This window comes from Eumetopias jubatus, unplaced genomic scaffold, assembly GCF_037043125.1.
Source record: "Eumetopias jubatus isolate StellerSeaLion01/CBP00866 unplaced genomic scaffold, mEumJub1_p1.0 scaffold_16, whole genome shotgun sequence".
NCBI lineage: Eukaryota > Metazoa > Chordata > Mammalia > Carnivora > Otariidae > Eumetopias > Eumetopias jubatus.
The window spans coordinates 92,639,422-92,710,217 of record NW_028274822.1 but is presented as its reverse complement, the minus strand read 5'-3'; the positions used below and the strand labels follow the sequence as shown (position 1 = coordinate 92,710,217).

The 70,796-nt window shown below is 55.9% G+C and overlaps 2 long non-coding RNA genes and 1 other non-coding gene across 6 annotated transcripts in view; all 3 read left to right on the top strand.

Annotated features, from left to right (window-relative positions):
* The window catches only part of LOC114203322 (uncharacterized), an 18,860-nt gene extending 16,323 nt beyond the window's left edge, over window positions 1-2,537 (top strand). The window contains exon 3 of the long non-coding RNA XR_003607964.2: window positions 1,986-2,537. This is a non-coding gene — a long non-coding RNA (uncharacterized LOC114203322). The remainder of the gene's footprint in view (window positions 1-1,985) is intronic.
* Window positions 2,538-31,201: 28,664 nt separating this feature from the next.
* LOC148162342 (U6 spliceosomal RNA) lies at window positions 31,202-31,306 on the top strand. The gene has a single exon (XR_015767061.1). It is a non-coding gene; the product is annotated as a U6 spliceosomal RNA (small nuclear RNA).
* Window positions 31,307-33,401: 2,095 nt separating this feature from the next.
* On the top strand, window positions 33,402-51,212 carry LOC114203884 (uncharacterized). Of its 4 annotated transcripts, XR_015766957.1 has the most exons (5): window positions 33,402-34,056; window positions 34,388-34,630; window positions 49,367-49,465; window positions 49,655-49,912; window positions 50,456-51,212. It is a non-coding gene; the product is annotated as an uncharacterized LOC114203884 (long non-coding RNA). The 4 variants fall into 4 exon arrangements; XR_015766956.1 differs by having other exon boundaries at window positions 49,367-49,912; XR_015766959.1 differs by lacking the exons at window positions 49,367-49,465; window positions 49,655-49,912; window positions 50,456-51,212 and adding an exon at window positions 35,044-35,745.
* Window positions 51,213-70,796: the final 19,584 nt, after the last annotated feature.

Here is a 70,796-nt window from a genome sequence, read left to right as displayed (position 1 = left end):
CTCCCTGCTCCTTGGGAGCCTGCTTCTCCCTCTGCCTCTCTCTCTGTCTTTCATGAATAAATAAATAAAATCTTTAAAAAAAAATGTTCAACATCACTAGTCAAATTAGAACCATAAGGAGATATCACCTCACACCTTTTAGAATGGCCATCATCAAAATAACAAGAGGTAACAAATGGTGGCATGGATGTAGAGACGAGGGAAGGGAACCTTGTGTACTGTTGGTGGGATCATAAAATGGCACAGCTACTACGGGATACAGTTACTAAAAAAATTAAAAATAGAACTACCATATGATCCAGTAGTCCCATTTCTGAGAATATATCCAAAGGAAATGAAAATACTCAAAAAGCTATCTGCACCCCCATGTTTATAGCAGATTATTTACAACAGTCAAGACATGGAGCCAACCCGTGTCCATCGGTGGATAAATGGATGTAGAAGTTGTGGTTTACATTTACAATGGAATATTAGCCATCAAAAAGGACTTTTGCGATGGATGGATCTTGAAGGCATTGTGCTAAGTAAGTCAGAGAAAGACAAATACTCTATGCTCTCATTTAAATGTGGGATTAATTAAAAAAACGCACCAAACTCAGAAAAAGAGGTCAGATTTGTGATTACGACAGGTGGGGAGAGGGAGCAGTGGATGAAGGCGGTCGCAAAGGACAAACTTGCAGTTGTAAGATAAGCACTAGGCATGTCTGTACAGCACGACCATACAGCCGACACTGCCACGTGATAAACAGGGTAGAACTGTTGCGAGAACAGATCCTAGGAGTTCTCATCTCAAGGAGGAATTTTTCTTCTTACGGTGTCTAGATGAGATGGTGGATGTTAACTAAATCTAGTATGGTAATCATTTAAAGACATGTAAATCAAACCATGCCCTACACCTTAAACCCATATAGCAATATACATCAGTGATTCCTCATTAAAGCTGGAAAAATAGTTTCTTTCCATTCCTCATCTCTTTTTCCTAATTCTTAATTTTTACACTATGTGAAGGTCTTTGCAATTCTTTGGTCCACCTTTGTCTTGCTCTGTTCTAGAAAGATAATGCCATTGTTCACATCTCTCAGGGCATCACAGACTTATCCCTGCTTTCCAGAGAAATGGCCTCTCCCCGTCCTCTGTTGTGTCAGCCTCCCTAATCCCCGGGGGCCCATTTCCCTGTCTCTGGTTAACAAACCCGGGGAACCTTACATCCAGGTTCTACACAAAGAAAGGGAGACAAGGCAAGAGTAAGCAAGACAGAACCACCTGTGAGGTCTCCAGCCCCTTAAGTCTTCTTGACCTCCAGGGCCATCACCTTTCCAGTTCAGAGCCATTCTGACAGCTTCCAGCACGGGAACGCCTCTTTTGGCAGCATGGTCCATGCTCCTCCAGGGTAGATATTTATCTGTGGAGGGCTACTGTCCCCTTATGCATGGGCAGCTTAACGTCTAGATGGAAGAGGGTAAAAGCTGTGGTCTGGGCCACAACCAAACTGAGGCTTCCCACTGTGCTGTACCTCTCATCCCACACTACAGCCTCAAACAGGGCTGACCAGGAGGTATAGATTACTCAGGTTTTGCCTCCTTTGGCAGATCCTTATTACGTTGGTTGGAAGTCAGTGCCAACAAAGCACGTGATTAGAAATCTTCTGCTTACACTAGGGGAAATAGCAGTATTCACTGCCACAGCTGTAGCTGCCCAGCAGACACCTCTGCGTTCACTTGCCAAAGCTGTCTGTCTGAGACAACAGGATAGCTCTTGACTGTCTCCTTGCTGAGCATGAAGGTATTTGTGCTGCAGCCAATACCTCGTGTACTTGGATAAATACTTCAGGAGAGGTCAACACACAATTGCATGAAATAAAGCACATGGCTTAAGCAGGTTAAATCTAACCCTGGGTCATTCTATCGCTGCCTTCAGCTGGTTTGAGACATGGGGACCTTGGCTTCAGAGTACACTCTAAAGTTTGACTGCTCTTCTTTCTACAGTCATCCTCAGTCTTCCTGGTGCACTGCATTCTCTCAAAAATCTTCAATACATGTTCACGACCACTGGTCAGCAGACAGATTATCTCAGAGACTAGAGCACCGAAAGGAAAAGGACGAAAACGGCCATGTACAAGAATTCAAGCCTAACTCATGCCCTGCAAACACTACGGACACCAGCAGAGACCACAAGAGCAGTGACACAGCGTAGTGCTTTAGTCTTACATTTGGTCTTACCTCTCGGTAAAAGCTGAATCTGATCAAAAGGGAGAGTTGGTTAAAGTAGTTGGATTAGGCTCAAAATAGTCTCTAATATTAAGCCCCACTTTAGCGAACCAAAACTTAACTGTCTGTGCTCTGCTCTCCCAGAAAGGAAGGTCTGGTTTAACCAATCAGCAAGTCCCTGCTCAGCACAAGTTACCTGACCTGTTCCAAGACTTCCCTGTGCCCCCATATAAGAAGAGTAATCATGCTTAACCAGTCAGCAAATGCCCAGTGTAACTTCCCATTCCTGCTCACTTGGTCTGTAAAATCTCTTGCATTGTACATCTTCAGTGCTCCTTTTTATCTGCTAGATTAGATGCTGCCTGATTCATGACATCATTAAATAAAAGCGAGTAGATCTGTAAATTGTGGAAATTTTTCTTTTAGCAGTATTCATAAGTCTGAGTTATTAGGGTAACATTCCAGATCAGGAAACACATACCCGAGGAATTAGGGAGACATCCAAAATCAGGGTAGACTATACATATGGGGAACTGGAGAGACATCCCAGGTCAGTAGAGACATGCCTAGTTGATTAGGAAGACCTACCTGGTCAGGATAGGTACATCTGGTAAAATAAAATACTGCAGAGGAGAGAATCTTGTGGAATTAGGGAGACATCTTAAATTATAGTACATGAACCTGAAGAACAGAGGAGCCCTCCCAGGTCAGAGTAAGACAAACCTGTTGATAAGGGAGATTTCCAAGGTCAGGGCAGGACACCAAGGGAATTAGGTTTAGATAGCTGGGAATTATGAAGACATCTAATGTCCATGTGGACACACCTGGACAACTACACAAACGTCTCAGGTTGGAGTAGACCAGGGAAATTAGACATCACAGGGCAGGGTAGACATATCTGGGCATTTAGGAGGGAATCCCAGTTAAGGGCAGACACACTTGAGCACTTAGGGAGACAGCCCCCCCAAGGAAGACACACTTAGGGAATAAAGAAGATATCCTAAGTCAGATTAGATACAACGGGGAATAAGAGAGAGATCCTAGGTCAGATTAGATACAACTGGGGAATATAAGATTATTCAATGCTAGAGTAGACACAACTGAACCTTTAAGGAGACATCCCAGGTCAGAGCAGACAACTTGTAGAACTAGGGAGACACCCGGGGTCAGAGTAGACACTTCTGAGTAATTAGGGAGACATCCCAGGTCAATATAGACACAACTGGGAATTAAGAAAATAACACTGGCCAAGGTAGACAGACCTAGGTAAGTAAGGTATATTCCAGGTATGATTAGACACATTCTGGTGAATTAGAAATTGCATATATCAGAGTTGACATATCAAGGGTACAACTCAGATCAGAACAGACACGCCTGGGATATTAGAAGTCCCTGACCAGTATAGACAAACATGGGAAATTAGGCAGACATCTAACATCAAGGTAGAAAACCTGGGTTAATTAGTGAGACATTCCAGGTCAGTTAAACAACTGGGGATCTAGGGAGACATCCTGTATCAGGGTAGAAACAACTGGAGAATTTGAAGTCATCCCGGGTCAGAGGAGCCATACCTTTTGAATTAAGATGATAGCCTAGTTTGGAGTGGAGACACCTGGGGAAATGAAAGACTTTCAACATCCTTGTAGACACAGCTGAGACTATTCAGACACCCCAGGTCACTGTAGGCAAATCTGTGGAATTAGTGAGACATCCTGGATCAGAGGATGTTACCTGGGAATTATGGAGGAAACCCGGGGAGTTATGGAGAAAACCTAGACACACCTGGGTAATTAGTGAGACACTGCAGCCAGAGTAGACACTCAGATTATTAGACATGCTTGGTCACCATAAACACACATGGAACACCAGGGAGACATCCCAAATCAGACTATATGCGCCTGGGGAAAAAAGGAATCATCCCAGGTCAGTATAAACTCCAATGGATAATTAGGGACACATCCCAGGTCCATTTAGATTACTTGAGATATTAGCTCCCTAATATCTACCCCTGTTCAAGTAGACAAAACCTGGGTAATTAGGAAGTCATATCAAGCCAGTTCAAAAGTTGGTAATTAGTTAGATCTCAGGTCAGAGTAGACACACACGGAAAATTGGGAGAAACCCAGTGTCATAGTAAACACACCTGGGGAACTAGGAGACCTATCAGGTCAGGGTCAACACACCTTGGCAATTAGGGAGACATCCCATGTTAGAGAAAATACACATCGGCCTGTGTAGACCCTCTTGGGGAATTAGGCAGATATCCAAAATCAGGGTATACACGTCTGCGTAATAAGGAAAACATCCCAGGTCATTGTGGATACACCTGGAAATAAGGGAAACATCACAGTTCAGTGTATACCCAGTCAGGGGAGTAGGAAGGCAACTTAGGATAGGCTAGTCTCACCTGGGTTATGAGAGAAAATCCCCAGGTCAGAGTAGACACATGGATGACACAAGGAGACTTCACAGAGGAGAAAATCCTGTGGAAATAGGGAAATGTCCATATTAGGGTAAAGTTACAGTATATGCACCAGGGGAACTAGGGAAGTGTCCTAGGTCAGTATAGATAAGTGGGGAAATTAGATAGAAACTCCACGTCAGGGTAGACAAATCTAGGGAATAGGGGATACAGCTCGAGTCAGAGTAAACAGTCTTGGGCAAATAGGGAGACAAACCAGGTCATTGTAGATACACCTGGGGAATATGAGACATGTCAGGTCAGGGTAGACACAACTGGGGAATTAGGAATACGTCTTTGTAACTGGCAGGCCCCCGTGCCTCTTGGCTGCGGTCTGGGGGCCCCTGGAGAATGCCGAGTTGGGCAGACACCCATGGGCAAGAGAGCCTTTGTAGAAACCCAGGTTTCCAGAAAAGTTCAGCACTCTGTTAAGGTCTCTATCATCTATCTATATGAGTTTGCTATATGATCTACACACACACACACACACACACGCAGTTTGGACACCTTGGAGTGGGTAAAAGGAACTCTGCAAGCACCACCCCTTCTCCCAAGGTGGTACAGCTCAAAGACGTAGGAGATAGTATCTCTCCTGCAGAGGAAAGGTACAGCGGTGAGTGCCCGACTTCCCCAGCTGTGCAGGATGCTGCTAAAGAAACCCATTTCTCTATTGCTGGGCCCAGAGTATTAAAGGGGCTTCTTGACTGGGGGAAGATCCTCAGGAAGGAGGTAATAAGAATATGAGAGAGCATTAGAGGGATGCCATTCCTATTGACTGCATTCTGTACTCCGGAAGCCTGACCACAGCCCCTGAGAAAACCTCTTCTGAGGGTCCCTCCACTCCCAATGCCTGAGTGTCAAACCCACCCCTCCCACCCCCACCCTATGACTAGCTGCTCATGCATACTCTTGGGGCAGCAGGAGAGCAAGCTTGGGTGGACAGGAAGCACCCACAGAAACCAGGCCAGGGTGTTGGAAAACCACCGTCTTAAGCTGTAGCAACAACTTCAGGAAAGCAAAAGAGAGGTTTCCAGCAGTTGTTCTGGTGTATTGTAAGATCAAGACAAGACCTACAAGCTTAAAAATTCTGCCACAAGAGGGAGCAGGAAGCATGGAACAGGTGTATCCATACAAGGCTGGAGAAAGCCACAGAATAAATATATAGCAGAGCCAACCAAAAGTACCTCCCACCTGAAGGCAGCTGATAAAGACTGGAGGGGTGACTGCTACATCAAATGTGAAAGCAGCAACACAAAACTCAAAGGAAGATAAAGAAACAAGAAAACATGACATCACCAAAAGATCCCAATTAAGTTCTAGTAACCGATCCCAAAGACATCGAGATCTGTGATTTACAAGGAATTCAAAACAGCTCTTTGAGGAGGTTAATGAGCTACAAGTAAACACAGAAAGACAATTCAATGAAATCAGGAAAAGAATACATGAACAAAAAGAAATTTAGCAGAGATAGAATCATGAGAAATAACTAAACAGAAATTCTGGAGCTGAAGAAGTGAGTGAAAGAAATGAGGGATGCAGTAGAGGGCATTAACACCAGAACAGACCAGAAAGCAGAAAGACATCAGTGGGTCATAGGACAGGAGTTTTGAAACAGCCCAGACAGAGAACAAAGAAAAAAGAATGAAAAAAGCTAAGGCAGCTTATGTGATCTCTGGGACACCATCAAAAGAGCCACCAGAGTCACTGGGGTTCCAGAGGGACAAGAAGGGGGCAGGCAGTCTATTTGGAGATATGATGGCTTGGAACTTCCCAGACCAGTGGAGAGACCTGGACATCCAAATCCATGAAGTGAATAGATCACCTCATTATTTCAAGCCAAAGCAATCTCCCCCAAAACACATTATAATGAAACTGTCAGAAGTCAAAGACAGAATCCTGAAAGCGCAAGAGAGAAAAAAAAAAAGTAATCTATAAAGAAACCCACACTGGTGATCAGTGGATTTCTCAGCAGAGAAATCCTACTTATAGGCCTACTTAGAGGCCAGTAGAGAGTGGGACACATTCAAAGTGTTGAAAGGGGAAAAAAAAAAAAGCCAGTCAAGAATATAATATCCAGTGAAGTTGTCCTTCAGAAATGAAGGCAAAATAAAGACTTCCCAGACAAACAAAAGCTTGCAAGAGTTCATCACACTAGACCTGCCTTACAAGAAATGCTGAAAAGAGTTCTTCCAGCTGAACTGAAAGGATGCTAATCAGTGACACGAAAACGTAAGAATATATCTAACACATCGGAAATGGTAAATATGTAGTCAGATGAAAAAACTCTAATTCTGTAGTATAAAGACTAAAGGATAAAAGTATTAAAAATAACCATACCTACTGGGGCACCTGGGTGGCTCAGTCGGTTAAGCGTCTGCTTTTGGCTCAGGTCATGATCTCGGGGTCCTGGGATCAAGCCCCACATCAGGCTTCCTGCTCAGTGAGGAGTCTGCTTCTCCCTATCTCTCTCTGTGCTCTCCCTCTCTTTCTCTCTTTCAAATAAATAAAAATAAAAAATACCTACTATAATTTGTTAATGAATACACAATATAAAAAGACGTAAACTGGCAATAAAACCATTAAAAGAGGCAGCAAAAGGGTAGAGTTAAGTTACTACCAGTGTAAAATGGACTGCTATGTCAATGAGGTGTTTTATGTAATCCTCATAGTAATCACAAAGCAAAAACCTAGGGTGGATTCACAAAAGATAAAGTGAAGGGAATTGGATCAATACCACCATAGACTATCATCAATCCACAAAGGTGGGAAAGAAGAATGGAAGAAAAGAAACAAGGGAACCACAAATACCCAGAAAGCAATTGATAAGATGGCACTAGTAAGTCCCTACCTATCAGTGGTTACTCTAAATGTAGATGGGTTGAATTCTTCAATGAATATGCACAGAGTGGCTGAATTAAAAACAAAGACCCAACTTCATGCTACCATGAGAGACTCGCTTCAACCTTAAGGACACACATAAGCTCAAAGTGAATAGAGGGAGGAAGATGTTCTATGCAAGTGGAAACCCAAAGAGAACAGGAGTAGCTCTACTTATGTCAGACAAAATAAACTTTAAGCTAAAAACAGTAAGACACAACAAATATTATTATATAATGATAAAGGGATCAACTCATCAAGAAGACGTAACAATTATAAATATATATGCACTCATTACTGGAGCACCTAAATGTATTAAGCAAAGCAAATACTAACAAATCTGAAGGGGAAAAAAAAAAGACAACACGATAATAATAGAGGACTCTAACAGCCCATGTTCAGCAATGGATAGATCATCCAGACAGAAAATCAACAACGAGACATTGGAGTTGAACCATACATTAGACCAAATGGGCCTAACAGACATTTATAGAGCCTTCTATCTACAGCAGCAGAATGCACATTCTTCTCAAATGCACATGGAACATTCTCCAGGATAGATCATATGACAGGCTGCAAAACGAGTCTTCGCAAATTTAAGAAGATTGAATTCTTACCAGCTATATTTTCTAACAACAGTGTTATGGAACTAGAAATCAGTAATAGGAGGAAAGGGTAAAAATTTATAGACATATGGAAACCAAACAAAACATTCCTGAACAGCCAATGGGTCAAATAAGAAATCAAAAGGAAATAACAAAATATCTTGAAACAATTGAAAATTGAACACAATACACTAAATCCTATGGGATGTTGTAAAAGCTGTTCTGAGAGGGGGGCCCCTGGGTGGCTCAGTCAGTTAAGCGTCTTGCCTTCAGCTCAGGTCATGATCTCACAGTCCTGGGATGGAGCCCCACGTCCTCGCGTCAGGCTCCCTGCCCAGTGGGGAGTCTGCTTCTCCTTCTCCCTCTGCACCTCTCCTTCCCTCTACCCCTCTCCTTGCTCGTGCTCTAATAAATAAATAAAATCTTAAAAAAAAAAGCTGTTCTGAGAAGGAAAGTTTAGTGATGAATGCATATTTTAAAAAAAAAAAGATCTCAAATGAACAACCTAATTTTACTCCTAAAGAAATGAGGCAAAGAAGAAAAAACAAAGCCAAATTTATCAGAAGGGAGGAAATAGCAAAGGTTGGAGTGGAGATGAAATAGAGACCAGAAACAATAAAAACGATCCATGACATTGAGAACTGGTTTTTTTGAAAAAATAAAATTGACAACACCTGATCTAGACTAAGAAAAATAAAGGGAATACTCAGAATCAGAAATAAGAAACATGAGAACTGATACCGCAGAAATACAAAGGATCATAACAAACTACTATGAGAAATTATACGCCAACAAAGGGGATAATCCAGAACAAACAGAAAATTGCTAGAAATGTTCAACATACCAAGACTGAATCAGGAAGAAACAGAAAATATGAACAGACCAATACTGAGCGAGGACATCGAATCAGTAGTCAAAAGCATCCCCAAAAATAAAAGCCCAGGACCAGGTGGCCCACTTGTGAATTCTACCAATTGTTTAAAGAAGAATTAATGCCAATACCTCTCAAACTCTCCCAAAAAACTGAAGAGAAGGGAACACTCCAAGTTCTTTATATGAGGCCAGTGTTACCCCGACCCCAAAGCCAGCGAAGGACAAACGCTACAAGAAAACTACTGGCCAATATCCATGATGAATATAAATGCAAAGATTCTCAACAAAATATTAGCAAACTGAATTCAGCATTACATTAAAATGATCACAGGCCATGATCAAATGGGATTTATCCCTGGGATGAAAGGAAGATCCCACATATGCAAATCCATACACGTGATACAGCACATTCATAGAAGGAGAGATAAAGATCATACCATTTCCCTAGATTCAGAAAAAAACATTTGAAAAAATACAACAACCTTTCATGATAAAAACTCTCAACAAATGGGGTATAGAAGGAACATACATGAACACAATGAAGGCCACATATGACAAGCCCACAGCTCACATGTTCAACTGCGACCAGCTGAGAGCCCTTCCTCCAAGATCGGAACAAGACAAGGGCGCCCCCTCCAGCCAGTTCTATTCCACACACAGCACTAGAAGTCCCGGCCAGAGCGGTGAGGGAAGACAAAGAAACAAAAGACATCCAAATCAGAAAAGATGTAGAATTATTTTTATTTGTGGATCATGATTTTATACATAGAAAATCCTGAAGACTCCACTGAGAATCTGTTATAATTAATCAATGATTCAGTTACATTGCAGGATGTAAAATCAACACACAGAAATCAGTTGCCTTCTATACACAAACAATGAAACATTGGAGAGAAAAAAAAACCATTCACAATAACATCAAAAACAATAAAATATCTGGGAGTATATCTAACCAAAAAAGTAAAAAATCTGTATACTAAAAATTACAAGACCTTGGTGAGAGAAAATGAAGAAGGCACAAATGGAAAGCTATCCCATGCCCATGGATCAGAAGAATAAATACGTTTAAAATGTCCATACTGCCCAGGGGCGCCTGGGCGGCTCAGTCGTTAAGCGTCTGCCTTCGGCTCAGGTCATGGTCCCAGGGTCCTGGGATCGAGCCCTGCATCGGGCTCCCTGCTCCGCAGGAAGCCTGCTTCTCCCTCTCCCGCTCCCTCTGCTTGTATTCCCTCTTTCACTGTGTCTCTGTCAAAAAAAAAAAAAAAAAAAATGTCCATACTGCCCAAAGCTGTCTATAGATTTCAGTGTAATCCCTACCAAAATTCCAATGGCACAGAATGTTCGCAGAAATAGAAAAAAATCCTAAAATTCGTATGGAACTACAAAAGACCCTGGATGGTTAAAGAACACTGAATAAGAAGAAAGATGGAGGCATCATTCTTCCTGATTTGAAGCTATATTAAAATTACAGTAATCAAAACAGTATGGTACTAGCTTAAAAACAGATACAGACCAGTGGAACAGAATCGAAAGCCCAGAAATGAACCCATGCATATAGAACTACAACAAACTTTTAAAAAAGCAGGACTACACCAAACTAAAAAGCTGCTACACAGCAAAGGAACATGAAAAGACACTCAACTTTACTGTCAAGAAAATGCAAATCAAAACCACATGAGGCATCACCTTACACCCATGAGAATGGTTATCACCCAAAAGGCAAGAAACAACAAGTATTACAGGCAAGGATGTGGGGAAAGGTGGACCTCCTGCACTGTTGCTGGGAATGCAAGCTGGTGCAGCCGCCATGAAACCAGTACGGAGGTTCCTCGAGAAGTTAAAAATGGAAACATCCTACCATCCGGCAATCCTTCTGGGTATATATTTAACAGAAATGAAGTCAGGATCTTGATGCTCAATTCACCATTATTCACACTAGCCAAGACATGGGAACGACGTACATGTCCATCTGCAGAAGGAGGGATAAAGAAGTTGTGTGTACACACACACACAGTTCAGCCACAAGAAAGAAGAAAATGCGTCCATTTGAGACGACATGGATGCAACTCGAGGGCATGATGCTCGTGAAATAAGCCAGATGGAGGAAAACAAACACTGTATGATCTCAGTTACATGGGATCTAAAAAAGCTGAACCCACAGAGGGTGGAATGGTGGTGGCCGGAGGCTGGGGGGAAATGGGAGCCTTTGTTCCAAGGGACAAACTTCCAGTTACAAGACGAGTACGTCCCGGGGATTTACTGTACGGCGTGGTGACCACAGTTAACAGTACTTGCTGCGTACTTGAGAGTTGCTAATACAGCAGATCATAACTTCACAAAAAAGAAACCGGTAATTCTGTGACATGATGAGGTGTTAACTAACCTAATTGTAATCATTTTGCATTATAGGCTTGTGTCAAATCACCACTTTGTACATCTTAAACTTACACAGTGTTCTATGTCAATTGTATGTCAAACCTGGGGGGAAAATCAGAACATCTGTGCATTTCTTTGAAGAAATTAATATTCATTAAAAAACGAGTAATATGGATTTATAGTTGGATTTGAAGAGAAACTAAGGGAATAAATAATCCATAAGTCTTTGAATGTATTGTCCTTAAGCAGAAATGTCAGTTTGATTTTCAAGCTTCCTACTGAATTATTTAAATTAACTTTACTGGGTTGTTAGGAAATGGTCTTAATTTTATCAATCCTAGCAACCTTTTTATTAATATTAAATTTTATGCAAAATACAAAAATTTAATATTCTGCTGAAAGTTAGTAAACCCTAGGCAAATCATATTTTTAAGCAACTTTTGAATGATTCAGCAAAGCTCTGACATAAATCACCAAATCTGACAGAGGGCAGAATGACAAATGCTCTTTCTCCAGCTGAGAGGTCCCTGGGACCTGCAGGTGGCCCAGCCGGGTAGCGGGGGTCTGTGGATTGTCCGCTTGGAGCATCTGGGGAGGTTTACTAAACTACCAGAGAGGGTATTTGGGGCCGAATCCTGGGTTCCTAGTGGGGTCAGAGTAGCCACTTGGGGTCTCCTCTGCAAACCACAAGTACAGCACCCCCCCTCTGGGCCCCTCCACAGGGTGAAGACTCTCATGGGCAGCACTGGGCAGGAGGTAGGTAGGAAACAGCCCCCCCCACCCCCCACCCCGGGAGAGTCAGTTCCTGGGGCATGAAGCTCAGGTGCACCGTGAGGGCTCCAGGTCACACACCCAAGGGTGTTCTGGGAACCTCACCTGAGAACCCTCCCCAGGCCCCCTCTCCCCACCCCTGCGAGGACAAGCAGGAGAAATCCTGGCCTGGTTAAGAGAGCCCACATGGTCCCAGCCTCTATGCTGCCCTGGCAGCACCGTGAGCAACTGGGAGCGGGTGCTGGGATCCCCTCCCGCCACAGCCTCCAGGTGGATGGATTGTCCCGCAAGGAACAGGTGTGACTCCCACCAGGGTCTGGAGGCTCGGGCCCCTCCTGGGAACTGGACTGTGTCCTGCCATCTCTGCATCTGCCCACCAGCCAGCACAGGGAGCAGACTCCACCCCCCGAGCACCTGCCCCGCCCAGACCCCAGCCCCCAGGTCCCGGTCCTGACGCGGGGTGAGGCCAAGGGGGGCGGCCCTGTGGACAGGGCTCCCTGGGCTTCCTCCCTGCCCTTCCCCCACGTGTGACAGAGGGACTGGGGGGCGGGGGTGGACCTGGGGTCCTGAATCAGAAACAAGCCTCCGTGCCTGACAATCAGTCCATCAAACACACCTGAGGCCCACGGAGGCTCCCATTTGAGTCTGACTTCAAACCACGGACCCTCTGCCAACTGCTCAGGGAGGGGTGACCCGTCAGCACGTCCTGCGTCATCACAGACGAAGACCCCTCCTGAGGGACCCCACCGCGGGCTGGGGGCCAGGCTTCTCCGAGGGCTGCCTCCTCCCAGGGGCTCCCGTGCCGGGGCGTCCCCGTCCAGGGCTCGTCTGCCCGGCTGCACGCTGCAGCCCCACGATCAGGGCTCCTGGGTCAGAGCCCAGGGGCCGGCAGAGGGAAGGGGCGCCTCCCGCCCTGTGTGTTCAGTCTGTCCACACGCGCTAAGTGAGGGTCCGCCCCGAGCTGGGCGCTGTCCCTGCCCCAGGGGTGGGGTGGAGCATCCAGGACACAGACCCCTGCCCTCCTGGAGCCCTCGCCGCACAGACTGGGGACCGGGGCCTGGGGCTCTCAGACCCGGGAGCAGCTGCAGAGGCAGGGGGTCCTCGGGCCCCACCCCAGACCCTGAGGCCAACCCTGCAGGGAAGGCCTAAAGCTTCCCAGGGGCCATTGCACTCATTCATCATCAGGGAACCCTCATGGGGACCTGGGCGAGTCCAGTCTCTCCCTGAGGACCGAGCCCCTGACGGCAGATCCATCACCCCTGTCTCCTTGAATCTTCCCAGTGACAGGGGGCTCACCACCCGGGAAGCAGCCTCACATGGGATGGTGGGAAACACCTCCCTGCTGGCCCAGCTCTGCAGACACACTGCTCCAACCTGCACGCCCTCTTCCTGCTTTCCTGAGCCTGGTCTTCTCCACCTGAGCCCCCACCCCCAGCTGGCCCTGCTCCCAGAGGCCCCCACAGCCCCTCAGGCCCCAGAGCCCGCAGGTGTCCCAGGACTCCTGCTCAGTTACTGCCTCTCCCCACAGAGCCCCCTCCCTCCTGCAGCCTCAGGGGCAGAGCAAACTGCCCACCGCCCACACCGGGCACCAGGCAGGGCTCCACTGGGCAGCTCAGAGGGGAACCCTTGGGGCCCAGAGGGATCCTGCCAGACCCTGGGCTTGCTTTCTGCCGGTTCATTGCCTCTAACCTGCACCGACGTTCATAATGCAAGGGAAGGACTGAATCCTCAGCCTGGGGTCCCGGCTCCGCTGCTCCCAAACGTGCAGCCCCACGGGGTGAGGGCTAGGAAGCAGGTCAGCTTGTGGTTCCAATCTCAGGCTGGGCTCTGAGGCGGGAGGCTGGCTCTGCCTTCCAGAAGCCTCCGGGCCTCTCTCTTTACAAAGGAGCTCAATTACTCCTTGCTGATGTTCAAACCCCTCCCTCTGCTGCTCACACCTGCGGTTAAGGCCACAGAACAGAGCAAATACACCTGCCCTTCCTCCTTGGACTGAGCTGCAGGTGACACACAGCAGGGTGCTGAGCAGCCCCTGGAGGCCCCGACCTACACTCGGGGTCATTTATTGCAAAGCCACTCACCTGGGGACTCGGCCGGTGTGAACGATGCACAGGCCATGCTTCCTGCCCCACAGCCGGCCCTGAGTTCAGCAGGTGCACAGAGGACAGGGAGCTGTGGGGACCCAGGTGTCCTCTGCCTGTTGGTGCAGCAGCCGGTACAAGACCCCGCTCTCTGCAGACATGCGCAGACCCGTTCCCGCACGCAGAGAGACGGTCTGAGGGTGAGAGCAGGGGACGCAGTCCGCCTCCCTCCCAGAAGACCCCGTGGCTCAGGCCTGCTCCCCATCAAGTCCGTGGGTTCAGACCCCCGAGGGCAGCTCTCTGGGTCCTCACCTGGGGGGGAGTCTCTCCTGGTTGGAATCTCACTGGGGGACCTCACAGGGGTTGGAGGGGGTCCTTGCTTCGGGGCCTCACCTGGGGAAACCTTACCTGGGGGACCCGACCTGCAGGGAGCCTCACTTAGGGTGCCTCACCTGGGAGCCCACAGCTGGGGGAACCTTACCTGGGGGACTTCACCTGCAGGGAGCCTCACTTAGGGGGCCTCACCTGAGAGTCCACAACTGGGGGGCCTCACCTAAGGGGGTGCCTCTCCTGGTTGGAACCTCACTGGGGGACCTCACAGGGGTGGGGGATCCTTGCTTCGGGGCCTCACCTGGGGAAACCTTACCTGGGGGACCTCATCTGGGGTCCAGATCTAAGGAGGGGTCCACACTTAGTGGGCCTCACCTGGGGAGCCTTGCAGGGGTTCTCAGAGGCCTCGACTGTGGGAAGGGGCCTGAAGCCCCCTGGCTGTGGCCTGAGGTGCAGGGAGAGGCGTCTGGGACTCGGGCAGGCCTCTCACTGTGACCACTGACCCCAGCTCACTTCCCTTCCATCAGGCTCGGCATGGGAGTTCAGGGGCCGTGGGCGCTGCAGCTCCCCCCGGGGCAGAAGACTCTTCCTCAGGGCCCAGGAAGAGAGCTCTTCTCCCCCAGCAAGGCTGCCTCTGCTCGGGGGGCTCTGGCCCAGGCGGCCTTGCGCTCAGTGGACAAGCGAGCTGAGAGCGGGAGGGTCGGCACCTGACCGAGGGCTCAGGTGTGAGCTCCTTAACTTGCTGACATAAGAGTTTGTCTGAAACAGATTCACAGGCAGGGAAGGGGTCCTGAACTGAGGCCCACACACTGGAGCCGGTCTCCGGGCTGAAAACTGCGGGACTGTGGGCAGGGAGGGGCCCTGAGCACCTGCTCCAGGTGGGTTTACTAGCAACCCTCGATACAGCTCATGTGGCCAGTGCAGGCCCAAGGGGCTCGGGAGCCACAGCAGGCTCAGTGCAGACAGAGCAGGGGAGGGGGGAGACCACCGGTCAGTGTAGACAGAGCGGGGGGAGGTGGGGTGACCACCGGTCAGTGTAGACAGAGCAGGGGAGGGGGAGACCACCGGGTCAGTGTAGATAGTAGGGGATGTGGGGAGACCACCGGGTCAGTGTAGACAGAGTGGGGGATGTGGGGAGACCACTCGGTCAGTGTAGACAGAGCAGGGGATGTGGGGGAGACCACCGGGTCAGTATAAATAAAATAGGGTTAGAAGGGAGATAACTAGGGTTGGTGTAGACACAAGAGAGGGAACAGGACATCCTAGGCCAGTGTAGACCCAACAGGAGGACTAAGGACACACCCAGAGAAGTCCAGACATGGAAAGGGAACTTCAGGACAATCTGAGGTCTGTGTTTACACGAGAGGAACAAGGGAAAAAACCCTGTTCAGTGTGAACAGGAGGGGGACAGAGGGATGTGCCTCGGAGGTGCCCCCGCGCTGGGAGATCCCTTTGTTAAGTCACAGATGAATCAAGACCCCAACGTGCCTGCAGGCGTCCTGGGCATACAGAGGAATCAAAGACGAAACCATCCGAGGCAGGTGGAGAAATACTTTCGACGTGTCACCGCACCATTAGGAGGACTCGCTGAAGCTGAAAAGGCATCAGAAGGTGCTGCCAGGAGGGCAAGCAAGAACCTCCTGCAGAGAGGGGCTCGCCCGGGGCCACGCTGCCTCCGCAGAGCTGCAGCCCAGCTGAGGCTGGGGAGGGGGTCCGCGTCCAGGAGGAGCAGACAGCCTTACCTGGGAGCCCCTCCCCGCCCATTAAACTCCAGGCCACTCCCAGTCTGCACCCCTCCCTGACTCAGGGATCTCTTGGTGCAGGGCAGACCGGCCCAAAGACTTGTGGCTTAAAATGTCAGTGGTTGCTGATTTCCCACAGCTCTGGGGTCCAGTTTCAGGTGCGGCCCAGTGGTGGCTCTCGGCTGCACGTGGCCTGGCTGGGTCACTCCCTCAGCTGCGTCCAGCTGCCGGCTGGGCCGAGCTGGAAGGTTCAGGGAGGCTCTTCTGCACCTGCCACAGTCTTTTCAGCACTATTTCAAACAGCCCATCACCACCATCAGGGCGTCAACAGTTTCCATGGAGATGCATTCATGACCCAGAGGGGAATTCCTGAGCAGAATCTATCGAGTGAAGGCTGTCCAGGCTGGATTCCTTCCATCTGAGGGTGGTTCTGATGCACGGGGCTTGGGGCGGTTTCTCCTTGAAGTTTGGACAGCCAGGACCTCAGGTGATGGATCACTCTGACCTTGAACTTGACACTAATGAACCTTGTCAAATCTCCAGCCCCGGCTCCCCCGCCTCCTTCACTGGTCTTGATTTCAGCTGCAAGAAAGGAGACTGCAGACATTCTGAAACATACAGTGTTGGATTCACTAATTCCCAAGAAGAGCCAGAAACACTCCTTTTTAGGGAATCTGGGAAGCCCGAAGTTCCGTATGCACCCGATGGAGGGACAGGTCTTTCCATGGGAGTGTCCGGACAGGCTGCCCAGGGCCCCCCCTCCCCTGCTGCCCTGCACAGACTCCTGCCTGCTCTCCTCCCGCTGCCTCCTCACTCCTTCGGGAGCTGAACACCGGATCTCTCCGCCCTGCTCACCCCTGAAATGCAGGCCACGCTGTTCCCACTCACGGGGAATCTTCCAGGGACACAGCAGCTGCAGGAGAATGTTCTCATGGATCATCTAAGGGCCCTTCCCTCCCACTGGCTCCTGTCACTCTGTGGTCGCCCCCACCCCGCCCAGGTGGTCTGCGTCCAGGGGCTCAGGGAGCATAACAAGGGGTGGACCCCGCCCACACGCCCATCCCCTCGTAACAGACCCCATGTGTTTAGGAACACGCCGCATGGACCTACATCGAGTAAAAATGATCTGTCATTCATCTGAAATCAAAAGGTAACTGGCATCGTGTATCTTTATTGTCTGCGTAACCACCTGGAATGACATGGCTATGTCCCTATCATGTCCCTCTGAAGCATCGGCTGCATGTTCGGATGTGCACTTTGCACCCTGACCTGCGTGTGTGGGGCTTCCCCTATAACAAAGAGGTCTCTATAACGAGAACTATAGCTCTCCGGCTGGGATCTCCTCACAGCCCTGGGCGTCTGGTTGGCAGGTGTGCGGGACCCTGGGGTCTGTGGGCAAGCAGGTGGTGCAGAGATGCCCGGTAAGCCCAGGGCTGGAGCACGGCCGGATCCCTGGATCCCTCATTTCTTCCCTGCTCTTGCCCTGTGACCTGGTCCCAGCTCTAGGAAGAAGAGCCCATTACCTCGGGTGAGCTGCCTTCCCCACATGCTCCCCTGCACTGGGGAGGTGCCTCAGGGACCCCTGCCCATCTCACACCTGTGTCTCAGCAGCTGGGACCCTGAGTTCTGGGAGTTGGCAAGGCTGCTTCAGACCAGAGAGGTCTGGGTCCGAGTCCAGCTCAGGCCCCGATGCTCCTTGTGAACACGGATTGTCCCCCTGCCTGTCTCCAGAACGCAGGGCTCTGGCTGGTACATTTCGTAACCATGACGGGATGGGGGCCGGCAGCAGACACACGTGAATGCAGCTTTCTGGCACTGAGCTAGGAGCCTGGTCCTGTAACCTCATCTAATCCCTCTGGGTCCCCAGCGCAGGGCCCAGCCCCGATTCCTCGTCTACGGAAGAGGACACGGAGGCTCATGTGCTGGGGGCCGTGTGACAAGCAGCTCTCCAGGGTTGCACCTGACTTGAAGAGCTGCCAATTTCCCCGGTGTAACGATTCCAGCACAGCCACCCACAAGCTCACAGTCTGCTCTCAGAAGCTGGTGTGAGCAACCCTAGGGGCACAGCCGCGGGATGAGGAGCTGCAGCCCCCCTGCTCACACGCACGCCCCTGGCTGTGTCCCCCCATCTCATGCCAGCTTCAGCACACCGTGGCACGACGGCTTTGGGGCCACGGAGCCCGATGTGCCCACATCCCGGGGCGCTGGAAAGGCCTGGGGCCAGTGGGGCACTGCAGCGGGCCCCTACCAATGTGTCAGAGCCGACTTTTACGCTGGGAATGTTTAGGAAGGATGTCAGCCAGCTGGTGGCTTAAAATCAGTCATGGTAAAACTGTGTACACCACAGAAAATTGGCAAATGCCACAGAATGCCACCCCCACATTCCCTGCCCAGAGCCTTACAGCCAGACCTCAACCAGTGCTGGGTATGACAGCTGTGGGGTCTGACCCCGGTCCTGAGCTTCCGTTCAGGACAGCCCTGGGCCATGAGGCCACTGATGGAGGACTTGGCTCGATGGCTCCCCGTCCCTCCCCAGGCTCCCCGAGAGTGCCTCCTGACCACATCACCGGCTCCTGGGGCCTCACCGCAGCACCTGCTTCTGGGCACCAGGCCCAAGGCAGCAGGCCTGTGGGCCCTACACCCAGTGCTGCTGGAGTCAGAGTGCGGGCACACCGTCCCTGTTGATGATGACTGTAGCTTTGGTTTGTTTCCCTCGAAGGAGCACAGTCAACAAAAACTAGAACATTTCAGCAAGACCAACAGACAAAGTAGCACGTTTACATGATGGTTGTAGAGAAATGACGGCGTTGGCCTCACAGACAGCTGACAGGGGAGGGGTTGTATAAAAGTGTGTGGGCGACAGAAATGGACCCTCAACTCTATGGTCAACTCATCTTTGACAAAGCAGGAAAGAATGTCCAATGGCAAAAAGACAGTCTCTTCAACAAATGGTGTTGGGAAAATTGGACAGCCACATGGAGAAGAATGAAACTGGACCATTTCCTTACACCACACACAAAAATAGACTCCAAATGGTTGAAAGACCTAAACGTGAGACAGGAGTCCATCAAAATCCTAAAGGAGAACACAGGTAGCAACCTCTTCGACCTCAGCCGCAGCAACTTCTTCCTAGAAACATCGCCAAAGGCACGGGAAGCCAGGGCAAAAATGAACTATTGGGATTTCATCAAGATAAAAAGCTTTTGCACAGCAAAAGAAACAGTCCACAAAACCAAAAGACAACCGACAGAATGGGAGAAAATATTTGCAAATGACATATCAGATAAAGGGCTAGTATCCAAAATCTATAAAGAACTTATCAAACTCAACACCCAAAGAACAAATAATCTGGTGCAACCACTCTGGAAAACAATATGGAGGTTCCTCAAACAGTTGAAATTAGAGCTACCATTCGATCCAGCAATTGCACTACTGGGTATTTACCCCAAAGATACAAATGTAGGGACCCGAAGGGGTACGTGCACCCCAATGTTTACAGCAGCAGTGTCCACAATAGCCAAACTGTGGAAAGAGCCAAGATGTCCATCGACAGATGAATGGATAAAGAAGATGTGGTATATATACACAATGGAATATTATGCAGCCATCAAAAGGAATGAGATCTTGCCATTTGCAATGACGTGGATGGAACTGGAGGGTGTTATGCTGAGTGAAATCAGTCAATCAGAGGAAGACATGTATCATATGACCTCACTGATATGAGGAATTCTTAATCTCAGGAACAAACTGAGTGTTACTGGAGTGGTGGGGGGTGGGAGGGATGGGGTGGCTGGGTGATAGACATTGGGGAGGGTATGTGCTATGGTGAGCGCTGTGAAGTGTGCAAGACTGTTGAATCACAGATCTGTACTTCTGAAACAAATAACGCAACATATTTTAAAAAAAAAGAAAAAGAAGAAGATAGCAGGAGGGGAAGAATGCAGGGGAGTAAGTCAGAGGGGGAGACGAACCATGAAAGACGATGGACTCTGAAAAACAAACTGAGGGTTCTAGAGGGGAGGGGGGTGGGGGGATGGGTTAGCCTGGTGATGGGTATTAAAGAGGGCACATTCTGCATGGAGCGCTGGGTGTTATGAACAAACAATGAATCATGGAACAGTACACCAAAACAAATGATGTAATATATGGTGATTAACATAACAATAAAAAATTAAAAAAAAAAGTGTGTGGGCGAGCTCGCCGTCTGCCCTGAGGAAAGCAAGCCTGGATCCCTCCCCGGTCCCACACAGCCGAGCTCCATGGGGACTCATGCCCTCAGAGGGCAGGAAATAAAATAGGCGAATGTATAGGGTATTTGCGAACTTGTGGCTGGGAACTAGTTTTTAAACAAATTTAAAAAGTATAAACCAGATCATAAGAATTTAATTTTACTACATCAAAAATGAGGATGTCTGTTTAATGAAGGAGATCATGGACAAAATTAACAGGCAACTGACAGATTGGAGACTACATTCATGTTTGAAACTGGCAAGTCATCAACACCTAAAAGATAAAATGTAAGTTTGTAAATTGAAAAGAAAAAGAATCTCCATAAATGGGTAACAGAATACAAACAGATCATCTTTAGGGAAGGAAATGTCAAATTCGAACAAGCATGTGCCAAGATGCTCTGATCACTGGAAAACAAGGAGACATCTGGTTACACCTAACAGACTGGCCATGATTTAGCAGCGGGCTCCGGCCGGTGTTTCGCTGCCAGCGATGCGGGGACCAGGGACAGCGGTGCCCTTTGGGGGGAGGGAGCTGGAGCGGGTAGCCCGGACAGGAACCCGGCACACTCCCCGACCCACGGGCCGCCGCCAGCACACGCCTGGGGAAATGTGGACCCGGGCCCACAGGGACATGCAGCAGGGGCTTCCCTGAGTGTGTTGTGGGGGCCAGGAGTTGGCGGCCTCCTGGGACAGTGGACAGAGAGCGTGGGGAGGACGAGCCTCGGAGGACGATGCGAGCCGGAACGACGGAGGACCTGTACACGTAGCAACGGGAGCACGGGTGTCAAACAACCATTCGTAAAACTAAAAGTCTCATAAACAGGATGAAAGATGTAACACAGGGCCGTCTATGTGTATTTACAATATATGCCCACTAAACAGCAATGGACGTTCTGCAAGAACACTTCCAAATAAAAAGATAGTCATTAAACACATTTCAAGGATTTCCTAAGACGGAAATCTTAGAGTCTCAAACACACTCAAATAAATAAGATAAAAATTCAATTAAAATGAAAAAATACTATTAAACCTAGTTTTATGATTTCCTAGGAGCGGGAGTGGAACGGGATTGGAGTAAGGAAACAGCAAGGCTGGTGGAATGCACCTGCAGGCAGTGACTATGCAGGTGCAGGGGCAGCAGTGCTAGCCCCACCCGTCTGGCCCCGCCCCTCTGCCCCGCCCCGCCCACAGGCCTGGCCCCGCCCCCTCCCCCCGCATCAGCTTCACCCACTGGCCTGGCTTACTGGCCCCGCCCACCTCCCTGACTTGCCCACCTCCTCTAGCCCCACCCTTGCCCGGCCCCACCCCTCTGCTCCAGCCCCGCCCACCGGCCTGGCCCCACCCCATGCTCCCACCTGGGCTCCCCACTTTGGGACACAGCACACCTGCCCAGAGCACAGATGGACTGGAAATGGGTTGATGGCCTTTTTCTGTTGGGCGGAGCCCAGAGCTTCCGCAGTCCCCGCATCTGCACAACTGACGGAGGGGGTCTGAACTCCCCACGGAGGCAAACCCCAACCCCCCTGAGCTGGTAGGTGCCCAGCTCTGGGACCCCAGGCATTTGGTCTCCATTTCTGCCTCCCCCTGCTGGCCTGGCTCCTATACACCTGTATGGAACCCCAGGAAGGGCAGCGTCCTCCTGTCCCCCTGGGGAGGAGGCTGAAGGAAAGGGGTCCCTGGAGTCCCTCCCCCATGCACCCCACCCCTGCCCGGGGCCTGGAGCACGGAAGCTTTCCTGACGTCAGGACATTGACATTCCGTGCACAGACACGTCTAGGGAAACAAAGTGACAGATGGTGGCTGAAGCTATTTTGCCCTCCACAATTTTTTTCTGCATTTCTCACTTTTGTTTCATTTGGCCTCAAACGGAAGAGTCAAGACAACCAGGCACCACCTGCGGAGGTGGCCTTGAGAGAGGGCTTGGGGCCAGCAGGTGCGGCCCTCTGGACTGGGGGCGGGGTTCCCTCTCCCGGTTACCAGGGCAGGCGGATGAGAAGGGAGCGATGGAGCCTCTCTGAGCCTCAGTTTCTCCTTCTGTGTAACGGGCTGGATGGAGCCCTTTAGGGCTCTGGGTTTCCCGTCCTAACAGTATTGAAGGTGTCCGCCTTCATCCATCTGCACTGCTGCCCTTCCCCTCCACCCTCAGCTCTGTGGGTTAACGGCATGCGATCTCCTGCTGGCTCCCGCCCCTGCCCCCCCACCCCCCACACTCTGCTCGGGGGCCGCGGTCACCTCTAAAATCATCAACACAGTCAAGGCCTCCCTTCTGTGTTTTCCCTTTGCACCCAAGCCTTAAGCGTGGTGACACCGGCATCTAGACAGAGAAGTGGGGACTTGGTCATGCTGATGGTGGCAGGGCCGGAAGGGCAGAGGGGGGGACCCGGGCTGGAGCAGCCAACCGAGGCCCACGCAGAGACGAGCAGATGCAGGGGGAAGCTGGGCAGCAGCCTCCACCCCAGGAGGGGGACTGAGCGGTGTGAGCAGAGCCGGGCACCCCGGACGCTGGGCAGGGCAGGACCACCACCAGCTGCCCGCAGCAGAAGGACCCCGTGTGGGACAGGACCGTGGGGGCAGGGAGCCTGGCCAGGGCTGGGACCCCTGGAGGGCACTCCACAGGGAAGCCGGGAGCTGCGGGGACACCCACTCTTTCAGAGGCCCCTCCCGCCTGGGTACCCACCCGCGTCCCCGGTGTCAGGACCTGGCAGGGTCCTGCTCCAGGAGCGCAGGGGCAAGTTTTGCAGAACAGGGCGGGGGCTCTGCATTAGCAGGAGCCCCCCCAACACACACACGCGCACGCGCACACACACACACACGCTGACCCGGCCCTGGGCCCCGGATCCCCACCCTAGGATGCATCTCCCCCTCCCCAGAGCAGGCTGCGTCCCAGACTCACGGGACCTTGTGAGTCCCCAGGTCACCTCGCCCCTTGCCCCCAAGGGCCCTGACCTCCTGCCCCCTCTGCAAGCCCTTCCCTGCCCTGGTTGGTGCCTGGTCAGCCCTCGGGGCTCAGCTCCAGCCCGTCCCCAGGTCCCTTCCCTTGCGCAGTCCACTCCTTTGTCCCCCTCAGCACAGCTGACAAGGGCAGGTCTGGTTAATACTCTCCCCTCTAGACTCAGGTCCTTGTGCTCAGGGACCCACAGTCCATCCCTGCTGCCTGGCAGGCACACAGTAGGTGCTCATTAACGAACTGTCGGTGAATGGTGGTGCTTAACGGGATCTCAGAGCTGCAAGTGGCTCCTGGGAGAGGGGTCTGGGTCCGGCGGGCACCCCCGCAGCAGACCCCACTCACCCCGGGCGGCTTCCTGCGGTGAGCCAGCGCTGGCCACGCGAGGAACGAGGTGGTGAGAACGGCCCGGCCTCAGGATCCCAAAAGCAACCAGGGCCTGCGGAGCGCACTGCAGAGAGGTGTCCACACTCTGAGAAGCCCCGAACAGCACTGGTGTCCAGCAGCTCAGGGGGACCCGGCCCTGGCGAGCGTGGGCCTGACGCTTCCCCCGCTGATGAGCCTGGGGGCTGCCAGGGAAGGGGGGTCAGGAGTTGGTGGCAGGAAGTCTCTGGTCCCAGAGGACAGAGGATGGAGCGGGGTTACGCACAGGGTACGCGCCTTCACTCCCGGCCGGGAGGGGACAGTGATGTGCCCAGAGGGTCGTCCCGCTCCCCCTGTCCAGCCTCATCCCCTCCAGTCGGGGAGGTCTGCTGCAGTCTCCCGGGGCCCCTGCTGCTGGGCTGGTCCAGGCCACGACCTCTCCCACCCGGGCGACCGCAGTGGCCTGGCTCCTGCTGAGACCGTCACACCTCCACACCGCAGTTACGGACTCAGACACGCGCACGGGGGAGATACCAGGAGGACACAGCTCAGGGGACGCAGGTGCTGGTGGACGTCCTGGCCCCGTGCCCGGGGGAGAGCGGCTGGGATTCCAGCGCGTCTCTGGGCCCCCGCCCTACCAGCGGAGTCCTCCTTCCCGCGGGTGCGTGTGCCTCACGGCGGGCTGCGTCCCGAGCTGGGCGCAAGGGCCGCGTGCGCAGCGCCGCCTTCACGACGTGCCAGGTGCCCCACAGCGCACGACACCCGTGGCTCTGCAGAGCGCATGCGGGACGGACGCCAACAGACGGAGAACGCGAACCACATGCGGAGTCGAACCGCGTAAACAGCACGAGCACTGACGTCGGTTTCCTATCGAACGTGAGTCCCTTCTGCTGCTGCTTGCCGGCAACGTGCGTGGGAATTTTTAAGAATTAAATGTGGGCACTTGCTCGGTCTCAGAAGGGCCCGCGGAGAACAGGCTCCACTAATCCTGCGGGTAGCCTGAGCTTGGCAGGTGCTCGTCCCCCATCAGCCTCAGGACACAACGAAGCGGTCCCCGACCTGGGGGTTTGGTGGAGAAAGCCCCGGGGCACCCAGGTCCCAGGAACCCCCGAGGCGGGTTTGTCTCCTCCGTGGGTTTGCAGAGAAGGACCGGGAGAGGCTGAGGCACCTGTTCCAGGTAACCCAGCGAGTGAGGGGTGGGGCGGGGCTCAGACTCGGAGATGGATTCGGGTTCCTGCTCTGAAATGTCCCCACCTCTGCGCAGCTCCCGACCAGACCGCCCTGCATGGTTTCTATCAGTAGTTCAGCTCTAAATACAGATGGGCGCCAGCTCGGCTGGAGGAATGAATGAATGACCCCACAAAGAATCGTCCCCCACGGGATTCCTGCGAGTCCAGCTCCCCCTGCTGGGCCCTGGGTCCTTGGGAGCACTTCTCTGCTCAGAAAGCCTCTCCAGGACGCCAAGGACCCCCTCCCCCCGCCCCCGCCCACCTCCAAGGTCTGTGGCAGTCTCTCTGCCAGGACCCCCTCCCGCCTGGATAGCGGCCGATTTCCCGAGTCCCTGTGGTGAGGTCCCTGGTGGCTGACAGCTGGAAAGGCCTGCTCTTTTTGGACTCACAGCCCAGAGGTCCGAGCCCAGCTCTGCAGGGGCCGGGCTCAGGTGGGTGGGGGCTCACTGCGGCCCCTGCTGGTTTATACCACAGGTCAGCAGGGGTCACAAGACAACTGGGAACGTGGAGCCCAGCGTGAGGCTGGTCCAAGGTCACCCAGGGTGGGCTGGGGTCCCTGGGACATGCACAGCCATCCGGCCTCAGGCTCCCAAGGGTAGGCCTGGGGTTTTCTTGTTCATGGGTCTGTCTCAGCTGGGCCCAGGCAGGACTTAATGCAGGTGCCACTGCACTGAGGGGTCTGTCCTGGGCTAGCAGAGGCCACAGGTCCAGGCCGCGATCCGTGGGCTATGCGTACTTTCTTCCCATGCGTGGGTGGCCCTTGTCCTTCCTGCAGAATTCGGTGACATGTCAGAATGCCAGTTTTCCTGGCAAATCCATCCTCAGGGCAGTGCACCCCTCCTGGTACCGGGGCAGTTGGCCTGGAGCACAGGGGCGGGCGGGCACGGTGGGGGTCTTCCCCGCAGAGGTAATTCAGCACAAGTGGACGCCCCCCCGGGTCCCCGTGGGGAGAGGAGGTCCCTGGGGTCCTGGGGCAGGAGGAGCTCACAAGAGGATGTGGTGCCTCTGCACTGGCTGGTCCTAATCCCTTCTCGGAGCTGAAACCTCAGAACTCGGGGACAAAGAACAACGTTCACTGAACAGAAGTTGGAGCGATGTCTCTAGGATAGCTTGGAGCCCAAGGTAAGGTGAAGAGGGAATATTAGCTTTTTTTCTTGCTGAACTTTAAAGTTCAGATATTATATTCCCAAATAATTTGTCATAAAATTTGCATATCTTGGGTCAACAGCCTCTTAAAGGCTGTTCTTAACTTTTGGAAAGGTGACAAATCAGTGTGAGGGTGACGGAAGGCGCTGTGTGCCAACTCAGAGCACGTAGCTTTCCCAACAACCCCGGCAGCTGGAGGAAGTCAATGACAGCAGTCAATTAATGAAGGCTTCAGAGTCCCTCAGAAAAATAAGTACGGTACTTCATGCTAGATGTAGAAATCCGTCCACACGAAAACCTGCAGTGGCAATAAAACTGGCTGCCAGCTGTCAGGCACTAGACCATCAAGAGCGGCCACTCCATCCTGGTCCCCAGGAGACAGATCAACAGACATCAACGAGCACACAGGGTCTTGGGGCTGCCATCGTTCTCACAGTGGTTTCTTCTGGTGCACACCTGTGTGTGGCTGCCGGTCAGGACCAAAGACACCAAGGATAGAACATTCCAGAAGGTTCTGCTGTCTGCACAGGGCTGGCTGCATCTGTCTTCCATCTTCTGTGCAGAGGTGGGTCCCAGTGAGGGGCACATGGCAGAGCTCCCCAGCGGGTGTCCTGCTTGTCTCAGGAAGGGGTGGGGAGGGGGACTGGAGGGTCTGAGCAGGTCACCCCGCCCGCTGGGACCCTCCTGAGGCCTGTCCCCTCCACCCACCTCCCAGCAGAGCCGCAGGCTGGGAGGCTCAGGTGTGGGAGGGACAGACCTGCAGGAGTGACATGGAGGGTATGCTCACTTCTCCAGGCTCTCCCCTCTGGGGACCCTGCAGTCAGGACAAGCTCCCAAAGCCTGCGGAATCCTGGCTCGAGGGCACGGGGTGGAAACTTTATGTGAAAAACCATCAGCTCCCCCTGCAGTAGAATTACTTTAATTTTTGAAGTGTGGCCTCTGCTTGAAATATACACCTAATTAGATTCCTGTAATGATGCATGCTAAGCCACAGGATGGTAACAGTGATTCCTAATCTGTCCTTTGCTCCCATATAAACGCTCCCACACCGTTTATAATTCTGCAGTAAACTGTGTATTTATGGTAGTGGGTGAATCTTTACCAGGTATATCATCTCTGCTGAACATTCGTAGGGCCCAGGGCTCTGCTAGGAGCTAAGACACCAAGGACACGGAAGGGAGTTCCTGCCTCTAAGGGGACCAAGTGCAGGAGGAGGTGGGTCCCCTGTCGGAGAGAAGGTGGGGAGTGGGCAGAGATGGCAGAAGGCTGGTGTGGCAGGGAAGGGTCGGATCAGGAAAGGCAGGGATGTGTAGGGCTCGTGACTCATCAGAGCAGAACAGAAACTCTGGGGAGTGGTCTCCAGGTTACAGGGGCAGTGGGCAACAGGATGCTAAAGAGGCTTTGCTGGAAATGGTCTTCCCAAAACACCAGTCCACTGGCATCGTGGGAAGGGGCAATGATGGCCGAGGTGCTCAGAACCCAACTCTCTGCAGCCCACTTCTCTGTCCCAAATGTTCTCAGGCTCAGGAGACTAAAGCTGGATGGGAGGGACAGAGACGGGTCCTCAGTTAGGACTCTATTTGTCAGTGACAGAACCAATTTTTAACTGATTTTTAAAAAAGGGAGTGTTATTGGTCCTCTTAAGTGAAAAGTGCAGGACATTACCTTCAGGCATGGCTGGATCCGGGTGCTCAGGTGATGCAGCCGGGATCTTCTGTCCTTCATAGTGGAGTGAAACAGGACTCCCCTGAAGAGCCAGCTCTGGGGAACGAGAACAGGCCTTCTCTAAAACAGGATGGGGCAGGCATCCGCATCATGGACAAGAGGTCCCTCCCTGTCCTGGAAACAGAGAACAGGGAATATGAGCAGCAGTGAGAACGTGACGACCCCAGAGCAGCTTGAGTCCCCAGCATCCCCAAGTGGCGGAGCCCCTGACCACCTCGAGTGTCAGGTCCTCCATCCGTGGTCCCAGTGTTTGGGGCTGTGGGAGGTGCTGATCGACCAGCTGTCAGGCAGCGGGACCGAGCCTGTGTCAGGCTGTGGGTGGCAGGATTGAGCAGGCATTTCCCAGCCTGGTGGAGCCAAGGAGAGAGCGCTCCTCCCTAGAAACTGTGGGATCAGGACAGGTGTGTTCTATGCAATCCCGACCCAGAGGCCGCAGATCCAGAGGCCCAGCCAAGGGCACAGGCAGGGTCCCACCCCATCCTCAGCCTGCGGCCTCCCCCTTTCTCCAGATTTCCTCGTCTTTCATTAGTCACCCGACTCCCCAGTCTCCTGCCCATGCAGCTGGGCTGTCAGGATTTCAAACCCACTTCAGCTGCAGATGTGTCCAAGCACATACCCAGCTCCGCACAGGGTGACTGCTACATGGGGTGCAGTCGTGTACAGTCCCCTAACGTGGAGTGGCTTCGACTAAAGGACTCACACGCACGCATGCATGCACACCCACAACTGTTTCTAAAATGCTTAGAAAAGAAATCCCAACCCTTGTCTTTAAAGAACACAGGAGTGTTTTATAATCGCTTTAAGAATTAGTGATTTTGAAACACTCAACGACAATTTAGCAGTTTGTAGAGTGGATTCAAAACTACTATTTATTTAAGTGGATGGCTTTGATAACTTGAAGATGGCACCAGGGCTCCAAGCTCCATTTTGCTCCCGAAATGACAGCGCCCCGTCTGCCAAGGGCACTGTCGTCACCTGCGTGCAGTGGCCTGTTCTGCATGTCACAGAGCATTGCCTAAGGTTCACCATCATAAATTATGGCTCAAATTACAAACAGGGCGTCTCCAACAAATTATCTCGGGTTCTAAGTGTGTAATTATGGTGTTTCTACTAATTACATGATCAAGATAGGTAATTATATCATTAAAGTATGACATTTAGTTTGTGGTCGGTCATGAACTTCGCAGGCCTGGGGTGTGAGCAGGGCTTTGCCTGGGATGATCTGAGATCCAGGCACCCGGGTCTTTTCCCCGAACTGCTGGATGCCCTGGCTGGTCTGGGGAGGAGACATTCTAGGAGAGTTAATGGCACAAGTGCCCTTTTTACCCTGTAGCTGGAATTATCCAGTCAAAGCCCCATGTTATCTTGACGAACCACTGGTAGCAGACCTCAGTGCCACCACACTGGAGGCCCACGTACTCGGCCCACCACAGTGAGGTCTTCCTAGGGGTGCCCGTCGGGCCCTGCTGCTAACCCGGCTCTGACACCTGAAACCGGAGGGGACTCGGGCTTGGGCCAGCTTCTCTGCAAGGGAGCCACAGACCGCATGAGGAGCGAGGGGCCGGCCCCCTGGTGGGGGGCACATGCCAACACAGTCCCTTTCTTGTCCTGGACACCAGCCCGGCTCTCTGAGCCCGAAGTCCTCCCTGTGAGATGTACGTCTTGTTCTGTCTGCACACCTCGGAAGTGGGGGCTCCACTGAGTCAGCCGTCCTGGGGCCTGCGCAGCGGTGAAGCCGAGAGCCTAGCGCGGGTCCCTCAGCCGGCGCTGAGCCCGCAGGCTTGCTCCGCTCCTGCCCCTCCTGCGGTGGACCTTCTGCCTCACACACCTGTCCTGAGGGAAGCAGCCGCCCTCCACATGTTCCCTACCGTTTCGCAGTTTCGGAAGGACACAAAGCTTTAGGAGATTAAATGCACTGCTGTGGGCTGGCATCACTTTTCCTTCTTTATTTAGCACAATGAAAATGTAATTACATCCTTCATGGGAAATCTCACCCGTTTTAATAGCTGTCACCCAGCCACCCCAACAGTCAAATGTCTTTGCTTGCACGTGTCCTTTCAGCGTGTTTTTGCAGATAAAACCCAGTGTATGTGTTAAGGCCCGTTTCGCATCAACAACAGGCTGTGCAGACAGGCCAATGAAAGGGCCCAGGGCACAGAGGGCAGCCCTGTTCTCACAGGATCGCAGCGGACAGATGCTGCCCCCACCTGCCCCCCCAGCAGCCGGGCCTGGGCAGGGACCTGGGCTGGAGGGGTGACAGTGGGGACGAGGGGAGGTGATGGGCAGTGGCCCACCCTCATTCGCAGGAGCACAGGTGCCGGGAGGAAAGATTCCCATAAAGTCAGGTTAACAATGGACAAATACAACTGACTCATTTATCAGGAAAAGGAATTTCCTCTAAGACTCATCTGCACCAGGAATTTCCCTTTGGTGATGCCAAGAGATCATTAAATTGGATTTCATCTCTGTCTGGGTTTAAGTCCACGAGGGTATCACTTTCTGGGTCCCTGCCCAGGCCTATGGTTCAGGGACAGCCTACGGGGATGAGCCATGTGGGCTGCTCTGGGGATGCTCCTGCTTGAGGGGGCTTCATGGGCAGCGAAGGGGGCAGGTGGCTTTTGAATTCACACTCCGCCCAGGCTGCTTCCACTCGTCCCTGCCCCTCGGTCAGTTGGTGAGAATCAGGAACCTGACTCTGAATATTTGCCCCCTTCAGTTTTAAAAATATATTCTTCTGCGATGAAGTCATTGATACAAAAGGAATTGATTTATTCATAGGGAAGGTATAAATTCTCTGGGGAAGACTCCCTCAGAGATTATTCTGGTCTGTAGATGAAAGTGTGAGACAAACTGAACTTTGTGCACAGACAAGACCAGTGGAACATTCTGAAACTCCGAGTGTAGACCTCTGTTGTCCAGTCTGACCACTATTCGGATTACCTTCGTGGGTCCGCGGTGCCGGTGGGAGACACTGCACATTTCACATGCATTTCACAAAGATGGGGACACACACGGGCCATTCTCACCAAGACGCGTGCCCAGGGAGGAAGGTGCCAGCAGGCAAAGCCAATATTTAAAAGCTTCCCATTAGTTTAGTTGCATAAGCAGTGCATGTTAATGGCACAGGAGAGGAGCCCAGAAAAGGCAGGGAGTCGAAGAAGAAGTAGAACCGCCCACAGTCCCACCATCAGAAACCAATCACCGTTGCCAATTAATGCTGCATCTTTCCCTTATTTTCACCTGGGTTTAGAAAAAAAGCACAGATACCAAACCTGGAACATTCCAGAAGATTAGCACGGCCCCAGCTCCAGGAAGACATGCACATTTGTGAAGCATTACGGAGATGGAAGGCACGGCATCGGGACTCTACTCAGTGAGAGTCTAATCACCTTGTGTGGTGACAGAGGGTGACGACACGTACTGTGGGAGCATGAAGTCACGCACGGGCCTGCTGGGTCGCTATGTGAACAGTTCACACTAATACAACACGTGTGTGAATGCTGCTACACTAGAGAAGAGCACACATTCCCTCATGCACACATACAACCTTCTTTCTACCGGAACGGAACCATATTGTAAATGACATGTCACCTCCTCCCCACAGCACTCGATACACAGCAGAGACCACTGGGTATAAATAACACAGATCTGCAGGGCCACCTGCTTTCTGCAGAGGTGCCATCGAGCACCGGCCCAGAATGCATGGGACAGTCCCGCTCTGGGTCCCTCAGGATTCCCCAGGGCCTTGCTATCACGCGCAGAGATGCAGGCAGTGACCCCAGGGCACACGCTCGCCCTCCAGCAGGACCCTGGCAGTGGGATGTGCACTGTGCACACGGACACCTACAACCTTGTTTCCAGGCTACACCGTTTCCAGCATGGGGCTGAGAGAGGCTCTGGAACCTTCCCTCTACACCTGCCCTGCCATCAACATCCTGACACAGCGGCTACATTTAGGACGGAGTCAGGATTGGGGGCCCAAGAAGGGCTCTCAGGCTGCAGGGATGGGATCCCTCGGTCCCGTCTCCCGCCCCCCCCCCACACGTCGGCTCTCCTCTCAGCAGGGGCGGCATGAGGATGGGCCTGGGCAGCACCCCGTCCTCGGGCTCCAGCGGTGGGGGCACAGCACCTCCTGCTGCCCGAGCACCAGACTCCGACCAGGGTCACGGCTGCATGCACGTCACGCCTGGGATTGCGTCGAAGCTCCCACTAGGACACCCTGCTGTACTTTACTTGGATCTGGTCTGAATTCCCTTAGAATTTACTGAACCACATGTGTCGCATCGGTGAGAACGCTGGCTCTGACACGAGACGGGTCCGGTGACGGTAAACAGAGAGTGTGCATCTGGGCGCACCCACAGCTGAGGACGGGGAGTCAGGCCGCCTGGCCACGGTGGTCCTTCTAGCCACTGAGCCACGCGGTTTCCCTTCGTTCTTCCCCAGATGCGCTTCCCCATGGACAGCCAGAGTGGGACCTGGTCCCGAAGCACCTGTTCCTGGTGTTGGGCCTGATAAATGTTTTGGGCCAATGAATTATACTGTAATAGATAACTGGAAAAAAAAAAAAAAAAGTAGACCGTACAGATCAAATGCTCCAAAATTGGATTGTGGTGATGGTGTGGTGATGGAATTGACTAAAAATCATTGAATTGTACACTTCAACAAGTCAATGTGTGGTACCTAAGTTACCTCTCTGGGGTGTTTAAAAATACCACCGCACACCTATTAGAATGGCCAACGTTTCAGACCTATGGTACAGAGTGCTGCCCGGGGTGTGGGCCGACCAGAACTCTCGTGCCCTGCTAATGATCCTGAGAGATGGTAGGATTCCAGAAAACAATACGGCGGCTGCTTAGACACTCACACGCATCCGTGTGACCCAGCCAATTCACTCCTAGATTGTCACCCAAGGAAAATGAAAGCAAATGCCTAAATAAAACCACATCCTCACATGTGCATGGCAGCTTTATGTGTAATGAGCCAAACTGGAAATAAATGAACATCCATCCACAGCTGAATGGATCGACGAGCTGTGGTCCATCCATACTCGGACCTGCTCAGCCACAGGAAGGGTGAACCACTGACACACAACTACACGGATGAGGTCAAAACCATGATTTTGAGGAAAAGAAGCCCAAGTGAGTACAAATGGCAGAATTCTGTTTATGAAAAATTCTAGAAAGTGGAAATGTGTTATAGTGACAGCACGCAGAGTGCTTGTTGCCAAACAGCGGGCGGGGGTGAGAAAAGGAAGCAAGGGAAGCTGGGGGTGATGAATATGCTCATCGTTCTGACCGTGGCGATGGTTTCACAGGGATACACACATGCACAGTTATCAGCACGTGCCTTCTGTTTTACGCCCATGGTGACTCAGCAGAGCTGTTAAAAATAGAGAAGAGAAGCAAAGGGGAAGATTCGGGGCATTTCTCAGAAAAGCCGAGGGCCCCCAAGTCCAGCCTGTGTGGACCGAACGAGCCCACACTGGGCTCGAGCGTTCTCATCTGAGATCTCTAAAAAAGACGCTGGGGACGGAAGGGCCGCACCAGGGAGATCTGCGCCTGCCTGAGCACTGCTTCCCCCGCAAGCAGAGTCAGAGGGCATGGGTGCTGCCCTTGGGAATGGGCTGCTGGGGGCACAGCCTCTGCATGTGGGAGGGCTGGGAGAGACCTGCCACGCCTGAGCTTCTGGAAGCAAGAAGAGCAAACCCATCGTTCACAAACCCAATTCTTAAAATTGTCGACTTGGCAAAGTGCCCACCCTCAGGAGAAAAGCCTGTGGAAGGGAGACTCATTTTATATGGGAGGCTCAGTCTGTCTCATGCTGGAGAGCTGTCACTCGGGCCTTTCTCCCTGGCAGGGGGCAGCTGGTGCAGGCTTCCGAAGGAGGCCATTTCCGGCTCAGCCCCGACAGCTCATCAGTCTGAAGGCAGGAGCTCTGAGCTAGGTGGCCCGTGGCAGCGGCCGCAGGGCAGACACAGCTGGAGGGGTGCCCTCAGGGAGCTCAGCGGGGCTTTGCCGGGTGAGATGGCACCGAGGTGGCTAAGCCAGGTGAGGCTCCTGGTGAGCAGGGCCACCCGTCCTCAGCCTGCAGGCCTGGGGTAAGCTCCGCATGTCTCCTGATCTCCTGGACTAGTGAGCTGGCTGGCAGGCTCCTCTCACGGCTCATCATGGGGCGCCTGCCCAACATCAGGGGCAGCAGGGCACAACTCTGCCCCTGCGGGTGGGAGTAGGGACAGAATACTTCGGAACACCTCCCAAAGTCCTCTAACCTCCTCCAGAACACAGCGCGTGTGGGCCTGGGGCCACCAGGCAGTGCTCACCGCCCAGCCCTGTGTCCTCTGCTGGCCGGGAGGTCCGCTCCCACGGCCCCATCGGGGGGATGGTGATGACTCCTGATCCACTTGGTAAGTTGTGTTGCTTCCCTCCTAGGACGCTCCAATGAACATCCAGCGTTTTCACCAGCTCCTTACCACCTGCCACAGGCTCTGCTGCCTCGGGGGCCCCAAATTAGTTCGGAGCTGGTGGCGAGGATTCGAAGTCTCTTCACCAGGAGCGGGAGGACCTCTCCCACGTCTGATGTGTTACCAGCTTGATCAGACCACCCCACTGAGGACGGTTTTCCGAGTGTGCCGTGTCTGAACGTGAAAGCTCATTACAATCTGATCCCTCGCTGTGAGTAAAGACATCGCACGTTACTGTTCAGGAGGCTTGTTGGGGACGGTAGTTTTTCCCCCACTAACTCCTGAGTGGAGATCGATCTTCCCGTAATGCAGTCACAAAACCCTCATAAGCAATGATGCTGTGTTTCTTACACGAGCTGTAACCTGCCTGTTAAGTGTCTGAAAAGCAGGGTCCGGGCATGCCTGGTGTCTTCGTGAATGCAACAGAAGAGAGGCTCCCCCAGCTTTCTGAGAGTTGTTGTTTCAGTGGGATGAGGGACCCGGGCACTTGTGGGACAGGGCGCCCATGTACTCCTGGGTGCCCAGACCGGGAAGGGGACAGTGTCTGTCAGCTCTTGCCACAGAATGCCGTGTCAGGAGGCACCCTGAACAGGGGCCTAAAACAGGAGCCTTGTGTCCTCACAGGGCTGTCGACCGGCTAAGGGCCGGTTACTCTGTGGGGTCCGCCTCGGTGCATCCCCAGGTCTGGTGGGACCTGCTCTCAGATCAGCGGTGGGCAGAACTCTGGCCTGGTCTGGGCCGAACCCGCTCCGGAGTCCCCGTGCCTCGAGTCTCGTACCCCCGTGGCCGGCGGGTGAGCCCACGCATGTCCTCGGGGCAAGAGCAGGTTTGGCGGAGGGTCCAGGAAACATGAGCAGCTCTTCAGCCCGAACCTGGGAACTGGCCCCGCCCCTTCGGACTCCGTGTCCCCGCCCAAGCGCCGCACCTGTGCCAACCCGAAGTCGCGGCACAGGTGAGGACGCAGGAGGGGGATGAAGGTGAGGAGAGCCCACGCCTCCAGTCTCCTCCGCGGCCGAGCTAGGATCCCAGGCACAGGGAGGCCAGGACTAGACGGAGGGAGGCTGTGCTGCTCGCCCCACTCTGTGAGTGTGTGTGCGCACGTGCAGGTAGAGTGCCCGCAGTCATCCTGTGTCTGAACCAACTGTATTTTCACTCTACTTCTCAGGGATCAATGACACTCGGGTCATTTGAGGGAAGTAAAGCTTTTTTGCTTTTGGCTGCATGTAGCACGAGAGCGCAACATTTTCCCCTACAGACAAAATTACATGATCACACCTACAAAAATGTGTAATCTCCTAATCCAGATTACATTCTAATTTTCCAGAATGTTCTCAAAATGTTCTGTGTGTCGGTGTTATAAGCAGGGCCCAGCTAGGACCCCACAACTGTGGGAAGTGCTGATTCAAGAGACAGGACTCAGCCTGCACCGCCCTCCCAAAGGCTCCGCATGGCAGGAGAACGAAGCCACTGATGGGCGGGGAGAGGAGAAGGGACTGCACGTCACTGTCTCACGGCCCTCAGTGCAAGCGCATCACTGACCCAGGCCAGCTTTTCAACAGGGGATGAGCCAACAGGGGACAGGTGGCTGTACAGGATATGCACCGGGGGCCCGGGTCCCCCGACCCAGACTTCCTTCTGACACTGGGGGGGCCGGTTCCCAGCTGCCCCTCCTGCCCAGGCTGTGTCCAAACAGCAGTGTGACCCTCCGTCAACCCCCAGCAGCCTGGAGCTTCTGAGACGATCTTCCCGACTCCCTCCTGTGGCCGGTGCCCCGAGGCTCCGTCTCCCGCACAGTCGGATCCCCACACTCCGGCTGGGACCAGCCTCTTCCCAGCTCTGCTTTCTCCTGCACTTGGTTCTTCCTTAAAATCAGCTTGGGGACATTGGTGTTGTGACTAGGAAGCCCCCACAGCGGCCAGAGGTGCTGGTCTGGGGGGTAAGACACTGGGGCTCAGGTGGGGCTCGGCCAGAGGCCAGGCCGAGGTGAATCCCAAGCTGCTGTTCACACTGGGTGTGAAAGTCCATTCTGTCCCAGGGGATAAACACCACCGATCGCAGACTCGGGAAGGCAGGACCTCGTGCCAATACCTTGAAGGGGGCGTGCACACCGGAGATGAGGTTCAGGAAGACTTCCTGCCCAGGTGCCGGCGGGAAACGAGGCGGGCAGAGCTTCGTCACCGCCTAGTGTGAGCGGGCAGGAGCACGTCCATCCCGGGGCGGCAGGAGCGTGGGAGAGCTGGACCTGGGTCACACCTGGCACGGGGCAGGCGGCCTCACCGGGAACAAGGTCATCCCAGGGCCATGTCTGGGCCACACCGCACCCTCCTTCCACCTGAGCTGCCTCCTCCCATCGCGGCGAGCTAATGCCACTCCACCTGAGGGCCCTGAGAGGGAAACACTGCCTTCGTAAAGTCACAGACACCTACGCTGGCCCCAGAGCGGACCCCAGTCAGTTGTGTCAAGTTGTCCCGCTTGGGAAATTTTGCTTCTCCCGAGGCCCGGCAATTTGCAGCACAGAAATCAGCCGCAAATCCACCGAAACTGGCGAGTATGGGATGTGGCAGGTGTGGTTTATGGTTCTTAAGTCTAAGTAGACAGACCCCGACCCACAGAGCAGTTCAGCCACCTCCACCTCCCCCATGAAGCCTTCTCTGGCAGAAGCATCCTTCTCAGTAAGCGCTTCCCCAAGATGCCCCCACTTCCCCCACCCCTGCCTGACCTGGGGACACACAGGTCCCCCTGAGCAAGACCCAAATTTAGATAATGTGCAGGTGTAAATATATTTACTGACCTGGTCTCCAGAAACGAAGGCCCCGCAGGGAGGGTGGATGGAAATGGGGGCACGCTGCGTCGCACGGAGCCCCCACTGATGACACGGGCCTCCTTCAGGATGGCGTCTCACGGGAGCAGGAGACACGGTTCTTGAGGGATGTGCCTCCTGCCCGATGGAACTCCAGCTGGGTCTACGGCTGAGCAGAGGCTAAACTGCAGCCCTGGCCCGTTCTGACGGCAGGGAACATTCCAGAGCCAGTGCCCGATTTCTTCCAGAATTGCAGAGACAGACAAAATCTGAACACTGGTGAGGGGCATGTTTCCTTGCTGCGTCCACATGAGGCCAGCTCCCCCGTGACGTGCTCCAGGGCGGATCTCACCTCACCCCTAGCTCAGAGGCCCCGAGGGGAGGTGATCGGAGTCAGACTCATCCGCACCCTTCAGCGGGATGAGCTGGAGCTTACTGAGCCCCTGGTATGTGCTGGGGCCTCCCGGGCACGTCAGGCTGGAGCCAGGAGACAAGCAGCTGGAGGGACTTGACAGAGAAAACAGCCAGCCCCGAGACCAGGCAAACGGGAGCGGCGTGAAGAGGTGACGGGAAGCCATCAGTCAACACGTCCTTATTGGAGCCCCATGTGGACCTGGCTCTGTGGGAAAAACCAAACAGATGCCCAGATCCACACCCTCGGCAGACACGCGTTATGTTGGTGGGGCTGGATGCTGTGTTGTGTTGGAATATTATTTCCAGGGATCCAGTGAGGGGGTGACAGAAGATGACACTCTCTCTGCCAGGCATGGAACGAATGTCGCAGCAGATAAGAGACGTTCTCCTTCGGCAAAGGCAGGCTGCCTCACGTGTTTCCATGTTAAAAGTTAACTTTCATCGCCAAAGTGCTACACCGACACCTTCCTGGGCCGCCATCCTGGGGGAGCTTTGGTGGGAACGTCTATGTTAATCCTCAGGTGCACAGACATGCGCACAACCTCTTCTTATAAAGCTAAAGGACAACTTCTGCGGCTTTGATGACTCCCCGGTCAAGCCTGCACCTGCAGGGAGGGCTGGGCTGATGGGCAGTGTGTGCTCGCAAACCACAGACACCCACAGACACATGCAGCACACAGGGAACACAGCTGAGATCCATCTCCTGAACGCCTGGGCCAGGACGACCCCCACCTTTCCACCTGCCAAGGCCTCAGTGTCCACTCCCTGGCTGTGAAGTGGTGCGACACTGGGGGCAGAGGTCCCGCTGGGGCAGTCTGGGGCCCTGTGCAGTGTCTCCCTGCATTACAACAGCACACACCTCCAACTTCCTCAAGATCGAAACCTTCGCTGAACAGACACATATGGACTCTCGCTGCCTCAACTCGGTGCCCCGTCTCCTTGGGCCTGTGTCTCGGGCACACAATTCACAATGTTGCACATGGCTGGTAACAAGCCTTGGTCCGAGGCTGGACATGTGACTCAAGCCAGACCATGGAGAGACCAGGAAACTGAATTCTGAAACTACTGGACAAAGTCAAGCACTTCCACTGGGGTTCCTGAGCTAAGATGCAAGCCTCACAATGTTAGGAGTATCTTGACACCACAATGAGGGACGTCTGTCTGAGAACGCAGTGAACCCAAAGGAAAGCAGAGTACTATGTGAGGAGAGAGAATCCCTGCAGAATCAAGGAGATTCATCCATGCCTGAAGCTAAGGACCCACGGATGGCTCAGTTATCTGCATCAACAGACATTTCTGCATTTAAGCCAATTCTAGGTAGAGTTTGTGTCACTAATCACTGAAAATAAATTCTCATTCCACTGTTGTACCTCCAGCATCCACATGGAGGAAAGCAGAGCCAAGAGGGGTAAAGAGACAGCATCCTGGGGATGTAAGCTGGTCTCCTAGGGAGCATCAATAAAATCTTGATGGATAATTGATGCATGAAAGAGTGAAAGTGAACATGTGTGACCAGCCCACAATGCGCTCCTGCTGAGCACCCCGACGGGACCAACAGGGGCTCTGGGAGGACCCAGCAGATCTCATCACTACAGATGTGAGGATCAAGACTGGTAACCTCGACCGGGGGCATCAAAGACGGGCTGGGTAAAGATACAAATGTAGCGATCAGAAGGGGCGAGTGCACCCCAATGTTTGTAGCCGCAATGTCCACAATGGCCAAGCCATGGAAAGAGCCTAAACGTCCATCAGGAGATGAATGGATAAAGAAGATGTGGTATATATATACGATGGAACATTATGCAGCCATCAAAAAATGAAATCTTGCCATTTGCAAAGAGCTGGGTGGAACGAGAGGGTATTATGCTAAGCGAAACAAGTCAATCAGAGAAAGGCAATTATATGGTCTCACTGTATGAGGAATCTGAGAAATAAGGCAGAGGATCATAGGGCAAGGGAGGGAAAAATGAAACAAGGCAAAACCAGAGAGGGAGACTAACCACAAGAGACTCTTAATCTCAGGAAACTGAGGACTGCTGGAGTGGAGGGGGGTGGAAGGGATGGGGTGGCTGGGTGATGGACACTGGGGAGGGTACATATTATGGTGAGCATTGTGAATTGTGCTAAGACTGATGAATCACAGACCAGTACCCCTGAAACAAATAATACATTATACATTAATTTAAAAAAATTTACATCCATGGAAGATTATCTGAAAAAAAAAAAAGAGGGGCTGGGTTTGCAGTGAGGACTCCTGCCAACAGGCAGCATGGGCAAAGGTCCTGGGGCCTGCCTGGAAGGTGACGGGAGTCTGTAGGTGCTGGGGTGGAGGGTGCGTGGGGGTGGGGGGGGGATGAAGGAGGACATTGTAGAGGCTTGAGTCCTCGTCAGGAGCACGCACAGCAGGGTCCACCCAGGTAAAGAGGAATCACTGCGGGTGCTCCACCCCGGGAAGCGTTAATGTAGGCATTGGTGTGGAAAGGGCGAGAAGGCAGACGGGCGCTGAGGCAAAGGTCAACCGCCCAGCAACCTGCCACCAAGCCTGGGTTAGACAGACCAAGAGAGGGGTAGGGTTCCCACACTCCATGCATGGGGGGAGGGAGAGGCCTGGCGGAGATGCAGCCACTACAGGCACAGGTCCGGGCAGAGGCATACTCTGGGTTCTCCCTTCCTTACCTCCACCACTGCCTCCTGTGGACTAATCCAGACAGAGACCAGCCCATTCCAGGATCTGGGATACGTGGGGAGCGGGGGAGGTCTGAGGGCAAACAGGCCCAGAAGGGGCATGTCCTTCAGGATGACCCACCAGGGCAAACCCTGAGACTCCCAGAGCTTTCTAGAAGCCCCCAGGGTGCCGCTCTGAAAACATCACCCTTACTGAAGGAGGCAGACAGCTGTTAGAAACACAGCCATCCTCCTGAGAGCAACAGGAAATGTAGTTAAATAATCAAATTCAATTCCTTTTAGTCTAGACGTTGAGATTTCATACAATTACAATTTCGAGTGCAATGTAAGCATAATGAGTCTCTCTCAAATGTGATTTTCTTCCCCAGAAATGGATTACTGGGACAAACCTAGCCGGGGCACAAATCATGTTTACCACCGATTGGGTACAGGGGAGCTCCACACCCTCTATGCCGAGGGCCCTGCTGACGCGCGAGGGACACGTGCCGCGTCACCCACCCGGGGTCCCAGTGGGAGGCAGCCCGCTCTGCCTTGCGGAGGGCAGCGGTGCCCACTGGCACACAGACACCCTGCCGGTCCGGCTAAAAACCCGTTAGCATTTGATCCTTCCCGCTGTGCAGCATGGCCCGAGCCCAGGGCCCCCCGCCCCCCAGACACGGGCAGGAGCTCGGGCATTCCGTCCGGCCTGGGCTGTGACCGCTCGTCACGGCGTCCTTCTCCCAAACCCGGCCCCCGTGGGCTTGAGGATGTTCACCACCAGCTGAGAGGGCAGAGAAGGGTGAGGGGCCTGCCATTCTGGGGACACGAGAGACCCTCCGGGCGGAGCCCCCCACCTCTGAGTCTCTGTGGTTGTGCGTCCACGGGAGTGTTTCTGCCTCTGCCCGTGTGTGTGCCCGCGGGGCCCAGCGTGCAGGCGTGTGCCCGGGCCCTTGCACGAGCCGCGTGCGAGCCGGCGTACCTCCTGACGCGACCAGGACGGGTTTTCCCCGGACCCTTCTGGCCGCCCGGCCTCCCGGCCGCCCCTCCGAGTGCAGCGGCAGGAGGGACCCTCAGAGGACACACCGGACCCCCGCCCCCTCCGCGAAGTCCCGCCCGCGGCCTCTCCGGCCTTCGGGTCCTAACTGCACCGAAGGGGACCCGGGGGTCCGGGCGGGGTGGACGCGGCACAGGGCAGGTGCCCCGAGGCGAGCGCGCACCCGCAGCCCCGGCACCCGGTGGACACGCGGCCTCGGACGCAGGAGGTCTGGGCGGGCGTGAAGCCGCGCATTTCCAAAGCGCGCCGGGGGAGGCCGACCCGGGGCGGCGGGTGTAGACGTTCCGAAGCTCTGCGGCCCGTCGTGGGCACAGACTCGGGCTCAGCGCCTCGGAAGGCCACTCCGCCAGACCCCGAGCTGCCGCTCCGGCCCCGCTCGCCAGGGACAGCGTGGCCTCCGGGGCCCGGGCACCTGCGGGGCCCGGCGCCATCTTCCGCCCGGGGCCCTGTCTGCGCAGAGGCTCACGGGAGGCTTCTGATGGGGGGGCCCGCGTCACGGGAGGGGGGCTGGCTGCAAGGGAGGCTGGGAAAGCAGCGCACGGTTTCCGCCCTTGACCGTGACCCGGACTCGGGGCCGTGTCCCCGCGGGAAGGGAGCGCCGGGAGCCGGGCGGGCTGGGCGTCATCCCCGCGGGCCTCTCCCCCAGCCCGAGCTCTGGGACAGGACCTGCGGGCCACCCTCTGCCCCCACCGCCGCACACCAGGCCCCGCCCCCCCTGCGTTTCTGGAACGTTCTCTCCCACTGCTCCATCAGGGCTCGTTCCCACCGCACCCCCTCACGGGCGCTCTGGCTCGTCCTGAGCGGGCCCCTCCACCCGCCAGCCCAGGGCACCACGCCAGGCCCTGCGCGCCGACCGCCCCGCAGACCTGGGTCCCCACCGGCCTCCCTCTCCCCGCACAAGAGCAGACGCAGGGCGAGTCGTCACTCACCCAGACCTCAGGACCCCCGCAGAGCCCGCCACGGAGGCTCCGGGCACCTTGCGAACAGGCGAGGGCTCCTCCCCGAAGGCCCCGCTCCAGCCTGTTACGGGCTCTGCGGCGGCGTGGGAGGCCCTGAGCGTGCGGCTCCTTCAGCGCGGCGGCTGCCCGCACCGCTCCTTGACCCGGCGCGGAAGGGTGCGATGCCCAAGGGCACGAACACGGCATCTTTAAAGGGCCTCACCGGCGGCCAACGTGGACGCGGGAGGATGTCCCCGGAGCAGACCCCGTCTGTCTGTCTCAGGTTGGACCGTGAGAATGCGGGCTGTGTTCTGGATGAATCCCGGGAGAGCCTGCGGGCGGTGAGGGAAAAGCTGCGCTGCGTGTCCCCCGCTCCGGCCTCCAGAGCATGGCCGCTCAGCTGCAGCCTCCAGGAAGGGGAGGGGCCGGTGGCGATGGCAGCTGGGCCGATCGGAGGCCGGCACCATCTCTCCCGGACCCAGGCTGTTGCTTCCAGTCACCACGCCAGAGGGAGGAAAGGGTTCACCCTAAAAATCAAATGCTCTGGGACAGAAGTGACCCGTGACGCCCGCACTCAGCAGTCTCATTATTTCAGGCAGGGGAAACCAAGGCCCGCCGTGGGAATAAGTAGGTTCGCCAGCGGGGCTAACCCGCAGCCCCGGGCCCAGAGCAGGGCTCGTGGGCACTCTGGGGGTCCGGAAGGGCTTCCTGGTGGACTCAGGTGAGGGGGGCCTTGAAGGCAGGCCAAGCCTCCGACGTCCCTGGAGGTGGGTGAGGGTCTGAGTGCCCCGTCGGCTCCGCCGTGGCGTTTCGGGTTCCCGCTGAACTGGATTCTCCCAGCAGCAGTGAGGGGGTACCGCAGGGCAGCCAGTCTGGGCACTGTGTCCGCCAGGGAGACGGGTCTGCATGGGGTGTTCTTGCCGCATCTGGACACAGGACTGTGGCGCTGCCCTAACCCCATCTCAGGCCTTCCTCTAGACGTTCGGCCAGAACCCGTCACTCTGATGCCAGAACTGCGCGTTTCATTAGGCAGCATTTCTGGGCCCGCCCTGAGTGGAGAACACCCGCGCTAGGGGTTCACCCCAGCACCACATCCTCGTCTGCAACTCTCTGATCCCAAGCAACGTCTGTGCGTCCCGGTTCAACATGGCAGCTTCCAAGTTCAGGAACCTGGGTCCAAATCCAAATGCATTAGCCCGTCAAGACCTTCCAGAGCGCGGTGTATTTTACGCTCCGTCAGTGCCCCAGCCCGAACCTCCGCGCTGATCCACCGAGGCGGAGCCTCGGAGCTGTGGCGGGCGGGCGGAGGAACACATCCCCGGGCCGGCTCGGAGCGAGGACCGGCAGAAGCTGGGCTTGGGGAGCCCGGCAGGAAAGACGCAGGACCGACCAGGCTCAGGACGGGGGCCGGCTCGCAGGGTCTGGCCGGGACTGTCCCGCGTCCGCAGCGCTGCCGGTCCAGGCGGGGCTCAGGTTAGCAGCTCGCGAAGCCCGCAGTCGGGACCGGAGGTGAGGAGGGAGGGCCCAGGCCGGGTCCCCTCCCCTCCCGCACTCCGTGCCCTCGGCTGGGGACTTGACCCGGATTCTGCAGAGGACACCTGCAGGCGGCCTCCCAGCCGCCACCCTTCCTCCCAGGTTCTCCGGAAATGTCATCGGCATCCCAGCCCGCGTGGCACACCTGTGATCCGGGAGGCCCACGTGGCGGGCTGCGAGTTCGGCCGACCCAGTCACATGACCCCACCGCACCCAATCGGAGTGAGAGCAGGGGTTTGTGCCGGCGCCCACAGGACAGACCGGGCACTTCCCACTGGCTGCAGTGATTGGCTCAGGCTCTGTCACATGACGTGGCCCAGGCCAATCAGCGTGAGCGTCGGGCTCCGGCGGCCACTGGGCGGCGGTCCCGGGCTGGGGAGGCGGTGAGGACGGCGCTCCGCCGCCACCTTGTCTCAGTGCCACACCCGCAGGATGAGGACGCAGAGAGCGGCGCCTGTTCCAGGAGCCGTTACCGTGGCCGACGAAGATTTGAGATGGACGTTCTGATGACATCCCTGGAGCCCTGGTTCCAGCCGAGCCTGAGAGCGGGGGTGGGGCGGTTCTGTCCCTTCCAGCGCGAGGACCCTCCGCGCTGCGGGCCGGACGCTGTGGAGCCGCGGTCCCGGTCCTGCTCTCCCCAGCGCGCGGCCCTGAGCCTCCACCGCCGGGGGTCGGCGTCCTCGTGGGTCGGCGACGCAAGCCGCGCCCAGGCTGTGGGGATGGACGGGCGCTGCCCGCGGCCCCCGCGGTCTCCCCGGCCTCCCTGACCTCCCCTCCTCCCCGGCCTCCCCGGCCTCCCCGGCCTCCGTGGTCTCCCCCACCTCCCTGACCTCCCCTCCTCCCCGACCTTGCCTCCTACCTGATCTCTCCTCCTCTCCGGCCTCCCCGCCTCCCTGACCTCCCCTCCCCTCCTCTCCGGCCTCCCCGGCCTCCCCGGCCTCCCCTCCTCCCCTCCTCCCCTCCTCCCCTCCTCCCCGCCCTCTGCAGCCTCTGCATCCATCGCTGCCTCCACAGGCTCCTTGGTCTCTCTGCCCTCTCTGGCCTCTGCATCCTCCCTGCTCTCCGCGGCCTCCACAGCCTCCCTGGGCCTCCGGGAACCCCCGACGAGTCCCCACGCGCAGGGACGAGCTTGTCCGCGGCAGCGTGGCGTCCGGGCGGCGCGAGCACGGGGACCGCGGGCACCGCGGGGACAGCACCACGTGCGCGGCCGCGTTCAGAAAAAATCGTGCGGGGGCTGGGAGCCGCTGGCCCGGGTGTAGACGGCGCACAGGGACTCAGCGCAGAGAACACGGGCGTGGGGCGACACCACACAGCAGGCCGCGTGCGAGTACCGCAGGGTGACACGTTCAGGGGACACCGAGAAAGCGCGGACACAGGGGTCACAGACAGCCCACCCCCCCAGTGCGTGCACCTGCGGGCCGCACGCGGACGGCTGACGGGGGGCGGGGGCGGGGCGAGCGTGACCAGCATCACACCCGGAGAGTGCCCACCTGGAGCTAGCTCGCCGTGCACGAGATGCACGCTCAGCCCGGAGGGAGCACGGCCTCGGAAACACGCGGACAGCACCCCTACGCGGTGGGGCGCACGCGGGTGACACACAGCAGCCGCCCTTCACCCCGCGGGAAGTTCACACGGCGCGCACGCGGCTAAGCTGCAGGCAGGTCCCGCAGGTGACTCGGGCCGGGAGAGCTAAGCTAAGCCACAGCGACAGCACGGCCGTGAGCCGGACACAGGCTGACACCGGTGCCTGGACTCACGTGCAATGGGAAGGACCAGACACCGGCGCGAGCGTCCCTTTCGACCTGACGGTGGGACGCTGTGGGCCAGCCGTGTTTGGAAACCAGGCTGCGGAGCAGAGAAGGGCCCTCAGCTGGTCTGCAGTGCTGGGTCCTGTGAGGGAGATGGGGGTGCGGGTCTGAGTCCTCCTTTGTCCGCCACGTCCCCGGTCTGAATCATTACCGTTCGGGCTTCCACAGAGAACATCAGTACGTTTAAGTAAGGTGGTCCTCGTGTGTGCGTCTCTCTTCCCAACTTCAGTGGTGCGATAAAGATTTGCACTGAAGCCTTTATCTGTTAGGTAAAAAAGCTTACGTGGAAGTTCCCGGTCGCCTTCCGGCATAAATCCTCCCTGGCTGCATCCTGCCGCCGACAGCCACCGCTGCCCCTCCCCTGATCCGAAGTGGGGCTTCCCCGGGACTTCGAACCTCCCAGCTGCTGGGTGGAGAACTCCGGGATCCTGGGAGGCCCCGGGTATCCGCAGGGGTTGGGATGAGGGAGGGGCGTTAGATGAGGACACACTCAGGTCCCTGGCATCCAGTCCCGACAGCTCAGAGAAAAGCCAGGCCCTGGCCCTCACAACGGGTGCTGGTGGAAAGGTGGGGAGCGAGGCTGCCCTCGGACTCTCCGTCCTGGGACCGGTTCTGTTCTGCACCTTTGAGGTGCCCTCGAATGCTCCCCCTGCCATGGGTCAGGCACACAAGGGTGGGCATGACTCACCTGGCTGGACCAATGGGGGAATCAGTCCCTGGGAAGTGGTGTCACCGGCTAGGTCCCCAAGGGGAACCCTCACCCAGGACGGGGCCGGAGGATGTTTTCCTCTGAGGCCCCTCTGAACCAAGCTCCTGCCCTCCCCTTTCCTTCACGCTGCGCACAGAGTAGCGGGAAGGCGGAAGGACCCTGGAAAACCATTAAATTTCCAAGCATTTTTCCAGGTTTTCTGATGCTAGGCACTGGCTGGAAGCCCAGGTCTGTAGCTTGGACCCAGAAAACCATGACCTGTCCCTGGCAGAGATGGTCACCTGGGGGTGCATGGCCCGGACTGGGTTCCTTGGGAAGTGAAAGCCCCTTTTGTATACCTCCATGACGTCCCCAGCTCGGCGGTGATAGGACGGGGATGCCCCAACCCTTTAAGCCCAGACCCCAGATCCCCCAGGGCTGCCCCACCCTGGGACAGGCTTGGGAGCTGGACCATGTGATTCGGATAGTTCTGCCCGAGCTCACCCTCAGCTCTGCTCCCACAGTTTTGCTGGTCCCAGTGCACCTGGCAGAGCAGAGAAAGCTGAGAAAACAGGCTCTGTGTGAATTCAAAATATATGGAGGCTTTGAGAAAACATCAAAGCCCGTTCCGGTTTTCAAGAACAAAATGCGTGTTCTGGGAACGTCACTGCAGGGACCTTGTGTTATCAGCACCGAGCTCTCCTAACGACGCCTGCATCCTCAGGTCTCACGCGAGATCTTAGTGCAGACCGGCACCTGCCTTAGTTTTAATGAAAAGCTCATAAAGTCCGAGTGTATTTAGAGGGAAACAGGACACCGTTCTCTCCTCTGAGGATAATATGCACTTGTTAGAGCCCATTTACTGCAGCCCAGGGAGTGTACGACAGCTCACATGTCCCCTGTGGACCTTGTGGGGCTTTGTCACTGTCTGCAGGTGCCAAGTGGGTCCAAAGACGAGTGCTCTCCTCGTCAAGTGATCAAGAATATGGACTGTGTACAGTCCCCAGACGGCTGTGGTCCAAGGTGTAGCTCCCAGCTCCCCACTGCAGCCCTGAGTGCTTGGACGGCTCCTCGCAGCCTGTGCAGCAGCGGGACCCTCGGCCCTGGAATCTCTGGGATGTCACCACAGTCGGGCACATTTTCCCAGGGAAGAAACTGCCCCTGAGTGGCCAGACCATTCCACTCATCCATTCATCTATCACATTTTCTGAGGAGCCAGGCTCTGTCATTGGTATTAAAATGAATCAGCAATACAGACTCATCCTCCGCCTTCAGCTTCACTGCTGGAGAGGGATACAGAAAAGGAATAACTAATCTAAAAACACAAAATTGCAAACTGCAATGTATGCCAGGACCGAAGATTACTGAGAACTTGGGGAATATACAGAAGGAGCTTTAGAGAGCTGACATCTGAAACATGCAGTCGAGGACAGGGCATTCCGTGCAGAGGGAACAGTAGGTGCTAAGTCCCTGAGGGGAGAGGATGCTGATTCCATAGATCCATTGCTCAAGTACCTGGTGCTGCATGAGGCTCATCGTGATCACATGCAGTTCTCGCTGCTGAATGTACGGCTCCCCATTTGGTCCTCAGTTCAGCATTAACAGTGAGGACAGTGATGATTTTAGTCCTACCGATATCCCCATATCATACGTGAGGATATTGACGTTCATGTGGATACAGAGCTGGCCAAAGGTCCCAGCGCAAGAACGGCAGAGCCACGATCAGAACCAATCCACGTGGCTCCCTGTGTTGAGCTGCTTTAAGATCGCTCGGTGTAAACGTGTGCTCCAAGAGGAGATAGAACGCGGTTGCCAAGACACTGGGTGTGGGCCCAGAGCCAGTTTGTGAGGCTTTGCAGCTGTTTTGTCTGTCCGGACCCTTTCTGTTATGAGCAACAACACACCTAAACTAAATCAGCATAAGTAAAAAGATAAATTATTGGTGCACATAGCTGGAAAGTCTATCTTGATTTCAGGCCTGCCTTGATCCAGGGGCTCAAGTGACATCAGCAAGGTCCATTCCTTTCCTGTTCTGTGCTGGCTCTGTCCATCCTCTTTAACCTCCTCTGATTCAAGGTTCCAAAGTCTCAGGAAATGCTGACTGCCTCTTCACAGCCATTCAAACAGAGGCCAGGGTTTCCTCTGCGGGGGCCAGGGAGTGCCAGCGTGAGGCACATGCCCTTTCCTGAACCAATCACTGTCGCTCAGATGGAAGCTCTAAGGGGCCCAGAGCAGTGTCACATTTGGAGTCCTGAGCCAGAGGAGAGGCTCCAGAGGTGAGTGGAGGTTTGGAGATGGAAGAGGAACCGGAAGCTCGAGATACAGCAAACCCCACTCTCAGACCCTCAGGGTAGGGGCTGGTTTGTACCCTGACCCCGTACACAGAGGGCAAGGAATGATGGACGACAGAGGCGGCCACTCCAGATGGGCAGGTGGCAAGGGAACTTCCATCTGAGGTTTGTCTTGGCCACAAGACGAGGAGATCTCTGCCATGCCCCCCAAATCCTAAAGTTTATGGAGCGCGTTTAGCGCCCAGAGGGTCTCAGCCCCACATCACTCTTTCAAGGCTGCTCTCTTGGAAAAGGCTCTCATGGTAAGAGCAGTGGGCAGACGGCGCAGTCCAAGGACGGGAGAGGGTGGGGAGCCTCTGGTTGCCTGGGGCCAGCTCTAAGGTTAGCCGGGGTCACGTCCTCCGACACCCTGCTCCTACAGCGGGGAGGCGGTCTCTGCCCAAAGAAGAGGGTGTGTACCAGGGCAGGTAGAGACCGTGGCCCGGGGGAGGGGAGGGTGGCCGCCAGGACACAGTAGCCCTTGTGGCAGGAGAGCCTGAGACGGCCCAGAGTTCCCCCGGGCCCTCCCCACGGAGTGCTCAGGCTCAGGTGGGCCAGAAACCCCCGGAGTCCAAGGGAGGGGGGCTCTACGCCAGTGGCTGGCGAAGTGGCTGCCCGGGAGGCTTTAAAATGACTGGCTCCCGGCTCTTGCCTTCAGACGTCTTGGTGCCGTTGGCCTGGGGCACAGCTTGGAAATCAGGTTCTTGAATCTCCCCAGGTGACTCGTGTGGAGCGGAGACTGATCCACAGACAGACATTGTCTTCATGCACAGACGGCACCTCCGCACCCCAAAACCACCTGGGGGTCCTGCTCTGTGTAAGACTGTTCATTCCACCACCCACTTGACTCTCTGTTGATTTTTTCACATCCTCCCTGGGGCTTCCTCTGGGGGACAAATCAGTGTCTGAGCTGGACAGCCACCTTTTTCTTTTGCTGATTTGCTAAAGATTTTCTGGGTGGTGCTGAGACTGTGGTTGGAGTTACATGGGTCCTCACCTTTCTAAGGCTGGCCAGAGAGTGACCAAGAGATGACCACGGAGTTAGCCCCCAGGGCCATCCCAAGCACATCACATGCAGCTGGCCAAAGATACTTCCTCCACCTACATCAACCCGTCCGTCCATCAGTCCATCCTGCATCCCTCCATCCAGCCGCCCACAAGGACCCGTTTCTGATGGACATTTCTGCAGAAGTCTGTGTGGAGGGAGCTGATGGTGCCGGAACCAGATTCATCCAGACCCGCACCTCCCAGGAAGGAGATGGAGGTACGGTCTGACTGACCAAGTATGATCATGACGTAACATGTTTACTCAGAACTGACCGGGACGGGATGTTGTGCAGTCAGTTAATTTAGATGCAGAAATTCAGATGAGCCTGAATTCTTTTTAAAAAAAAAAGTGTCATGTTTGCATGGTCTCAAAATTTGAATCTGCTTCATATTGGGTTGACGGGGGTGGTTCCTGAAAATGTCTCCCAGCTACATAATGAGTCAGAGCACCAGGCTGAGCAGGTTCAAGTGTGGATGGAGAGGACAAGCCAGGATGGCAGTCAGTGAGGGTCCAGGCCCCTTAGCACCGTGCCCCGTGATCTGGGATACAGATGTACACAGTAGGTATTCTGCAGTGACCTGGCAGCATGGAGGTATACAGTTGGTGCTCGGCAAAGGCCTGGCACCACAGATGCCTACAGGAAGCGCTTAGGGATGGTCCAGCACTGTGGGTATATGCAGTACATGCTCAGTGACTACCTGGCATCATGAATGTACACGGTAGGTGCTCAGTGATGGTCTGCTGGGTATGTCTCCATAGCCACCGGCTCCGCAGATGCTTGGAGGGGTGCCAAGATATGGGAAGGGGACATGCCCTCCAGGTAAGGAAGGGCTTTTCAAGCTGTCGCACCTGCAGTGGGGAAGTCACCTGAGGAGGTGTCTGAGCCGCGCCAGCCAGGCCCCCGGAGGCTCTTACGAGTCACAGGCTGCATCCCAGATGACCTGCTGACACACCGCTGCACGCACTGAGCGCCTACTCTGTGCAGGCCCTCCTCTGAGTACTCTTCCACTCAACTGAGCAGCACAAGGTCAGGGGCCCGTCTCTCCATCACGGGGGAACACATTTATTCATACAAGAAAACCATTTGAAGTAGGCTGCACTTTCAGCAGCATGGCACCGAATGAATACAACTCGGAAGTCCTCGAGCTGCTGTGGATGCCCACATAGACGCCCCCAGTGCGAGTCTGCGGGGAGGAGCCTAGCGACCGCTGACTGTTAACGGCCCCTCAGATGACTCTGGCCTTCTGCAGAAGAAACCATCATCGTCCAAGGGCGTGTTTAATGACTTGAGGACAAAGTCATGTATTACTGAACAAAACTGGGTTATAGCAAAGTGCACAGAGCGAGCTGAGTCTCCTTTAAAAGACGGACCTCGGGGCGCCTGGGTGGCTCAGTCGGTTAAGAGTCTGCCTTTACTTTGGCTTTGAGCGCGACCTCATGGTCCCCGGATCGAGCTCTGCGTCGGGCTCCCTGCTCAGGGGAGAGTCTGCTTCTCCCTCTGTCCCTCTCCCCCACTCATGCGTGTGCTCTTTCTCTCTCAAATAAATAAAATCTTAAAAAAAAAAAGATAGCCCTCACGTGCAGACACACATTCCAATTTCTCGCAATCACATGCACAGGCGTTCCCCACACCAAGTGCATCCAGCGGTTCCCTCTGGGGAATGCAACGAGTGATTGTTTTTCCTTTTATTTACACATATACTTCGTTTCTTAAAACAGTTTGGTGAAGGTATTTAATGTTTAAACTTTAAAATTTTCTACAGTATTTTGTGATAAAAATCATTATTTTTAAGAATAAGAAATGACGTTCCGAACACAGTGGCTGGCAACGGGGCACCTGGGAATGTTCAGACCAAGTGGGAAAGACTTCATACCCTAATTGGAGCTGTGGCCATTGAGGAGATCGGAAGCCGATCTAAAGAAATACATCGAGCAAGAGTTTGATGTTCACAGGTGGTTGGGAAATTGCTTGAGCATCTCCTTTAAAAAATTGTTTTAAACCAAAAATAATCGTGCTTTTGGCGTAAAGGTAAAACTTGATTCCTTTTTCCCAAACACCAACAAGCGTGATGATGTTCTGCTCAGCAAGTGACAGAAATCTCTCACGGGGCGGGAAGAGGGCACAGGCAGAGGCATCCGAGGATGGGTGCCAGAGACCAGGTGACCCAAGGAAGTGGGGTGCTGAGGAGAGGCCCCCGAGGACCGGGGGGGGCGCCCAGAGAGGCCGGCAGGAGGTGAGGAGAGTGATCGCTTTGGTTTTAGTCGGACCCACTGTCCTGAGGGAACACCTGAGGGGTGTAGCCTCCACAGGGGTGGGTGTGGTGCCTCAGCCCCCGCCCACAGCCACGCATCCGAAAGACAATGGAAGCCAATCTTAACCCAGCACCTCGGAAACCCCCCTGCGCGACTCTTCACACATCCGCTGGACCCTTCCAGGGCTGCTTACAGGCATCACCCGCCGACGCCCCACGTCCTGTGTCACAGGTGCAAGGCTGTGCCGGGGCGTGAAGCTGGCAGCAGGGGTGGGGAGCGGAGAGCTAATACCTCTCTGTCTCCTGAGCAGAAGAGTGACGGCGCGGCCTCCGGGACCCACCATCATTGCTGAGCCCGCCCTCCCCGTGAGCCAGGCCCACACACCTGAAAATCCTCTCTGCGGGTTGCTTTTCTCTGGGGGTTGCTCTTGCAGGCAGGAGGTGGGCAGGAGGTGAGACCACCCAGGCCGGGACCCCTGCTGCTCCCGGTGTGCTCGGGGACCTGCAGCCCGACATGCCCCGGGGGCCTGTTGCAGATGAGAATCCCAGGCCCCAGCCCACCCCTAGGAATCAGCACCTGCCGTGGCCCCAGCCCCAGCCCCAGCGCACGCTGCCCTCTCAGGGGCTCGGGGCTGAGCCACCACCGGGGCCATCTGCACTCCGCACAGCATGCAGGGGCTGGACGTGCACCTGCCCGGGCTGCCCGGGCCAGGGTGAGAGGCAGCTGTGAGCCCCTGGAGACCACAGTCCACAGGAGCGCAGACCAGACACAAGGGACTTCTCTCTCCCAAAAGCCGAGCGTGGAGAAATGTGGTCCGGGATGGCTTGGCAGTTCGCAGGCGTAAAGGAAGGACACTGCTCTCTCTCGTTTCTCGGAATTTCTCCATATCGGATTCCTCCTTATGTCCAGGAGGGCTGCGTGAGCTCCAGCACTCACCTCTACATTCCAGCTGCCGGGGACAGGCAGGCCCCCGTCTGTAGCTGACCCTACGCTCCCCACCTTCTCCGGCCACCCCAAGCTTGCGGAGAGGCTTCCCTCAAACCACGGCAGCCGCAGCCTGCGTCCTGGCCTGAGCCCTGGGAAGGCACAGGAATTCTCCCGGCAGAGCCAGGCAGGAGCGTTCGGGGTGCTCCGTGCTCCCCGCCCCCACAGGGAGAGAGCCCGCCCAGGGTCCATCGGAGGACCCACCAGGAGAGGAGACAGTCGACTCGCTGAGGAGCAATCTCTCAGAACCCGGGAGCTCTGTGAAACCGGGAGAACAGAGGGACCGAGCCGAGAGCGATGTGACAAACACAGCTTGTCAACCTGGTAGAAGCAGAGGAGGCCTCCGAATACCCAATTCTGTGAACGGGCTACCCAGCATGCAGGGTCAGGCCATGCTCTCATTGATCTGGACAGACTCCATCGGGCCCGTTAATCTTCTTGATTAACTCTCCTGGAAGGACGCCGGTGGGGAGGAATAGTCCCACGTGGGCCGGGGAGACAGGAGGGCAGCAGGTGGCGTCCCCCCAGGGCTGGCCCTCACAGCCCTCTGCCCCCAGCCCCAGGGCCATGAGCTGACTTCACCCTGAACCCCCGCCCTCTGACCTTAGCAAGGAGTGGTCTCTGGTGCCTCATCTTTGGTTTTATCTTCATTCTCTCTGAAATGTTTTAGGTGACTGGCCGGTTCCTCCAAACGTATCCCGGATGGTTTTCTCTGGCAGCACATTCTCATTTTTTTCCTGCCCCGATTCCTTACCTGCCTCCGTCATTGTCTCTCCGCTGAGGACCCCTAAATGCTGATGTTCCCCCAAGGCTCAATTATTGGCCTCCTTCTCTTTGTAAATTCTGCCTTGGGATTCCACTTAACCCCCTGGTCCAAGCGTCATGTGAGTAACTCCCAACTCTATCTCCAGCCCCGATTCCTCCAGACTCCATCTACACTGAAGTTCTGCCATGTGACATCCCTGATATGCTCAGGGTACATCCAGTCGTCTGACCTCCCAATACCAGCTCCTGCCATCTTGGTCAAGGCGGCTTCCAGCACCCAGGTCCCAAATATCGATGTCTTCTTTGATCCTTGAAATCAGCTCATGACCCACATCCAATCCAAGACCAAGGTATGGAAGTCTCTTGGATCAAACCACCGGATCGACAAAATAGGCGTCACGGGTGGCGTTTGATGGCACCAGGAGAGCTAGAATCCTATGTTGGCTGAGTCTCGACTCGCTGAGAAGCAGAGCTATCTCCAGCCACTGATCACTGTTCTCTCACAAGAGACATTTGGGCAATCCTCTCCAAAGGCCTTCCTTGGGATTCACAAATACCTAAAAGAAATCCCATGAGGAGGTGTGGTCGACGGGGGCCATACATCAAAGGTTGCTCCTTTCCAGTCAGATGGCCACTGAATAAGTGCAAACGATCAGCTCCAGCACCCAGGCACATGTGGCAAACAGGTATCTGAGAGAGAAATGTGTCATGCGTGCTCTCGAGGTGACCGCCACAAAGAACATGCTGGAGCGTCCTGGCAGGAAATCCCTTCCCTCTCACCTGGCAGACGGCTGAGTGAATGCAAGTGCCCTGGGGCACACGAGTGTTGATGGAGTGTCTCCTGCAGCTAAGAAGTAACCACATGTAGAGCTCTACAGACCAAGCCAACCGTCAGACCGGACATTCAGACACGGCCCCTGCCTCGGCCAGCAGGGTGCACATCTGTGCAGGCTGCTGGTGCTGGGGGTGGGGGATAAATCTCCCCAATCGTCAGTTTCAATGGCAGGGACCGCCCCCCACCATGAAGAAATAAACTGCCCCGGATGGCACACAGAGGGCAAAGTCATGTTCGGCAGTGGGTCCCGTGTAACACAACCAAGGAGCTTCACTGGCTTCCTCGGAGAATAATGTTTATTTCCCCGTTTCAATGGCCAATCTCTCACTCAGAGCCAAAGTCTAAGTCCTTTCGGAGCTAGAGCGCAAGCACCCATCATCCATGAGATGTCAGAGCAGGACCCGAGAGCCCCGGTTCCCCTTCTGTGAGATGTTGTCAGGGTCAACTGATCCGAATAGGGACTGTTAGGGTGAAGAAGGTCAGACTGGCGATGCGCGTTTCTGGTAAGCTCCCCGGTGGTGCTGATGCTGCTGATCCAGACACCCCACTTTGAGAACCACTGGATTGAACCCTAGAGGACCTGTCTTCCAAGACGGCACAGGACCCAGTCCTCTGCACACTCCCCCTAGAGCTCCGGGGTCCAAAGAGCAGGCCCTCCAGGGAGGGGAACGGGGCACTGAGGCAACACTGCCCAGATGGCATGACCAGACACGGGCCCCTCTGCACAGTCAGGATGACAGACCCCAGGCTGTAGATGTGGGGCGCCAGGGGCAGCTCGTCTTACGTCTGCATTAGCAGTCACACCATGCTGGTCCTGGGGGGTTCCTGGCCACCACTCGGCACCTGGTGAGCACCACCCCTTCATCCTCACTCCAGGGTTCTCTCCTCCTTCCCACACATGAGTTCCGACCCACAATTTTACCTCCAGAGTGCCTGATGCTTGACTCAGTTTACCCCTCGTCTGACGGCCCACTGACTCCATATCTGCCTCCCTCACTAGACTTCGAGCTCCCAGAGACGCGGCGGGGGCTTCATCGGAGGCCCTTCCTGCCCCACGGTGCTGCCCTCGGAGGTGCCGGAGACTGAGAAACCCCCCGAGGGCCAGGGCTGCCTGTCAGTCCCATTCACAGCGTTAGGGATCCATTACAGAATAATTGTCTCATCGATTTGCTGCCGACGCACTTACTGCTTTTGCTCTCAGATCGGAAATGATACAGTGTAGCTAACGTAACTTAGCTGCCTAGTGTCCGGGTCCTAAATGTTCATAGCAGCCCCCAAGTCCCCTGTGAGGAGCCACCTCCCCCACTTCCTGGCCTGTGGTTTGGGGGTGCTGAGTGCACCCCAGAGCAAGGCTGGACCGTGGGACTCAGGCCCGGGTGAACTGGTCCCTTCCATTCTGCTGTGACTGGTTCCGGGGTGGGCGTGTGACCCGACCGGAGCCCCGGGCTCCAGGCTCAGGACCTCTGTCTGAACAGACGGGATGGAGGGTCTTCCCGTGTCACCAGGAGGCAGGTCCGTCTGAGCAGGAAGCCGACAGGGAACACAGGGGTGGAGGGTGCAGGAGGAGCTGGGTGCCCCGGATTAAGCAATTCGAGACTCCCTCCTGGGCTCTGTGGATCCCTGTGTGGATCAGTCCCCCTTTCCTGCAGCCAGTGTGTGTTGGGTCTTCTGTCACTTGCAGTCCGTGCAGCCCTCACCGATACGGGGTCAGGACCCCTCGAGGGCAGGGGGCGGGGGGAGTCCCTCCCCAGGGGACCGGCCCTGGGGCACCTCGGGAAGTTCTACCTGATTGTCGAGAGGGCTGAGGGTTAATGTGTGTGCGTGTGTGTGTGTCCTTCGTGTTATGTGTGTCTGTCAGTGTGTGCGTGTGTGTTTGTCCAACAGTGTGTGTGTACGCGTGTCCGTCAGTGTGTGTGTCTGTCCATCACTATGTGTGTCCGTCAGTGTGTGTGTGCGTTTGTCCAACAGTGTGTGTGTGTCTGTCCATCACTGTCTGTGTGTCCATCAGTGTGTTTGTGTGCGCGTGTGTGTGCGCATCTGTGTGTGTGTCCGTCAGTGTGTGTGTGTGTCTGTCCGTCACTGTGTGTGTCCGTCAGTGTCTCTGTGTGTGTGTGTATGTGTGTCTGTCCATCACTGTGTGCACGTGCGTCAGTGTGTGTGTGTCCATCAGTGTGTGTCCGTCAGTGTGCGTGTGTGCATGTGTGCGTGTGCATGCGTCAGTGTCTGTGTGTGCGCGCGTATGTCCATCAGTGCGTGTGTCCGTCGGTGTGTGCGTGTTTGTTCGTCAGTGTGCATGTGTGCATGCGTGTGCATGCGCGTGCGTCAGTGTGTGTGTGTGTACGTGTGTGTGTGTTGGAAGGATGGTTCCAGGGTCCCACTGCAGCTCCAGATGGAAAAGGAGACCCCACACCCTCGGGAGGCCAGGATGTTAATTAAATGTGACATTTCTATCTGACCCACTTATTTAAGCTAGATCGCGTTCTCGGGGCCGAAAGCTACTTTTAAACCACGTTCTGAATTGCAGTTTCAGTGCAGAGAGGTGGGGAGCAGAAGCTTGTAGCTCCCCCCAAGACCACGTGAAGGGAAGCCACGCACGCAGCCGGTCGGCCACTCTCCCGAGCGTGTTGGGAGCTGAGGGCCCAGAGCGGGCCGGGGTGGGGGGACCCTGCAGGGACGCAGGTGACCTGGCATCTGGCTGACGGGACGGGCCGAACGAGGAGGGCAAGAACGCGAAACAGGAAATTTAACCAACCTTGAGGAGGTGTTTGTGGGGAAGTGGACACGCCTGTGCCCCCCTGCCCCCCACGGAGAGTGGGAGAGCGGACGGGGGGCTTGCCACGTGGTCCTCGTACGTCAGGTGACAGGCCCGTCGCCATGCGAAGGTGGACGCCGCAGCTGCAAAAAGGAGTATTATAAACCCTGCTCCAACCATGAGAAATGTTTCAGAATGAGGTTGAAACCGTAGGTTAATTGAGGAGATAAAACAGGGTAATAACAAATCTGCAGTTAAACCCCGAGAGGGCAGACAAAGAGGGAAAGAGAAACACCACAGGGCAGAGCAAACGAGCAGCAGGCCGGCCCCCGTGCGTCCCCCGCTGCCGGGAAGCAGCTCCCCGAGCATGGGGCTCACCGGGGACGGCGCAGCCCGCGGCAGACGGGACACAGCTGAGTGGGATCGGCCGTCCACGACCACGAGGAACCACGGCCCCGGAAAGCCTGGGTCTGCCGGCCCCGAGAGGAAGGCGGAAGGCGCGCCGCCGGCACCACACAATGGCGCAGCAGCGAACCTGCTGATCTGGGGCACAGTGGGCTCCAGAACGGGGCGGCGAGCAGGGACGAGCCGGCGGGACGGAAGGACAGACGGCGCCTTCTACAGGACACGGACCATCCGACACCCCCGTGCGCCTCACCGCGAGGAAAAACGCAGAGCCTTCCACGCTGCCCCTCGGCCGCCGATAAACCAGCAGGCAGGACATCCGTGAGGGTGTGATGACCCGAAGCCCACGCCCAAGCCTGTCGGCTCAGCAGACGTTCCAGAACACTCCACGCGGTAACAGCAGAGCGCCTGTCATTCTCGGCTGCGCTCAGCACGGCCACCGACTCAGGCCGCATGCGGGCCGTAAAACACTAGTGCTTGTAACTCGTAAGAGTGCATCTTGCACCGTTATGGATTAAACCAGAAGTCAGTCCTGGAAAATGCCCCAATACTTGGAAATTGAACAACACAGACATAAATACCCAGGAGTGGAAGAGCAAGTCTCAGGAAAATGTTCTATAAGCGGTAAACTGATGCATGTAGTTAGCATGTATCTATCACGAGCACACGGGAGAGACGCTGCCCCGAACACCGAGGTTGGAGACTCTGTGCTCACGCGGCCCCGGGGTCTCTGCAGCGCCTCGAGGGTGGGCAGTGAATGCACGGAGGGGCGAGGAGGTCCTTGTTTGTCCCATAAACTTGATGGGTCACCTGTGCTCAGGGTCAACAAGCCCAGGGCTGCTGTCCCAGGTGGATGGGCAGTAACCCCGGGTGACAGGGTGAGGCGGGCCAGGAGCTAACAACCCCTGAGCCATGGGAACAGGGGCTCCCGTGAGCCTGGAGGACACGGGGTCGCCAGGAGCCCGCACTGGACCCCACGCCGTGGTGGCTGCTGGAGAAGGATCCAGGCAGGGCGGCCTCCGGTCCCCAAAGTCACGTTACATCTCAGATCACCGGGAAACATCTGGGACGCAGGCCGCTCTTGCCTCAGGCTCCAGATCTGGAGGGCAAAGGTCAGCACAGAGAACGAGGCCCGCGATGCTCATTCCGTTACTTCCCTTCTTCACTCTCATCAGCAATGTCCCCTTCAGACCCCCTCCCGACGTCCACGCTCTGACCCCGGGAATTCATTTGTCCAGGGGCCCGGAGTCTCTTCTGAGGCTGTTTCTACCTCTGGGTGGAGCAGATGAATGGTCTTCCCGGACCCCAGACAGCGGGTGGAGCTCGGGATCTCTGACTGCAGGTCCGTGACCCCCTAGAAGGCTGGGTGGGCAAGGGGTCGCGGCAGAGCCTCAGGCAGCCCCGGGGACAGGGGACGGCCCTGGATTTGCAGGCTCGGTCACACACCACCGTGTTCTCTCCTGCACTGAAAACAATTCACCGCAGAACACGGGCCCTACTCAGAGCCCCTTGTTCGTGCAGTGGAGGGGCGCTCTGATCCACCTCCCCGTGCCCTGCCCGACCTCTTGGCCCTTCCTGGAACAGGTGTGTGATCTGCCCTGGACGCGCACCCCCGCCTTGCTTGGGGCTCAGCCCGGTCAGGCTCCTCTGGAGCTCCTCTCCCCCAGGAAGCTCTTCTGTCCACGGTCCGTCCCCAGACGGCGGCTCAGCCTCCCAGGGCTGCGGCCAGGCCGTGGGGGCCTAACGTCACCGCGACAGGGCCCTGAGCTGTAACAGGAAGGAGGCCCGGGAAGGCTTGGGCCAGGCCCTCCCATTGGTGACCTGGGAGCTGCTCAGGGTCCCCTGCCAGCTGCCCTGCGATGTGCACCGGGCATGGGGGTTTATACCCCCATCCCTCTGTCCAGAGCAGCTACTCTGACGGCGTCTGCTAACATCACGGCGGCTCAGCCGGATGCTGCTGCCAGAGGCGTATCTCTGGGGGAAGCGCCAGGCTTGTTACCTTGCCCCACAGGCCTTAGCAAGGCGTCCTCGCTGGTGACGGGGGCACAGAGCGTATTTCGAAAATCCTCCAGGTCCCAAGCTGCACGTACAGGTGCAGGACCCAGAAGGCCGGTGGGCTGCACGCTCGGGCCGATGCAGCCCTGGGTCCAGCTCATGGACGGCAAGGAGCTGGGCCCTGCTGTGACGTCCTGCCTCGGGACCGTCGGGTGAACCCCTCCACAGGGCGAACAGGCTCAGGGCTAAGCAAGGCTGGGCATGGTTTCTCCGGCTTACACACGACCTTGATTCGGATGCTCTGGGTCTGCCTCCCCGTAAACGGTGTGCTATGACCGCGTGTGAGCCGGGGCTGCTCGGAGGCCGGCCCCACACAGGCTGGTAGGAGACTCAGGGCAACGGGGAACCCCACCGCCTCAGGCTTCTGGAGGTCACTCCCAGGTGCTGACAAGAACCCCAGGTTTCCAAGGACAAACTGGCTGGGTGGCTCTCAGATGCCCAGCTCCCTGATGCACCCCGTAGCGCTGGTGGCGGTCATTCGGCCCCGTCCTGCGGGAGGAGGAATCTCGGTGCTTCTATGTGGAGTCGGCCCTGGGCAGTCCTCAGGGGTTTTCTGGCTCGGGGCCGCTGGTGTCCGCCTGAAGGGAGGGCCCTTAACCACCAAGGGTTGTTGCGATGTCACTGCAGGAACTGGGGAGAGAAAACCAGCTCCTTCACGATGTCATTTCTTTCCAGAGCATCAGGACGGCCCGGAGCCTGGGCTTCCCCAGAGGAGCGCGTCCCCGGGATCTGGGGGCAGCTCCAGGGGCCGGGCCCACCGGCCGGGTCAGGCGGGTGCAGGACACAGTCCTCACTCCACGCGGCGTGGACGTCCCCCAAGGAGGCCTTGCCCGCTCCCTCCCTGACCACTCTGTGAGCAGCACGGGGCCCCCGGCACAATAACCCGAGGTCTGCATCCCCTCCCCCTCCTAGCGCGCCCCCCCACCGCCAGGAGAAGCCAGGATGATTCCCACCCCCCGATGAGGACGCTGAAGCCCAGAGCGGTCAGGTGACCCACGTCCATGCCCCAGGTGCCTCTCTGCCCTGCTTCCTCCCGACAGCTCCAGGACCAGGACAGGCCACGGCACCTGCTCTGAGGAGGCGGCATTTCCGGGAAACCCACGTGAGTCTGAGTGGCCCCTCTGCAAGGTGCACGGCCAACCCGGGCTCCCAGAGGGGGGCGACGGCACGCAGAAAGCTCTGCCTCCCCACATTTTCCTGCAGAATTCGACATCCAGGAGGATCCAACCGTTCTGTCCTCTCGGGAAACGGGGAGCCCCCCGAACCTCTGCTGGTGCGGCCGGGCCCGCAGACTCGTGAGCCGGCCCCTGGGGCCGAGACGGTCCCTGGACGCCCAGCACCCCAGGCTCTGATGGGTGGAGGGCACAAATGCCGGGAAATGTGCCAGAACATTCCGTTTTAATTAGCGCTTTCCCTTCTGGGCACGTCCGGGATGGGAAGGACTGGGCAGACCACCGTCTCCTCATCGTCTTGTTTCAATGAGCCCTAGGACAAGCTTCCTCTCAAAGTTTCCGGAACATCGTGGGCCCCAAAGAGAAGAGCCCAGGTGCCTTCCGGTCTAGCGATTCACCGGAACAGTCATCTCATCCCGAAGGTGTAAGGATGCTTCACTCTCCTGTCTTCTGGAACGCTCCGGAGGATGTCTTCCCTTTGTGTTTTCGGGCAGTGGTTCCTCAGCCTGGCTGAGGGAGGCAGCGACTTCCCACCGACACCGAGTAAAGCCCTTGTCAGTTTCTTGTGATGAGGAACAATCTCCCTGGATTTGCAAACACACCTGGGCCTGACAGCACCATCCCCTCCCCTCCTGGATTCAGGATGGCCCCATCAGGGGCAGCTCAACATGGCCCCACGAGGGCTTGGACCACGGGAACCCCCGCCCCGTCCTGCCCACGGTACGGGAATTCTGCCACGCACTCGCCTGGAACCCAGTGAACCCTACGCCTGTGGCTCAACCCTCGGCTGGCACTCACGGATGAGTGAGTGCACACTAGACCCTGGGCTGACCACCCGGAAGCGGGCTCCGGGGTCACACACCCGGACTCCACGCGTGACCAGATCTGTGTGTCTGGCCGGAGCTGAGCTGGAGGGGCTTCGCAAGCCTTCCGGTCCTCACCGCCCTGGCCCTGCCAATAGCAGCCTCACAGACCTGCACCCTCGGGAACGATGCCCTGCGACCTGCACCTTCAGACCCCGACACGACCTTACCCGTGGCCATCACCGCAGGCTGAGGCTTTGTCTGCACACAGATCTCTTCCTTACTTAAGTGCCTCCGGTGGTTTCCTGGCAGACGATACTGTCATCAGACAGAGAGGAGAACCTGCACGGATCAGGGCAGAAAACTGCCTTGACTCAGGTCCAATTTCCGTTCAGTCATCCATTCTCCCGTCCTGGAAGCGCCACCTGAACACTGGAGAGACGCGGACGTGTGTGCCAAGGGCTGGGGTCACAGAGCCAACGTGAGTTGAGATGCAGCTCTCCCAAGAGCTGGTCTCATTGAACGGGTGTCACACACACACCATGAGGACAGTGAGGGGAATGGACCAGGGGTGGCCGCAGCCTCGGAAGACACCGACCAGCCCCGAGGAGGTACCGAGGGGAAGGCAGGGCCACACGGCGATCTGGAAGGTGAAGGATGTGAAGCATGATGGGCACTCGTGGGTGTGGCTGGATCTGCACACAGTCCACCTCCTTCTGGCAACTGAACCTGTGTTTTCCTTGGAGAGCCATCTCCTCCATCGTTCCATGTGGTCGGGGGGCTGTTTCCTCTCCTGAGCTAATAGGCTCTGTGGCCCAAGCCCAGCTCACTGCATCATCAGATTCCCCTGCCAGACTGACCTAGTGGGGAATGTGGAGCACTGGGTAGAGCAGTGAGACTCAGTCCCGGATTTGTCTCTTAAATGATTGAGAAAGAAGAATGCTGAGCCTTCTAGAAGATGCAGATATTAGTGACACTCAGACCCAGGCAGCTGTCTGGATACCACACTTGGAGACCCAAAGCACAAACGTGAGGTGGAGAGGGAAGACAGAATCTTGGCACTGTCAGGTGAGCCCCTAGATCGGGCCATGCCTGAAGCCATCGCCGTGGAGGTTTTTGTTATATGAGGCAGTAAATTCTAGTTTTTGCAACAGCTGCTTTGAGCTGTGTTTCTGCCACTTGAGGTGGAGTTAAGACAAAAAAATAAATCTGCTTTATAGTTTTCAATGCCATGTCAGGGTCTATTTGGGGATCGGGAGTTGGAAGAAACTCTCATACTAATAATGAAGTTTGAAAAACTTGCTCTGGATCAGCATTTCCCAGAGCTCTTAGTCATTCTGTAAAAAGGGCCCTACATTCAAACACAGCCTCGGGAGGCCTGGCCTGACTATGGGGAACCTCTCTTTGTCTTCCAGAGGACACTGGTTTGCTTAGAGGCTTTTAGAAGCTCATGTGTTTATGAATCTCCAAGACAGATGGAGAGACACAGCATTTCCCACCCCAGCTGTACTGGGAATTTGGAAACAGTGTCCTCCACCTACACACACACACACACACACACACACACACACACACACACACACACTTGAATTTCAAGGTAAATCCCTTATGAATCTGTCTACTTCTGAAAACAACCTACTCTGCCTCCTGGGAAAGCTGTGCATCCTCGGGGCCTCTGTCTGATGGGCACCTGAGCACAGCAGCCTCTCTGTCTGCTCCCCTGCAGTGGAAGGCCCTGGAGTCCCAGCAGAGGGTCTCAAGCTGACACCCATCTGCAGCCACGATCCACTGTGCGGAGCCTGGATCCAGGTGCGGAGCTGGTGCCTGAGCAGGTGCAAAGAGAACAGCCCACAAGGTTCCTCTCCATGAGGACGCTGGCTTCCCCGATCCCTGCCCTTGGGGAGCATAACCCAGGGCTCCATCCGGGGGGTACTCCAGAATTCTGTGCACATACACAGCCCAGCTATGGGTTCTAGAAATATTGTCGATGATCTTGGGAGGGCTGAGACCCCCATCTCCAGAGCAAAGCGGAGGAGCGAGGATTAGCCAGCGTGTTTTCTAGATGAGTACTGATGCTGGGCATTCACGGACCCAACGAATGAGCTTGTTTGCCGCAGTCTCTGGGCCTGACCCTCTCTGGAGATGAACCGCGGGCGACGTGCAGGCGTCAGGGCATCGGGGCCAGTCGGGAAGGGACAGGACCGCACGCCCACCTCGTGCAGCTGCTCCGCAGGCTGGAGATGCGGCTCTCCCCCAGGTCACCTGTCTTACTGCGCCTTCCCCTGGAATCCATTCCCTCTGCTTGCTCTGTCTGGAACACCATCTACTCTATGCGGTAAGGACAATTTCTCACCAGGCCTACCTTGATCAAAACCCTGAAACTGCAACGAAGGGGAAATGAGGGGCAGAGCCTCCTGGCAAGATGCTAAGACGTCTGGAGCGGAAGCCTCATAGAGTTGTCTGAATAACAGCCAGCCTTGTGCCAGGCCAGAGTGTCTGCTTCCTGGACACATTTTCCCAGCTCCACTGCATATCCGTGCCCAATTCTTCCATGCGAGGATCTGAGGACCGTGTGTTTGCCCCTCTACCCTCCTACCAGTGGGTCTCCAGATACTTGGGAGATAGTCTGCATATGGACGAGTGGCCACGTCACCGTGTAGTGGCCTGTGTGTCTGGGAGGCGGCGGGATGGTCCTGTTTGGTCCCTACTGTGGGGCCAGGCTCCCCGGTTCAGATGCAGGCTCTGCTGCTCCGTGGCTGGGTGGTGTTGGCCAAGTCAGTTTACCTCCCTGAGGCTCGGCTGCCTCGGTTGTCACAAATGGGAATGACAACAGCCCTTCCTGGGAGTGGTTACTGTGAGAACTGAGAAATCTGTCGTTCCTGGTAAACAGGAAGGACTCAGTAAGTGCTACTGGGAGGGTAATGCAGGAGGAGCAGAATTATTGTTATGTACAGTATTCAAGACGAGTGAGATCTCCACCGAGTGTTGGTGAGTGAGTTCACTCGTTCAACACGTGAGTGGTGGGAAGATGAAGTACGTGAGTGTGTGCAACGTTTGTAGCCCAGCTCCTTGTAAACAGAAGTGTCCAGAGGATGTTAACTGTGAGAATGATGATGATGATGATGACGATGGTGGTGCTGAGGGTGGTTGTGATGATGATGATGGTGGTGGTGATGTTGGTGGTGGTGATGATGTGATGGTTGTCATCATGAGGGTGGTTGTGCTGGCGATGGTGATGATGATGATGGTGATGGTGATGATGATGATGATGATGGTGATGGTGATGTTGGTGGTGGTGATGATGTGATGGTTGTCATCATGAGGGTGGTTGTGCTGGTGATGGTGATGATGGTGGTGGTGATGATGGTGGTGGCGATGGTGATGATGATGATGGTGATGGTGATGATGATGATGATGATGGTGATGGTGATGTTGGTGATGGTGATGATGATGATGGTGATGGTGATGTTGGTGGTGGTGATGATAGTGATGGTGGTGATGATGAGGGTGGTTGTGCTGGTGATGATGAGGGTGGTGGTGGTGATGATGGTTGTTGTGATGGTGATGGTGGTGATGATGAGGGTGGTTGTGGCGGTGTTGGTGACAGTTGGGATGATGTGAGGATGATGATGGTGATGACGGTGGTGGTCATGGTCATGTGATGATGTGATGAATGAGGCGGAAGATGGAGAAGAATGAAGAGAATCCACTAGGTGTATCTACGATAAGTCACTGCATGTGGGACCCTGCTAATCACAGCTGGACCTAGATAAACTTATCCACATAATGAATCTTTATCAAGGACTCTCTAAGTACAAGGGGCTGTGCTAGGAACTTGTCCTGCAGAGAGGCTCCCACATTTGCACAATAACTGAGGCACACGGATCTTCACTGCAGCCTGTAAGGAAGAGCAGAACTGGCCCCAACACCCATCGTCAGAAATGTGGTGGAGATGGGGATTCGATGCTGGCGGCTCCCTTGCTGGTCCTTCCCATGTCCCCCACTCCCTGTGGTCTCTGAGGCAAGGGGCAGGAGCCCAGCACGTGGCTGAGTGTGTTCCTAAGAAGAATCGGTTCAGAGGTGGGGGGATGAGGGTGCAGGAAAGAGCCAGTAGGAAAAGCTTGGGCTTTGGGGCCACCGGACGCCTGGGTCCGTTCCCGGGGCCACCCCAGACCTGCTGCATGGCCTCAAGGAAGGGTCTGACTCTCTCTGAGCCTCCGTGGTCTCCCTGTGGAAACTGGTCATGGGTGCCTTCCTCATTAGGCTGTGAGGATGAAATGGGGCACGGTCACTGTAAAAGGGGTCACGGTAAAGACTGGATGTATGGAGCTAATACACCACATATCCTTACTCTTTTGAACCGATCCCAATACCCTCGTGGACTCCCGGAGGACAGGGTACTCGCCCTCCACCTCCGCTCACTGCACACTTGCTGGCACAGAGCCTGGCGCCCGAAGCAACGTCAGTGCAAGGTGCTCACCTGGCCCCCGTCCCCCAGCTTCAGGCTGTCCGCAGGTCGGAGTGAGACCGGGGCGCGCTCTGCGGGAAGAGGCGTCGGCGCGAGGGGTGCGCCCTGCAGTGTGGTCTCCCTGCGCCCTGGCCCAGCCTCCAGCTCTTCTGCATCAGAAACGGAAGGTTGAGGGGGCCCAGCTGTGTGCAGACTGTCTTTGTTTAGGCCCGGAGCCAGTTCTACCCCGAGTGGAATGAGAGATGCAGTTCCTGAGCCCTGATGAAATTAATTACGGGGAAGCTGACAGGAAGACAGATGGAGGTGTCAGGTCTGCGAGGAGCCAGCCCAGCTCCACGTGCAGAGAGCTCCCCTCAGGGCCCTCCTGGGGCCGTGCTGGGGACTCTAGCGGCTCGGCTCCAGCCAAGTGCGTCAGGATGGACAGAGTCCGGGCCGCCGGCTCTGACTGCTGCCCAGGAAAAATGAAATGGGGAGCGTTGACATCTAATGTGGTGTCCTCTGCAACCCTGTGCAGCCCCCATCACACAGGTGCAGGCCGGAGTGAGCTGACAGGTCACCGTCTTGTGACCCCGTCCTACAGGCTCTGAGAAATAGGGGCCCCTCACCATGGAGACCAGGGCCTCCGAAGAGCCGGCCAGTGACCCCCAGGTGAGGTAGCTCAGGGAGGAAATCGCTTCAGGGCCCGACCGCTCTGTGCCTGCCTCGTGTTCTCTTCTGGGGATTCTGCCCAAACTGAAGCTTTTCAGCTTCACCGAGTTCAGCTCCTCACCTTGGGGAATTCCAGCATGTTCTATCGATCACCTGGTTCCCTCCGGAAATGGGTGCCAACACAGCATCATCCAATTTCCACCCTCCTGAGCCACCAGAATCTGAGCCGCAGTCGTCCCATGGAGGTGGTGATGGGGGCGGGCAGGGAGCCGCAGGAAGCCCAAGGTCAGTGAGCACTTTGCTAGAAATCCTCAGGCTTTCCACAGACCTTGTTTAGAGGGACCTGTAGGGGGGTTTCTGGGGTCTCCATGAAGAAAGTGATAGGCAACATTTATGAAATAAGCAAACCTCCGAGGTTATGCATTGCCATCTGCGAGAACACAGCCTGTCTCCTGAATGCATGTGTATTTAAGTTATGGGGTTTGGAAACCATGCTGTCATTATATACTAGCATGGTTTGGTCAGCAAACTGGTGGGGTGCTGGGTCTGGCCCCCAAAACTGCTTTGCTTAGGCTCAAGTTCTGAAATTGTTTTTTAACTTGTCATGTTTCAGGGGGTCAATTTTGCCCCCACTCCCACCGCACCTGTTTCCTTCACCCAGCCGTACCACGGTATATGTGTCGTGTCTGGTCTCAGAGGACATGTGGGTTTGCAACCCCTATCAAGAGTCTTTGGGGAAGGCAATCATTGAGGAGAAGTAGAGAGTCCTGGTTTTCATAACTATGCCCCATCCTGGTCATCATACAACTGTTATAAACCATGTTGTATGTCTTGCCTTGTCAGGAGCACATCCATTGCAAATAGGAAGATTCAGATTATAATAAAAGATATGAAACATTCAGGGAATAAGGTACTGCAGGGCATGGCAGAGGCTCTGTGTGCACCCACATCTCCCCTTCCTCTCAATATCAGACATCCAAGCTCTGATGTTAGCGGACACCAGCTCTCACCAGAGACTACATTTTCCAGAATACCTTGCAAAGAATTCATTTCCCAGCATTCCCTATAGAAACTACATTTCCCAGCATTCTTTGCAAAGAGGACAGTTCTCAGCATCCCTGTGGAGACCACCTTCCCAGCATCTCCTGCAGAGGTCACACTTCCTCCCATCCCTGGCAGCTTTGAGTGGTCCTGCCTATAGGCTCAGCCTGTGGAGTGAAGGCATCCTGACCCGAGCCACTCCCAGCTCACCCTATCTCAGGAAGCACCTTGCCTTCCCAGCCGGCCTGGACGTGGTGCTGGGCCCCAGCTTCAGCTGGCTCTGAGGGGTCCCCAGGCTGGGGCAGACTCCCTCCTGACTGGCCCCATCGCCGCCTTGTTTCTACTGGGTACTGCCGTGCTCCTTGTTTGCTTGTTTGCCGTCTGTCTCACCACTGCACTGCAAGGACCCTCAGAGCAGGGGTGCCAACTGAGCCCTCCCCTGGTATTCCAGAATTCAGTAAACATCTGTTGAGTGAACAAACAAATGAGTGAGTAAATGAGTCCTCATGAGGGCTGGGCCATGTTCTGCGTGCTGAGGACACAAAGATGGAGAAGGTGGGCCCTGCTCTCAGGGAGCTCTTGGTCTGTGGCCAAACCACAGTAATGAGGGGGTGTGGACAGAGATGGAGCAAGGGCTCCAGAGTGCGGACAGGACTGAAGTCAAGAAAGTGTCTGCCCTTCTAGAGCCAATGACACCAGCCGAGTCAGCGGCCACCAGACGATGCCCAGGATGTGGGACCCATGGGGCATGGGGACTGACCTGAGGGCCAGGGTCTCAGGGGGTCAGGAATTGGTCCTGGCCAGTGGGTGGAGGGACGTGGTCCTCACATCCGGACCCACCTCAGAGCTCACGTGGAAGAAGACAGGGGGTGCTGGAAGATAAGGAGGCTCAGACCTGTGTTGCCATGTGTCAGCTCCACACAACCCATCAGGCCGTGCCAGAGATGCCTCGTGGCAGACCCAAGACCTCCAGGTGTCAGTTATGCAGCCTAACCTCCGTCAGGAAACAGGGCCTCAACTGCTCAAAAGACTCCTCAGTGTGGACAAGAGTAAAGTTAAACAAACCAACAGGTCTTTGCCATTGTTATCCAAGGGGACTCTCCTTCCCTTCCTACCCTCCCCCGGGGTGCTGCGAAGGATGACGATAAAGACATGGCCACCTACTCCCTGCTACCCCCTCCCATCCCCACTGGCCCCCTCCCTTCCCCACCTGCCCCCTCCCATCCCCAGCTGCCCCCTCCCTTCCCCACCTGCCCCCTCCCATCCCCAGCTGCCCCCTCCCTTCCCCACCTGCCCCCTCCCTTCCCCACCTGCCCCCTCCCTTCCCCACCTGCCCCCTCCCATCCCCACTGCCCCCTCCCATCCCCACTGCCCCCTCCCTTCCCCACCTGCCCCCTCCCACCCTCATCTGCCCCCTCCCACCCTCACCTGCCCCCTCCCATCCCCACCTGCCCCCTCCCATCCCCACCTGCCCCCTCCCATCCCCACCTGCCCCCTCCCACCCCACCTGCCCCCTCCCATCCCCACCTGCCCCCTCCCACCCCCACCTGCCCCCTCCCACCCTCACCTGCCCCCTCCCACCCCACCTGCCCCCTCCCTTCCCCACCTGCCCCCTCCCATCCCCACCTGCCCCCTCCCATCCCCACCTGCCCCCTCCCACCCTCACCTGCCCCCTCCCATCCCCACCTGCCCCCTCCCACCCCAACAAATGGAAGGGAGGGGAAGAAACAAATTGCGGGGGGCTGGCCAGAACCCCGGGTCCCACCCTGCAGGCGGTCTATTATGGTGGTTCCAGTACTACACCCCTTTTAGTTTAGAGTTGAGAGGGTCAGAGTTTACACAGCCACACACTGGGATGATGAAGGGGCAGACCAGGTCCTGAGCCCCGGAGACCCACCTGCTTTCCTGGGGAAGAGGAAGGGGAGGGGGGACGCCGGGAGCCTGGGCGACATGTCTGCCCGGGCAACGGGTACGACGCACAACGTCTGCACGCCTGGGAGGCCGGGGTGTGGGCCTGCACGGTCACGGGGGCCTGTGCCCAGGCCCAGGGGACGACCAGAGAGAGAGGAAGGGAGTGGGACGGGAAGATGCGAGGGAGGGAGGGGATGTTAAAAAGAAGACAAGGGACGATGGGAAGAAAACTGAAGACGGACCCGCAGGATACTCCCGCTTCTCTTCCAACAACGTGCACCAACCTGCAGGTGCTCAGAGTAAGAGTAAAACCGTGCGCCCGGTGCGCCTTTCCCGAAGCGCTGCTGGGCGGGAGGCGGGAGGCGGGAGGCGGGAGGCGGGAGGCGGGAGGCGGGAGGCGGGAGGCGGGAGGCGGAGGGCCGGTTCCTGGGGAGCCTGACGGTAACAGAGGACCCCGGGCGCAGGGTGCTGGCGCGGGGGGCAGTCGCCGGACGGACGCGGGGCTGAGGGCCGTGGGGCAGCTCCTGGCCTCTCGCCTCCCTCGGAGCCGCGGGCGTTTGCGGGGAGAATCCGTCCTCTAAGCGCGGGATTCACCGCCGGTGCCTCCCTGGTCCCGCAGCTCCGAGCAGCTAAAGATGGACGCGGGAAACACGCCGTATCTTTGCGCCGGGCTCTGCAATTTGTCGTCTGGTCCCTCTTCTTTCCCCTCTCATGCGAGCGAAGGAGGGCGCGGGGAGAGGGCGGGGCCGGTGGTCACACCTGTCCCCCGCAGCCGCCCGTGTTCGCGCCATCCAGGGACTGTCCCCTGCCCTCCCTCCCTCCTTGTGCTCCAGGGGCCGCCAGGCGGACCGCGGCCTGGATGCAACGGAAGCCTCGTGCTTTCAGGGCCACATCCTTGCCGCGTCCCCGAGGAGCCTCCCTAACAACTGGGCTGTTTCCGAAGGGAGCCAGGCAGAGAGACAGCCACGTGTGTCTGGTGACAGAGTTTGAGCTCCTGGATTCGGGCGA